The 71,362-nt window shown below is 37.7% G+C and overlaps 5 protein-coding genes across 8 annotated transcripts; 2 read left to right on the forward strand and 3 right to left on the reverse strand.

Moving 5' to 3' along the window:
• Positions 1-538: 538 nt before the first annotated feature.
• Positions 539-4,199, reverse strand: LOC122045127 (protein SPIRAL1-like 3). Its single transcript, XM_042605202.1, has 3 exons — positions 4,054-4,199; positions 3,270-3,580; positions 539-757 (listed from the first exon to the last, which is right to left on the reverse strand). Exons 2-3 carry the CDS (start codon positions 3,564-3,566, stop codon positions 674-676), a joined length of 381 nt encoding a protein of 126 aa, XP_042461136.1. The 5' UTR covers positions 3,567-3,580; positions 4,054-4,199; the 3' UTR covers positions 539-673.
• Positions 4,200-21,692: 17,493 nt separating this feature from the next.
• Positions 21,693-26,179, reverse strand: LOC122045128 (pentatricopeptide repeat-containing protein At1g26460, mitochondrial-like). Its single transcript, XM_042605203.1, has 6 exons — positions 25,497-26,179; positions 23,894-24,110; positions 23,228-23,707; positions 22,563-22,769; positions 22,321-22,458; positions 21,693-22,246 (listed from the first exon to the last, which is right to left on the reverse strand). Exons 1-6 carry the CDS (start codon positions 26,108-26,110, stop codon positions 22,061-22,063), a joined length of 1,842 nt encoding a protein of 613 aa, XP_042461137.1. The 5' UTR covers positions 26,111-26,179; the 3' UTR covers positions 21,693-22,060.
• A 1,180-nt stretch (positions 26,180-27,359) lies between these two features.
• Positions 27,360-33,978, forward strand: LOC122045130 (tetratricopeptide repeat protein 38-like). 4 transcript variants are annotated; one of them, XM_042605206.1, is made up of 13 exons: positions 27,361-27,674; positions 27,751-27,849; positions 28,639-28,740; positions 28,887-29,030; positions 29,739-29,833; positions 29,918-30,047; positions 30,121-30,225; positions 30,898-31,004; positions 31,085-31,136; positions 32,554-32,643; positions 32,728-32,812; positions 32,876-32,940; positions 33,744-33,978. In XM_042605206.1, exons 1-13 carry the CDS (start codon positions 27,417-27,419, stop codon positions 33,828-33,830), a joined length of 1,419 nt encoding a protein of 472 aa, XP_042461140.1. In that variant the 5' UTR covers positions 27,361-27,416; the 3' UTR covers positions 33,831-33,978. The 4 variants fall into 4 exon arrangements, 3 of the variants coding, with proteins under 3 accessions (XP_042461139.1, XP_042461138.1, XP_042461140.1); XM_042605205.1 differs by having other exon boundaries at positions 27,360-27,674; positions 29,739-30,047; positions 33,412-33,978; XM_042605204.1 differs by having other exon boundaries at positions 27,360-27,674; positions 29,739-30,047.
• A 2,266-nt stretch (positions 33,979-36,244) lies between these two features.
• Positions 36,245-42,422, forward strand: LOC122045131 (phosphoribosylaminoimidazole carboxylase, chloroplastic-like). Its single transcript, XM_042605208.1, has 17 exons — positions 36,245-36,339; positions 36,569-36,837; positions 36,979-37,194; positions 37,299-37,410; positions 38,372-38,434; positions 38,510-38,648; positions 38,742-38,797; positions 39,658-39,731; positions 39,834-39,981; positions 40,161-40,334; positions 40,490-40,577; positions 40,650-40,766; positions 41,347-41,444; positions 41,524-41,641; positions 41,735-41,829; positions 41,935-42,041; positions 42,147-42,422. Exons 2-17 carry the CDS (start codon positions 36,656-36,658, stop codon positions 42,238-42,240), a joined length of 1,881 nt encoding a protein of 626 aa, XP_042461142.1. The 5' UTR covers positions 36,245-36,339; positions 36,569-36,655; the 3' UTR covers positions 42,241-42,422.
• Positions 42,423-43,439: 1,017 nt separating this feature from the next.
• On the reverse strand, positions 43,440-46,727 carry LOC122045132 (probable 1-deoxy-D-xylulose-5-phosphate synthase 2, chloroplastic). Its single transcript, XM_042605209.1, has 10 exons — positions 46,569-46,727; positions 46,350-46,496; positions 46,091-46,255; positions 45,874-46,024; positions 45,516-45,787; positions 44,993-45,266; positions 44,599-44,906; positions 44,227-44,508; positions 43,865-44,149; positions 43,440-43,782 (listed from the first exon to the last, which is right to left on the reverse strand). Exons 1-10 carry the CDS (start codon positions 46,656-46,658, stop codon positions 43,636-43,638), a joined length of 2,121 nt encoding a protein of 706 aa, XP_042461143.1. The 5' UTR covers positions 46,659-46,727; the 3' UTR covers positions 43,440-43,635.
• Positions 46,728-71,362: the final 24,635 nt, after the last annotated feature.

Raw genomic sequence — 71,362 nt, forward strand, 5'->3', positions numbered from 1 at the left:
TATAGTTCTCTTTATAATGATGACACTCGAAAATCCAAACAATTTAAATTTTTAAAGATCCAAATAATTCAAATTTTTAAAAGTAGGTACTTTACCCTAATGACTCTATTTTAATATTTTAATATTAAAATATTTTAATTAATATAATTTTATTATAAAAGATCAATGTGATTGTAATTTCAATATATTATATTACACACGCTTCTATATATTTAGAGGTTTTTTTTTTTTTTTTAGTAAATCAGCTTATATTAAATATTTATATACAACAATTTTTCCTCCTCTCCATATTTTTTATCCAATTATACTTTCACTTTGCTGAAAAATATTTTATCAAAATAAGAAAAGACTAATAAAATTACACATAAAATTCTATAATTAATATATAATTTTCATTATAAAAATAATTTCCCACTCAATTCCATAACCACATCATGGCTTCTTTTCTTCACTATTGTTTAATAACTATATTTAAGCTTAAATGAAATATAAAACCACAATCCATCCCATAGGAATAGATTTCTCGTTAGTCAAAGGGTAGAAAACAGCAGAGTGACCATTAAACTTCAACAGGAGCATTGTCAACATGAAACTATATAATAATACACGACCAAGTCTTTTACCAATAACGCAGAATGTAAGCAGAGAAGACAAATTGCTATTCCACTTTTCCTCACTTGCTGCCGCCATCGCCAAAGAGGAAGCCCAGGGAAGAGCCTCCGCCCGGAGCAGCTTGCACCTTCGTCGATGGGCGATCCTGGATGGTGAAGAATTCAGAATCAGCTCCAGAATGTCAATATCGAGTAGAATATGTACATGGTCCAGTGCATTACCACCACCAAGAAACTGAATACTATTAAGCATAAACTGAATACTAAACCATGAATATTAGATGATGAAATTGCCCATTAAAAAAGTAAATTGAAGTTGCATCGCCAAGAAATTGCTGGCGTGGCTTCTGTCCCCTATTGGAAACCAAAGGTTTACAAAGCATATGTAGGAAAACATATGAAGAGCTATGTTGACTATATATATAACGATCAACAAAATGCAAACTATAATTTAAGTATTTCGGAACAGAACATATAACAATGAAAATATATTTATTTTCAGATTATAGAATAATTATCCCTTTTTCATTAGGTGGCTTCTACTTATTTGAAACAAACTGATATTAACTGGAATGGCTATGTCATCTGATAAAAGTAAAACATTCTTATTTCAGCAAGTAAAAAGCAAACTAAAAACCATATGCAACCCTGCATATGTATTTGCACCCAAGGCATATGGCATACTCTGAAATGATATGCATATATCTAGAGACACACACGAAATCATTGTTTAAACAATGCATGAAGCATAAGGGGTATCCCTCAAAATTAATCCTCAATATTAGTGTTGTAGTGTAATATGCTACAATTTGTCCTGCTTAATCTGTAATCTATGATCCTAGGTTTGGACAGACCGCAATCAAATAAAGTTTAGAGCTTTAAATTTTAACAATAATCTAAGGTTTTGCAACAAGTGCAACCATCGAGTCTTGCACATTTTCTACCAGAAGGAAATTGAGGGAGGTGGAGGGGAGATTGGAAAGGGAAGGGGGAGGTAAAGGAAAAAGTTAGAATTGTTTACATGAGGCTGAAAAGGATCTCGAGTTCATGCAGGGGCATATCCACAAGTAATCTCAAAAATTTAAAGTCAAACTCATTTGTTGGGATTCAGACTTCCATAGTGTGTTCATTTGAATGTATACAGTAGAAAGGGCCCTCTGTACCTTGAATTACTTCCCACTCTCTAGTAACATCGTTATGTAGCACCAAAGTAACCATAGCCTAAGTTCATGAAGTCTGTGCTTATTTTATTGTTCATTAATTTAATATGCACTTAAGTTCATCTCACACTTGTACTATGTGCATCAACTAGCTAATTAATATTGACCACAATAAGGCTACCTGCATCTCTACTATGTGCATCAACTAGCTAATTAATATTGACCACAATAAGGCTACCTGCATCTCATTGATATGAACCGCAAAATTAACAACCTTCTCCAAGTACCTTCTTGCATTGGCTAGCCAGCAATCTTTAAGGATTCCCCACAACCAATGCTAATCTCATGGTGACCTTAGCTCCATACCATACCATCTTCAACCACATTAATTTTTCCATCCTCGAGGCCAACCTTAAAGCTGTTACTCATTTAGCAAGGTTTTAAAAGATGTTTCCAAGTGGAAGTTAGGCAATCCATTCCACAATTTACTTATAAGTAATGTGCTCCCAAGTTAGAGACTTGATTTAGTATTTCACAATAAAAGAATTAGTCTTATTTAGTGGATAAAAAACAACTCAAAGGTCCTCATCAAGTTATAGATCATAAAAAAAATACCAATATTTTTTACTTTTCACTGTATATAAGGTAGCCTGGCCAGCATATGCACTTGCCTAGCCCCCTATGCGCTTGAACTGCCATAAAGGACATGATATCACGCATGCAATGTGATCCCTTGTCTAAAACGCCAAACCAGACACATCTTCTGCGCATGTGACAAACTTGGCACGTGCTGTTAGAATGATACTATTCATGATTTGAGTGTGTGATCTAAAAATAAATCAGGCCATTAAAATTAAACTCAGCATGTCAAATAAACAGAAACCCTCAGGTTAAACCCAATCTATCCAAAAATAAACACAACCCACTATCAAAAGTAATATGAATTTTGTGTTATACAATAGAAATGAAGAGGCCGGAAAGAATGAAAGATGTGTACAAAAAAATATCATAATATATTAGACTTATGTAATATTAAAGCCAAGATATCACTGCATGGAAGTCAAGGTATGCTTGTAGTGAATAGATTATTTAGTGTAATCTCAAAAGAGAACAAAGTTTACTCAGATTGAATTACACATGTTCAGTTGTGGATAATCACAGTCACAGAAGAACTTGTTTCAGATAACTCTATTTTCCAGTTTCATCAAATGAAACAATATAAATCAAGAGAAAGTTTTTCTATAAAAATGATAGAAAAAGAGACAACAAGTAACAACTAGAATATGTTCTAGGAATACAGTAAAATCAACAAGGTAGATATAAACCAAAAAATCTCATAAATCACAAGATGAGCAAATCACATAGAAGTACCTGCGGCCAGTTATACAGTTAATCATCAATAAGAAATTCACTGTTTAAGTTCTTCAAATTTATATTCCGTGCAAAAATGTAAGCTTCTTCTGAAAACTACAGGGTGCAAAGCCAAGGAATGCTTTACCGTTATAAAGTTTCCACAGTTCTGCCCATCAGATCGCTGGTAGTTGTTTGCTAGATTCCCTTGGATACCAGCAGGAATTTGCTTGTTATCAACTTGTGTTGCAGGAGTTGATTGCTGAACAGGTTCGGCAGATTTAGGAGCTGGTTTCTCAACAGATTCAGCAGGCTCTCCAGCAGATTTAGGAGCTGGTTTCTCAACAGATTCAGCAGGCTCTCCAGCAGATTTAGGAGCGTCACCATTCCCAAATAGGTAACCCAGAGAACTTTGCCCCCCTCCACAGCTAACTCCACGACCCATTTTTATTTATCGATCTGCAGATTAATATTTTGCCGTAAAAGCTAGATTCACTGATTTTAATATAACTCTCAGAAGTGCACAAACGGAATAACCACACAAGAAACACAATATGGAACCTACTTTATTTAAGAAAATGACCAAAAAATAAAAACAAACGTATATTAAGTATACATTTTCTTTCTAAATGCCCAAATACTGCCGTTAAGGTCGATCTAGGAATTTAAACAATGTGGACCAAAAAAGACACGGAAATGACAAAGAAAAATCAAAATGCATCGTCTCCGACGGAGTCGAAGGGAAATCAAAACCAACATCAAACAAAAAATCAGCGAGTAGAGAGAGATCTGAACGGCGGGACGACAGATCTAGACTTAGGGTTCCACTCCTCCGTCTTGCCTGATCCGATAAGCGATCATACGATTTAAAAAAATGATAATACAAATAAAAGAAAGAATACAAGCACGAAAATGCAATTAGGGCTCGCTACCTCCCCTCTTTTTCTCCGATCAGCGAGGCGCTTGGACGCTCGACGGATGATGGTGGAAAGAGAAGGAGGATTCAAAATGGAGAAGGGCTTTCGAATTGCTTTCTTCTCCTAAATTTATACAGAAAAGTAATTTACGTCGTTAGTGGTATTCCTACAAACCCGGCTAAGTTACCCGCATAAACCGCGGCCCCTCCGATGGGTCCCACCTCTGCCTTGCTAAACCTATATTCCACGCAGCACGTCCCCACGGGCAGCGGTGGTGGTCAGTTGAGGGGTGGGATGGAAATTCATGATTAGCGGGACGTTAATTTGTGTACCTTAGAAAAAGATACATTCGTTAAAGACACTAGACCCGACCCCGGATCCGATCCGGTCCAGATTCGTAACCGGATCAACGAATCGATTACCCGTTGACGTGATTTACTGAGTTGAACCTGAATTGATCCGACAAGTTCTTTGGTGAAAATCCGGCGGACTATCGATTAATAGCCGGTTCATCTTGCCGGTTCAACCAATTTTTTTTTTTTTTTTATAGTTTGAACCATCGGTTAACCGACGGTTCCTAGCCGATGGAATCAGCGGTTCCAAGCCATTAGGGAGGGTGGGGGTATTTGGGTATTTTTTTTAACGGTTAAGATCATTTGATCATTTTTTATTAATGACTATAATTTAGTGTTCGTTACTATCCAAATTTTATAAATAGAGAGCTCATTTCATTATTTTCACACACATCTTCTCTACTCTTAATTTCAATTTCATATTCTTTATACGCTTTCGTTTCTAATTTTTAAGTACAATGGAAGGAGGTCGTGGAGGTGCATCATCTCGAGCTAAGAATGGAAGAGAAAGAATAAATCTGTGAGAGAAGGATCCTAACATTCAATCCACCGATAATAAGATCGAGCGCCTTCTGAATTCGGCACCCGAAATACAAGGAAGTACTGATGCAATTACTTCTAAGGTTCAGGAACTTCCTCATCTAAAGTCTTCTATTTTTACTAAACATTTTGAGAAGGTCATTCTTCCGTCGGGAGAAATACATGTAAAATGTAAGCACTGCAATACTTCCTACAAATTCTAAGCCGACGACGACTATGGGTCATTGAAACGACATGTAGAAATGAAGCACCCGACGGAATATAGATTTGACCGTTCTCAAACACAGTTATCAAGATTTTCTTCAACTATCAGTAGTACTGATTCCGGTTTATTTTTATATTCGGATGATAAATTAAGAGAATCATTAGCTAAATTTGTTTCCGTAGAACATTTTTTTTTTTTTTTTGATCTAAAAGCACATTTGAATATTTTCGTAAAGAATCTCTTAATCTATGTGTTAAACGTGTTCCTAGGAGTATATTTACTCGTACAATTAAAAAAAAAGTAAAATAAGGGAAAAAGAATTTAATTGATGAATTTAGTAAATGAGATAATATAGTTTCTTTATGTTCTGATATTTGGAGTGATTATTAGAAATACATTCATATATAGGTGTGACTTGTCATTGGATTGATAACTCTTGGAATCTTCAAAAAATATTGACTTGAGAATTATTTTACTTCTTTTGATTTTAATGAAGCAAATAGCGAAAATTTTGATACCTTAAAGAGGTAGTCACAGAAATCTCAAAGTTTTCTTGTGCTCTCCGTGATCGCCAAAGAAATTTTAGCTTGTCTAGTGTCAACTGTTGTTGTGGAGCATACGTTCAGTGTCGGCGGTAACATATTAGATGAACGATGATCAATTTTGTCTGTCTCCCAACTCATTGGAAGCCCAAGCATTACTGGACGATTGGACCAGAGCGGAGAAAAGAATCCAAGGAATGCAACTTTCAGATGGCGAAGTTAAAGATTTTGATACTGAAGGAACGAATACGACAGAAACGGGAAATGGAAGTAAGTGATAATGTAAAGGATAAAAATATAAAAGAACTACGTGGACTTTGATTCCCCTATACCCTAAGGGGATATGTAGACAACTTAAATAAGTGCAACCCCTTTTTTTACAATAAATTTTAATTTGTAATTTTTAAATTTTAATTTTTTTTAACATAATAATCTTAAAATGTGGCGAACCGTGTGTTGGAGCAATCTAGTGACCCTAGGTTTTGATGTTTGGACAAAGGTTTAAGTTAGGTTTATTATTGTATTTGATATGCATTGTGAATGTGCAGAATACAAGTACAACAAGGAAAGTCCAAGTGTGATCTTAGCAAAGAAGGGAAGTTCAAGGATGAGTCTTGGCGGTGTAAGACCAAGCACGTAGTCTTGACTGTTGGAGCAATCTATGTGTCCTAAGTTTTGATGTTTGGGCAAAGGTTTAAGTTAGGTTTATTGTTGTATTTGATATGCATTGTGAGTGTGCAGGATACAGGTACAACAAGGAAAGTCCAAGTGTGATCTTGGCAAAGGAGGAAAGTCCAAGAATGAGTCTTGGCGGCGTAAGTCCAAGCATGTAGTCTTGGCAACGTAAGTCCAAGTGTGGCTTGACAATGGATGAAGCCCGGAGGTGAGGAGCCTCTTGGCAAAGGAAGACCCGACAATATGGACAAGGCCGAAGGAAGCTCCAGAAGGCAAGACGTGAAGGATGGGGAGACATCCGAGGGACGCGAGGCTGATGGAGGAGGCTAGAAGGCTAGGTCTAGGTTGGTCGGGCGAGAACGAGTGCTAAGTGAATGTACTCGAGGCAAAATCCTAAAACTAGGGTTACTGCAGCAGTACTGTAGCGTTACTGTAGCAGTACTGTAGCAGTCGACTGATGATTGTATCAGTCGACTGGTGCACTGTAGAGAGCCGTTGAGAGAGCCGTTGGGTTGGCACCAGTCGACTGGTGCAAGGACCAGTCAACTGGTAACGGGCAAATCAACTTACTGATTTGCTCCAAACTCTATAAGAAGGAGCTTGGGATGGCCGGCCAAGGTGACGAAATTAGACTTGGTTAAAGCCTAATTAGTAGTCACCAAACGTGCTCAAGGTTCTCTTGTGTCCAAGTGTTCTTGGTTGGTGTTGTGGTGAGGTTTCTCCACCCACAAGGAGTTGCTTGAGTAGCCGGAGTTTACCGGGGGCTAATCCACCGAAGGATCGGGATCGTCCACCTTACGGACAGCCGTGGAGTAGGAGCAAGTTATCTCCGAACCACGTTACATTGACGTGCATTGGTTTGCATTTTCTTTCTTTGTCTTTAGCTTTCATATTCGTATTTAGTTTCGTATTATTCCGCTGTGCAACTAACGAATACGTAGAAAGCCATCGATTTGGGTGAGACGCTATTCACCCCCCCTCTAGCGGGCACATCGGTCCCAACAATTGGTATCAGAGCGAGGTCACTCTTCTACGGACTAACCGCCAAGAGAGCAAGAAGCTAGAGGAAGAAGAAGATGGAGTCCGAAGGACCACTCGGATGGGATATCTGAATTCCACCTCTATACGACAAAGAAGACTTCAATTATTGGAGGAAGCGGTTGGAGACATGGTTCCAAATGGATTGGAACCAATGGGTTGTCTTGAGTGACCCATTTGAAGCTCCTACGGACAAGAAGGGTAAACACCTCTGACCTCGGCATTGGACCGAAGAGCAACGAGAGCAATCGGAGGCGGACAAGGAGGTAACGAGAATTTTGCATAATTTACTACCTTCTAATATTTTGTTGAGTGTAGGTGAAATCACAAATGCAAGTGATCTTTGGAAAAAGATCATTGCCTATCATGAAGACCCTATAAAAATTCAAAGAGTGGAAGAGCCCAAGGAGAATGGCTCATTGGTCCAAGAAGAGAAGGACCAATCCGATGTTGACAAGAGGTCAACATTCGAGGAGGAAAAGGAAGAGAAGGAAGAGAAAGAGAAGGAAGAGGTGGAAGAGGAGAGATCTTCCACATCCTCAAGAGATGAAGAAGTGGAAGAGTCCACATCTTCAAGTGAAGAGGAAGAAGAGAAATCCGAGGAAGAGGAGATCTTGGAAGCTCAACCCTCTACCTCAACTACCAAGAAGAGCACAAAGGACCACATCAAATGTTTTGAGTGTGGTAAGATGGGGCACTACAAGAGTAGGTGTCCTTCGCTCAAGAAGGTAAAGGAGATAAATTCTAAACTCACTAAAGTTAATTTAGAAACTAATGTGAGTTGTAGGAAGAAGAAGAAGAAGAAGAAGAAGGAGAAGAAACACATTAGGTGCTTTACATATAGTGAGTGGGGTCACTACCATACAAAGTGCCCAAGGAGAGGAGAGCTCAAGAAATTGGCGCACTTTAAGAAGTGGGAGAAGAAGAGAGCTTCAAGGGTAAGGGAGGTAAACCCTAATTTGAATGTTAGTTCAAATTTAAATCGTTATAATGCTATTTATCATGAAAATAGAATGCATGATAAACCTAAGGACAAATATATACCTCCTCATGCTAGATCTACCATACCTAAGGTTAGGAAGGTAGATAACTACTTAGGCAACAATTCTAAGGACTTTAGATATAAGCCTAAGGCTAGCAATACTCATAAGAATAAACAAAAATCTAAATCTATGGATTTGGTAAGGGAAAACCAAGTCTTAAGGTCAAGACTTGATAACTTAGAGAGAACCTTAGCAAGAATGGAAAACTTGCTTAAGGGGCAAAGTGAGCACAACCTTGGAAAAGCTAGACAAGAGTCATTCAATGGCTATAGAGGTTTGGGATGCAAACCCAAAGCCAAGAAAGATGTGACTTCCTTTCATAGGGTTCCATATAGCTATGGAACCAAACCTAGGACTAGTGGTCAAGCTAAAAGTACAAGGGAAGTTGTCCCTAAGAGTACTTTTGCAAAGACCAATGTGACTAAGACTTCTAAGAAGTCCAATAAAGTCACAAATAAGGTTACAAGGGGAGTTAGTCCTAGAAGTGACCTAGTGGAAGTGACCAAGGCTTCTAAAAAGCCTAGAAAGGTCCTTAGGAAGATATCTAGGGAAGTCATCCCTAGTGAGTACCTAGAGCATCCAATGAGCACCAATAGGTTTTGGGTTCCTAGGAGCATAGTCTCTACACCCTAGATGGGTTTAGAGAGTGTCAACTCCAATTGGAAGGGTAGTTAACCCAACTTTGATAAAAGTTGACACTTGAAAGCATTTTCAAGGTTATTGTTAACCTTTGAAAATGAAAAGGATTACTAAGTGTACTCTTTAAGAAGAGTAAATTGTGTCAAAATTTGAGGATTTGAGTTTAACTTAAATTGACACAAATATGAAAATACAAGGAATACAAGTTGGGATCTTGGTCTCCTTTTGATGGGTTAAGGGAGACTTTAAACCTTAATCCAAAGTAATCACTATTTGGAAGAACAAAGTATGTCAAATCATAAGGGATTGAAATACATGTAAATTGGCACACTTGAAAAGGATTAGAAATGGCTAGTTGAGATCTTAGCATGTTCTTAAAGGATTAAGAGCAAAATTAAGTCTCAATCTAAATGTTTGATCCTTAAAGAGAGTAATATGTGCCAAACAAATATTTGAGGATTGAATTCTTAATTTCAATTGGCACAAATAGAAAATGGATAAAAGAAATTCCAAGTTGGTTTTTGGCATTCTTTCAAGAGATAAACAATCTAGGCTTAATTTTAAGGTTTTAGCTAAGGTTTAAGGATACTTAGATAGATGATCTAGGTATATTTTATTTATGCTAAAATACCATGATTGATTGCATATTATATGTCATGACATCATGTGTTGCATTCATTTTATTATGAAAAATACAAAAATATCATGTCATGTCATACATACATCATGTAGCTATAGCATGCTTCGCTTTTGAAAATTATTTATTTTGATGTATGCCATTAATCATCATGCAGTATGTCAATTTCCTTATAATTAAGGACAAAAGGCATTTATTATGTATGGAAGTGTCCCAACAAGAGGGATCATATCAAGTTGCAGTCTAGATGGATGATCATGATTTTTACAATGCCTAGATAGAGATGCATGATCCTTTAGTTTAGGGCAAGACCAAATATACATCTCACAAAGAACTATAAGGTGACTTGTATGTGTTTTAATACACGTTGGATACAAGTAGATGTTAAGATGGTGAACTAAACTCAAGATGTTGATCTAGTGCATCTTGTTGAGTTTTAGGTTCATCAAAACACATAGTTATGTGTCTTCCAATCATTGGAAAAGCTAATGTACAAGTCATGTGCATTGAGCCCAAAGAACGTGGTTGGATATTGGTTTTGAAAAAGATTTCAAAATACTTTTGAAAAACCTTGGTGAAGACTATCTTTTGATAGTAATCATCATTGGAAAGCTAGACACAAACTAGGAGAAAACATTGAAGTTGTCAAGAGTTTTCAAATTTGTGTCAATCTTTGACAATAGGAACTATTTTCATAGAAAACTATTTTTCCTTGATAAAGTATACCCTAAATAATGTCTACATGAATTTTCATGATGAAAACAAGTATGGATTGGTTAAGAAAAACCAAAGTGAAGTTTCGGTTGAGGTTTAGTTTCATTATTGAATTTTGAACCTCAAAACTTTGAGTTTTAGTTTTCCTAATTATTTAGGAACCCCAAGTCATTGTTGGTTCAATGATAGAAGTTTGACCATGTTTTTAGGGGGAGTTACTCTTTCAAAACATAAAAATCTTTTCCAAGACCAAAAGGAGGTCAAGTGTTAAGGTAGCACATGACATTGGTATAAGAGGTGTTACCAAGGACAAGGGAGAGTCATCCAAGGCCAATAAGAAGGAATATGCTAGGGTAGCATATAATTATAGCAAGGATGAGGTGTCCAAGATTAAGGACAAGAAGAAATTAATCAAAGACAAGGTGTCTAAGGTTAAGAAGGTGAGTTTAGTAGGCCAAGTGTCACCCGAGGTGCATCGAAGTGACCTAGCCATAATGGATGAGTCACCAAGGGAGGTGACTAAGGTTAAGATTCCTAAGGATAGGAAGAGCTTTTGGGACTCATGATAGATGGGTTATCAAATGTGCCAAGTGGTTAGGAGACAGACTTAAGTCTCTAACCTAGTGGGTTGGCACAATTGGGATGTGTTTCATGCATGAAAATATGACATTGGAGGTCATATTGCATAAAAATTAGTTTTTGATGTATAAATGTCATATAAACCCATGCTAGGGAAGTATTGTGATTTAGTATGGGCAGATACATCAAGAGGAAGCCAAAACTAGGACTTTAGGTCAATGTTCAATAGAACTATTTAGCTAGTTTTGAATTTTGTATCAATCTTGGGATCTGTGATAAATATATTTTTATATATATTTTTCTCAAGTAGACAAGGGTACAATAGACCTCTTTACAAAATTTGGGGATTTTTGGAGGTCTAGGGAATTTCTGGTGCATTTCTGAAGTTGGCCTGAAAAGGCTGATTTTTGCAGAAATAGAGTGCCAGTCGACTGGTGCAGATACCATTCGACTGGTAACAGTGTTTTTGAGCACAGAATGTTTCTGTAAGCTCTTTTTGATGAGGTCAGTCGACTGGTAACAGTAGATTTCGACCACAGAATGCTTCTGTAAGGTTCTGTCGAAGGGGGCAGTCGACTGGTACCTAGTTCAGTCGACTGATACCAACCTAAAAGTTTTTTTCAATGTTGTTCTTGACCGTGTCAACTCGTTTAAATGTATGAGATCCATGGGGGATAACTACATGAGTTTAGGGTTAATTTGGATGACATGTTTTTAACAATTGGGATATTGTTGGAGCTCTTTTTGATGTATGGCAAAGGGGGAGAAGTCTTGGTTTAAGTGGGAAACCTATACACCTTTACAAGAAATACTAACTCGAGGGGAGCTTAGGTGAAGGGAGAGTGATTGTTTAGGCAAAGGGGGAGAAGTTTACCTTTGCGGGAAATCCTAGCTCAAGGGAGAGCTTAGGTGAAGGGGGAGCCTAGGGATTTAGGTTCCATTATTTATGCATGAGTTGATTTGCATATTTATTTGCATATGTATTGCATTTATGTTTCCCTAACTTAAACAGGTTGTCAAACATCAAAAGGGGGAGATTGTTGGAGCAATCTAGGTGTCCTAAGTTTTGATGTTTGGGCAAAAGTTTAAGTTAGGTTTATTGTTGTATTTGATATGCATTGTGAGTGTGCAGGATACAGGTACAACAAGGAAAGTCCAAGTGTGATCTTGGCAAAGGAGGAAAGTCCAAGAATGAGTCTTGGCGGCGTAAGTCCAAGCATGTAGTCTTGGCAACGTAAGTCCAAGTGTGACTTGGCAATGGATGAAACCCCGGAGGTGAGGAGCCTCTTAGCAAAGGAAGACCCGACAATATGGACAAGGTCGAAGGAAGCTCCAGAAGGCAAGACGTGAAGGATGGGGAGACATCCGAGGGACGCGAGGCTGATGGAGGAGGCTAGAAGGCTAGGTCTAGGTTGGTCGGGCGAGAACGAGTGCTAAGTGAATGTACTCGAGGCAAAATCCTAAAACTAGGGTTTACTGTAGCAGTACTGTAGCGTTATTGTAGCATCACTGTAGCAGTCGACTGATGTTTATATCAGTCGACTGGTGCACTGTAGAGAGTCGTTGGGTTGGCACCAGTTGACTGGTGCAAGGACCAGTCGACTGGTAATGGGAAAATCAGCTTACTGATTTACTTCAAGCTTTATTAGAAGGAGCTTGGGATGGTCGGCCAAGGTGACGAAATTAGACTTGGTTAAAGCCTAATTAGTAGTCACCAAACGTGCTCAAGGTTCTCTTGTGTCCAAGTGTTCTTGGTTGGTGTTGTGGTGAGGTTTCTCCACCCACAAGGAGTTGCTTGAGTAGCCGGAGTTTGCCGGGGGCTAATCCACCGAAGGATCGGGATCATCCACCTTACGGACAGCCGTGGAGTAGGAGCAAGTTATCTCCGAACCACGTTACATTGACGTGCATTGGTTTGCATTTTCTTTCTTTGTCTTTAGCTTTCATATTCGTATTTAGTTTCGTATTATTCCGCTGTGCAACTAACGAATACGTAGAAAGCCATCGATTTGGGTGAGACGCTATTCACCCCTCCTCTAGCGGGCACATCGGTCCCAACATTGACAGCGTAAGTCCAAGTGTGACTTAGCAATGAATGAAGTCCCAGAGGCGCAACCTCTTGGAAAAGGAAGATCCAACAACAATGATAAGATCGATGGAAGCTCCAGAAGGCAAGACGTGAAGGATAGGGAGACATCCGAAGGACGCAAGGCTGATGGAGGAGGTTAGAAAGCTAGGTCTAAGTTGGTCGAGCGAGGATGAGTCCTGACTGAATGTATTTGGGGGTTAAATCTTAGGATTAAGGGGTATCGTAGCGTTACTATAGCAGTACTGTAGCATTATTGTAGTGTTACTGTAGTAGTCGACTGGTGTTTTCATTAGTTGACTGGTGCGATTGACCGGGTAGTTGAGTGGGAGCGAATATAATGCTTCTGTTCGTTCGAATAGTGTAGAGCAGTTGACTTATAGAAGCATCAATCGATTGGTATCGAGTCGTTGGGTTGTAACGGTCGAATTTCCACAGAGGGCAGTCGACTGGTAGGCGGGATTTTTCAACTCGTAGCCTATATAACCAAACATTTGAAGCTTGGTTAAGGTTGATAAAATAGACTTGGTTAAAGCCTATTAGAGCCTCCCAAGCCCTCGTGTGATCGGTATGCTTGTATTCAAGTGTTTGTGGCGAAGTTTTTCCACCGATAAGGAGCTTGAGCTAGCCGGAGATTTTCCGGAAAGTCATTCACCGACGGATCAGGATCGTCCACCTTACAGACAGCAGTGAAGTAGGAGTAAATAATCTCCGAACGACGTTACATAAACGTGTTAGAGGTTTGATTGTCTTGGTTATTACTGTTGGAGCAGCGGGGCCGGCAAGAGGGGAGAGGTGAATTGCCTAAAAAATAAAGAATACTCTCCTCAAACTTTCAACTCTAAAATAAAACAGAAATAAAAGTAAAAAAGCAGAAAGGAAGACTTAGCAGTTGACTTGGTTACAACCAAGAGAGTTGTTAATTCAAGGCGCTGGAATATCGCACTATCAATCTGTTAGCTAGAGTCCTAGAGCCAATCGTTTGATGATTGTATTTTGGACTTGTTGTATCATATTCTATATAAATAAAGGCATTTGGTTTTTGGTTATTATACTTAATTACTTGTATTGGTGCCAAATAAACTAAGTATAATAACGTCCTTGAGTAGAAGTTTCTTACCTATATCAATCGATTGGTTGAATCGATAGTGAGATGATATAGGGAACACTACTCTTAATCATTCCTAGTCGAGTATTAACATTCAGGGACAATGTTAATGCAATAAGACTAGCATGTAGGTCAACTCGATGACTTGATCTCACAAGTCATGGATATAGAAATATCAAGTTGACACATGGGTATACATTACAGAATGTATACTGAATGACCCGCCATGAGAAAGTATCATGGATCGTTATATGAGTGTCATATACTTTCTCATGTGGCTATTAGTATGACTACTAGTCCTTAGACCTGAAGTCACCATGGATCCCTACATAAGGAGTTATGTACTTTGGTTTCGTCAAACGTCACCCGTAACTGGGTGGACTATAAAGGCGATTACTGGGTATGTAATGAATTATGCAGAGGGATGTGAGTGATGTAGATGAGATCTATCCCTCCTATATGACGAGAGTGACATCGATATTCTTGATAGAGTGAGACCACGAAGTGCATGACCATGCCCAAATGAGTCAATATAAGATATTGAGCTCATTTAATTTAGTGAGTCTACTTGGAGTTCAAGATTTAGATTGATCAGAGAATGACACGGTCTATGCCTCACATTGATCAATCTAGATGTCTAGGATAGAAGGACACTTGTCATATATTGTGAGGAGTCACAATTAGTAGTCACAAGGTGATGTTGGATCTCAACATTTCTTGTAACTTGGGTAGCAATGATGTATTGCTAGATGCCGCTCATTGCTTATGTTTCTAAAGGAGTTTAGAAACATTGTCAACATTACAAGAACCTATTGGGTCACACACAAAGAACAAGTGGATGGAGATTGGGTTCATATGATGAACCAAGAGGATTAGATTCATTTGATGAATCAAATTGGATTAAGAGTAATCCTAATTGGGCTAATTGAGTTGGACTCAAGTTGATTCATGTGTTCAATGAGTCTAATTTAGATTATGACTCATTGAATCAATTTAATTAAATGAATTAGATTCATTATATTAAATTGGCTTGAATTAAATGGTTGGATTAGATCAACCATGAGAGAGATTAAGTCAAGTTTGACTTGACTTGAGAGGAAGATGAAGAGTCAAGTTTGACTTGACTTTATGCCACCTCATTGGTGAGTTGGCATTAAGTGGACCAATGATGATGCTCCACATCATCATGGTTACTTAAGTGAAGTGCCACCTCATGGGAGTTACCAAGAGTTGTGACTCTTGGTATCCCATGGAGGTTACAAACCACTTAATTAGATGAAAAGAGTTTCATTTTGCAAAGGTAACTCTCATTCAAGTGATCTTCCTCCTCCTAAGCTCTTTGCTTGCTCCTTCTCTTCTCTTGGTCGTGGGTTTCATGCAAGGGAGAAGAAAGGAGAGTGAATCTAATCCAAGAAGAAAGGTTAGTGAAAGTCACATAGAGATTTTAGAGGAGTGTGTTCTTTTCTTTTCCTTTCTTCTTCTTCCAATCCTACCCGAGAGCCCTAGAGAGTGCTAGCACACTTGTGGTGCTCTCTTCTCCATCCTTGAGTGTTAGAGAACACATCTTGTTCGTGTGGATATCACTAGAGAGTTGTCTACATTGACAACTTCGAGATCCGGCGTACCTTGGACGAGCGGGATACGCGAAGGGCACGCATCGAAGGTATAAAATGTTTTTCCTTTGTAGATCTACTGTAGATCGTCGTTTGAAACTCATAATCGTAATTTCAAAATTTTTCTTCGCACGGACCCGTTGGCTTTGGGGCTTTCGGGGTTTCCGCGACGCGAAAACACGATTTTCGTGGCCCGAAAAACCCAACACAATCTCCTTCTCTGAAGGCGGAGAAGTCTTTTACACACTGAAAGCTCTTACAAGTTGCTAGGAATTGAATACTTAGTTTAATGAATAATTCTTAGGTCCAGGGATCTTTTTATAGCCCCTGGAAACTCTATCTCTAAGGTTGAGGGTGCCTCCGAAGACCATCCGAGGCGCCTCCAATGTGAAGATCGGATAGAGTTCTATCTGATTCCAAACGGCCAGTTTGGCCAGGTCCAAGGCACCTCCAATCGAGGTTGAGGGGGCCTTGGAAAAGTTGCGGGCGCCTCGGACGAGTTTGAAGGCGCCTTCAACCATCGTTGAAGGCGCCTTCAGCTCCTTCCAGCTTGTCTTTGTCTTCATTTTGGCTTTCGAAGTTCCGATCGCTTGGGTGATTCCGGCCAATCGAAATAGGGCTCATCCGAACCTAATTTCCGACTTTCTCCTCGAGCATGCTTTCAACTCGGCTTCTCGTCTCTCGAACGCCGAGCACGTTCTTTTCGTCCACCGGTGTACTCTTTCGCAACTCTCTCGTCCTTCGAATGCACCGAACCCATCGGCTCCCTTCCCGTGTCGTCCTTCTCGCTAGCTACGTCTTCCGCTCGACTTCCTGCAATCCTAAGCTCCTGCACACTTAGACACAGGGATCAGATAACAAACAGAACTTAACCTAACTTGGTTGATCACATCAAAACAACCATAGGATCCAACAATCTCCCCCTTTTTGATGTGCATAAACCTAAGTTCAAGTTAGGGAAAAAAAATAGACAAACAGTAATTTATAGAAATTACTAAACTAACAGTTTAAGCATAAAGATTGTAATTATAGAATTTGCAACACTAAGAATTTTTTTTATTTTTTTTAAACTTTCCCTAAACTTTCCTATCTCTCCTCCTTTGACCACAGCAAAAATTGGGGTCATAATTTTCAAGTAGAAGTTTTCTAAGGAAAAGTTCAAGTTTTAAAAGAAATATTATTGGAGAATTTTTTTAAGTAAAAAAATTTATGCATGAAACATTTTTCTAAGTATAAAAGTATTTTAGAAGAAAAAATGTTTGAAAAAAACTTTTTAAAGCATTATTTAATTTTAATACTTTACCAGAAAGTTAATTAAACATTTTATTTTAACATTTTGGCTTCCAGGTCGTGGCGAGGTACTAGGCCTTCTTGATTATTGGAGCAACAACCACTTCCTTAGACAAAATCTCATAAAAAAATTTTAATGTTTAATTTTCTCGCTGAAAACTTTAACAAAAAAAATTTAGTCTAGACAGGATTTTGGAACCCAGTAAAGGATCCTTCCTACTAGATTATTCAAGAAGTTAGGGGGTATATAACTTTTGGAATTTTTTCTAAGTCATCCCTGATGTTTTCTAATATACCAATTTAATTTTCTATATATTATAAGTTTTGATTTTGGAAATTTATTTAAGCATGCATAATTATTTTTCAATTTCTCATTTGCTAATTTTAAATTATCATACATGTCTAGTGGGCATGCTTTTGCTAAATTCAATTTCAATTCAGCACTTTCTTTTTCTAATTTTGCTAGATCTTACGTAAACACTTTGATAAATTGAAAAGACTGAGTAGGGGTTAGAGCACGTACCTTACTTACCTTACTTGGTGATGCTCCCCCTTCATCGTAGCTTTCTTCTTCTGATGATCCCCCCTTCATCTATGCTCATCTCCGAGCTGGTTTCTTTGAAAAGATGGTTGGCCATCAGTGCTAATCCCGAGAAATCTTCGACATCTGATTCCGAGGATGACGATTCATCCCATGTAGCCTTCAGACTCTTGCGCTTCGAGGACGTCGGTCTTTGAGACTTCTCCTTGCCCCTTTTCTTTAGTTTTGGGCAATCATCCTTGATGTGCTCTTTCTCGTTGCAGTTATAGCATCGGACTATCCTTCTATTGCGTTGATGTCTTTTTAACTGCGATATAAATTTATTAGTTTTAATAAATTTATTCAATTTTCTTACCAATAGAGTTGCTTCAGACTCATCGATCGACGCTTCAGATTCGGGATCGTCCTTTTCGATTTATAGGGCAATGTTGAGATTTGACTTCTCTACTTGTTTAGGCTATGCAATGCAAGATTCGTGAAGTTCAAATGTAGAAAATAAACTTTTTAAAGTACTTACCTCAAGGTCCTTAGAGATGTAGTATGCATCTACTAAGGACGCTCATTCTGGAGACCTTCGGAAGACGTTGAGCGCGTACCGGATTGAGTCTCGGTTTCTTACCATTTCTCCAAGGTTGTTTAGCTGAGTTATCAGCTCTTTGATTCTCGCATGGAGTTGCACTACCTTCTCGTCGTTGTTCATCCGGAGATTCGTCAGCTGAGTCCGGAGGATGTCCCGCTTTGTTAACTTTGCTTCTGAGGTGCCTTCGTGGAGCTCCAGGAATTTTTCCCAGAGGTCTTTGGCGGAGTCGTAGCTTCCGATCCGACTTACCTCTTGGGGTGGCAAAACGTTGAGCAGGTGGAATTCAGCCTTTCCGTTAGCCACGAAGTCGGCTTGCTCCTTCTTCGTCCACTGATACTCTTCTTTCTCTTTTGGAGCTGCAAAACCAAATTTCATAGTTAGAAGAATGTCAAAATCTGTTTTAAAAAATACCTCCATTCTTATTCTCCATGTAGCGAAGTCTCCGTCGAATTTCGGGGGTTGAATGCTTGTTTCGGCCATCCTCTTGATCTTTGTGCTTCAGTCGCCGGTTAGTCCTTCTGAGGCTGTTTGGCTCTGATACCACTTGTTGGAGCAGAGGGGCTGGCAAGAGGGGAGAGGTGAATTACCTGAAAAATAAAGAATATCCTCCTCTAACTTTCAACTCTAAAATAAAAGCAACTATTAAATAAAACAGAAATAAAAGTAAAAAAGTAGGAAGGAAGACTCAACAGTTGACTTGGTTACAACCAAGAGGTTTGTTAATCCAAGGGGATGGAATAACGCACTATCAATCTCCTTCTCTGAAGGTGGAGAAGTCTTTTACACACTGAAAGCTCTTACAAGTTGCTAGGAATTGAATACTTAGTTCGATGAATAATTCCTAGGTCTAGTGATCTTTTTATAGCCCCTGGAAACTCTATCTCTAAGGTTGAGGGCGCCTCCGAAGACCATCCGAGGCGCCTCTAATGTGAAGATCGGATAGAGTTCTATCTGATTCCAAACGACCAGTTTGGCCAAGTCCAAGGCGCCTCCAATCGAGGTTGAGGGCGCCTTGGACAAGTTGCGGGCGCCTCGAACGAGTTTGAAGGCGCCTTCAGGGCGCCTTCAACTCCTTCCAGCTTGTCTTTGTCTTCATTTTGGCTTCGGAAGTTCCGATTGCTTGGGTGATTCCAACTAATCAAAATAAGGCTCACCCGAACCCAATTTCTGGCCTTCTCCTCGAGCAGACTTCCAACTCGGCTTCTCATCCCTCGAACGCCGTGCACGTTCTTTTCGTCCAACAGTGTACTCTTCCGCAGCTCTCTCGTCCTTCGGACGCACTGAGCCCGTCGGCTCCCTTCCTGTGCCGTCCTTCTCGCTAGCTGCGTCTTTCGCTCGACTTCCTGCGCTCCTAAGCTCCTGCATACTTAGACACAGTGATCAAATAACAAACAGGACCTAACCTAACTTGGTTGATCACATCAAAATAACCTTGGGGTCCAACAATTACCTCTAGGTTTAGCATTCTATTTGTTAGATTTGTTTTTGTATTTCCCTGCGCACTAACTTTATAGGAAGCGATCGATTTGGGTGAGACGCTATTCACCCCTCCTCTAGCGGAGGTCAAGATCCCAACACTGTGAACCAGCGGTTCCGAATCATAAATCGTAACCGTCTTGGGCGGTTAAGGTTAAGGGTCGACCTATCTAGAATCGTCGAACCGACGGTTCCGAATCGTGGTCAAGTCTAAAAAATAACCCTCATAATACCAGCCTTATGAATATAGAGGGAGATAAATATAAGTACATAAGTCGTAGACATATGGTAAGATATGTTTAGTGCAGGTTAGCACTGACGGTCTAACTCAGGTTTTGATTAATGACAAAATAAGGTTAAGTTAGTTTCATAGTGATCTAACACTTTGACGAAATGTACAGGAGAAGCCCAGCTAGGTCGATGGGTCGACCGGATAACTGGCACAAAGCCCAGCTAGGTTGACGAGCCGACCAGATAGCTGGCACGAAGCCCAGCTAGGTCGACGGACTGATCAGATAGTTGGCACGAAGTCCAGACGGATCGATGGGCTGACCGGACTTCTGGCAGGTAAGTCAAGGTAAGTCACTAGAGGGGAGTGACTTGGTGAGGACGCATTCCCCGTTCGAGGGAATATTAGACGTCGATCTAACTTAGAATCATTTCGGGAATCTAAGTTGAGATCGTGACTAGATTCCGGTCTCGATGAGATGGAATCTAATTACTACTCTTTTACTATAATTGTGCTAACTTCTATTTTACAAGGTAGTTTACCTTTTATTTTGTTTCGGACTAACACTTTCTTGCAGGAAAAGGACTTTCTGAAGAAAGGTTGTCCGGGCGCCTGGAAAGGATTCGAGCGCACGGAAGGCAAAAGTTATTCTGACAGCTAGGCGAGCGCTAATTGGACGACCGACGTCATGGTCCAAGCGCCCAGAAGGGATCCGTGCGCACGGAGCATGCCTATAAAAGAAGACCTCCACGGAACATCAACAATAAGAACGCCTTCTAACAACTGCTCTACTGCGCTGTGCTCCTGCGACGCTGTGAAGCCTCTCCGACAACTTGCGGCTCAAGTCTTCTCTTTCAATTGTTGTCGGTATTTCGTTTTAAACATTCTTGTACTTACATCTGTAATCACTTTTTCGATTTACTAGTGAATTGTCAAACGAAAGTACTCGACGAATGTGGGCCTTGGAATAGGAGTCGACGAACGCTCCGAATCAAGTAAAAATAATCTGTATTAACGTTGTGTTTTGCTTTTATTTTTCTGTTGCTTACTCTAACTCGATAACAAATTTTAAATCACTATTCACCCCCCTCTAGCGAGCTCTACGATTTAACAAGATAAACCTTAAGTCATCAATTTCTGAGAATCAACCTTTGACTATTATGCCAGAGATATTATGCATCCACCGTCTACCCTACACCCCAGGACAATTTCTATAACTTAGAAAATTCACCTCTATTGGCTTCCTCACAACTGTTTAAAATTTTCTTCCCATTCTTTTATTTTTATTTTTATTATATATATATATATATATATATATATATATATATATATATATAAATTTTTATTATATATATATATATATATATATATATATATCCAGATGAACTAAATTGAATTCAAGTACCCTGGATTCAATCAAAACATTTTTTTTTTATTTTTTGTTTATTTAAGATTCAAGATTTTAAAATTTAGGAATTGAATCATAATAAATTTGAGCCAATAAAATTTTCCCTCTAAAATTCAGACTTACCTCTTGAATTATAGTACCCAAGATTAAAAATTTTAAATACTCACAAGGTATATTATATATATATCTAATGTTTAAAATTTTATGATTTAAAAATTAAGTTATAATGAGTTTAATCCAATAAAATTTTTCTATATGATTCATGCATTTTCTCTCCTAAATTATAGTATTCAAGAATATATATACTAAATTATAGTATTCAAGAATATATATATATATATAATGAAAAGCAACATGGTGAGAGTTAATAAATTAATCGACAATTTGGATCTTCTCCGAACCAAAATTTTATTTGCAAATCACATACGCTTGCAAAAGGAAGACCTAGAAATGGCTAAGGTTGCAACACAAACAAATCAAGAGAAACAATGGACCTGGTGATCCGTGATTACAAGTAAGAAAAGTACATGCTGCTGCAATTGAATTCTTCTTGCACGGAAGCAGACCCAGCAGCCTGATGTATCCAACCACAATTTAGATGTGCATGCTGCAGTTGCAATCGTCAGGCGGAGTAAAGGATGGAAAATACATTAAACTAATTATTTTCCTTGACAACTCCGGGTAACAAATATCCTGAGTGGAGATTTGGAAGAGTAGAGATGCCTCCTACAGATAGTCAGTGCTGTATTTAATATTATAGAGAATCTCTCTGCGTGTCTCCGGTCCCAGCCTATAGTTGAACATTTGGGCAAGGGATTGCACCTTTTCATCACTATCAAAATCTATTTCGCGGGAACAGCGTCTTCGGAGCTTCTTTAGCGATTCCTTTGAAGGAGTAAAACCAGCCTTGATCTGAAAGTACAGCATTCCAAAACCTTAAAGAGGATGAAAAAAAAAGCGGAACATTTATCACTAGGCAATCATACCATCTCATCGATGACTGAGAGAGCAGCTTTTGGATCCCGATTGACAAGGTGAGCGTCGACAAGTAATGAGTACGTCATTGCATTTGGTATCACATCCAAGCTCACCAAGTGCTTAAAGATTTTGCAAGCTTCATCAGTCTGCCAAACAATTATACTTCAATTTATCACAATGTAACATGATAATGATAGTGCTATAAAACATAGTACTGATATTTGAGACCCAGCTTCTATGCCCGTGAAACCTTTTTGAGCTTTCCAAAAGCAGACATTAAAGCATTATAAGAATGAATATTAGGTGTCAATCCCATCTTGTTGCTGATGGCTTCAAATGTCTCATATGCTCGATCAAGGTCCCATATGTTTGCACAACCCAAGATCACACAGTTCAGAGCCGCAACAGACTTGAAAGGGGGATCTGCTTCACTCAAATTCTCCAGCTGAACATACACCTGTAATAATAATTCATAGGAATAATAATATCGAAAATTCACAACAGAGAATTGCATCCTAGAAGTCACAGATAAGCCATGGATATACATAAACAATTTTGTAAGAGGTTAAGGATTGAATATCCAAAATAATCTACAACATTAATGACCTAAATCAATCCCCTTGACTCGTTAGAAAAGAAATTTATTTATAGGATAGAAGGCACACGGTAATGCATTATTGGTTATGTTAATACTCCTTAAAAGATAACAATACCACTGATGTGTAACTAGTCTACAGCCAAGATCATCATAAAACTTGAGATATTAGCCAATAGTGAAACTTTTATACCATGCTTCAATTGCCTAAATTCCCAAATTTATATTTGACACTCAGAAAAAAAAAACAGACATACCACCAAATGTAGTAGATTTAATTAAGTAATAAATGTCACTATTAAGCATTTCTGATGCCATACCGAATCCAAAGTTGAGAAGCCATTCTTGCAGCAAGCAACAACCAAAGGATACAAAGATGCAAAAGGAGAAAAAAGCTCCTGATCAATGTCTTCAGATTTTCCATGCGCAGATTCAAATTCATTGAGGGTGGCAAAGGCACGTTGTAGCTGCTCCAATGATGCATGTGCATATATCTTTGCAATGTATGCCTCAGGACTTGGGGCTCTCTTTTGACGCAATGAACGTCGCAGAATTGACCAGGCAGCATCTAAAAGTGTAGAGTTGAATGTTCTTCCAGCAGTGGCAAATGCTGAGATGGCTAAACCTTCCTCAGCAGAAAGAAGAACTGGTGGTCTAGCAATCTCACCACGAGCAATCCATCGAGCCAGAAACTCCAAGGAGAAATATGCCAATTTGCTATGATCTGCTTGCAAAGCTACATCTGCAATATAGTTACACAAGTACCAGCTTGGACATAAGGCTTTGTTTTGGTCTGTTGTCTGGAAGAACACCAATCAGAAAAACCAAATCAAACAAACATAAAACTAAAGATTAAAAGATGACAAATTTAATATAACAAGAGTCTCCAAATTGCAATAAAAAAGAAATCCATTGCAGTTACATATGCATGGAGTATTACGTATTATAAATATGAAATTTTCACTGAGCAAAGATTGGTCAGATACCTTGCATCTCTCGATAATGGATGCTAGGGTGTCTAGCTTCCCAGAATTAACACAACTCCGAACACAATCCATAAAGACACTTGGTGATATCATGTAACCAGACTTTATATTTAAATCCATATACTTCATGGCAGAATCTATCTGATTTGTTAAAATCAAAAGGCCAATGACTAAATTGTATGATTCATCATCTGGCATAGTGCCTGTATGCAACATCCTGAAATCAATAAACAAACCATATTAAAAGGCACAATCATGTCAAACAAATAACAAAACTCAATTAACTTAATAGAAACTAGCATCCATGTCTCCTGAACTGCAAAGAAAGCTTCATAGAGAAGCTTGGTGATGTATAATTATTTGCTAGACTGAAAATAGAAACATCCTGTACAACCTTATTGGCCACACCACTACTGATTTTAAAAATCCAGTTTGGAATTCACATCATGCTTAGCAGCTTGTAATTGTAAACTTCAACTGGTATCTGTAATTTTAAATGTGTATTCTATAAATGCATATGAGCAAGTGACCCAAGATATGAAATGTCATAAAATATAGAAGTGTGCATGCTTATGTTCATGCCACCCAGATATAAAAATGTCATGATATAGAAATAGGAAAAAAAAACTAATAGAGCAGAAGAGCAGAACTTCAGAACTGCCCCAAAGGATGAACAGTTGAATGAACAAAAGAAATAAAACCAAAGAGTATTCTTATTATAATTGCAGCTATCTAGTTTTTCGACCAAAGACTGCTGCAGATCAACATTGGTACATGGAAAGAACTGGTGTGACGAAAGAAGTGTTTGCTTTGGGCATGAATGTTCCACCCAACCCATTATGTGGCATTGAGAATCAAAGAGTTTGATAGTCTTCAGGAAGGAAGATTAGAAAGGAGATAATGCAATCTGTAGGCTATACAGATCTAGGAATTAGACCAAGATTATAGGCTATACTTACGTAATATTCACACCAATCATTGGATCAAGGAAGTTAATCCTTACTACTCTTGATCCTATATGAAGGCATTGATTCTCTTCTCTTACATAATGCAAAGTGACTTGGTTTCCTCTCCTCGATCAAAATGGCCATTACTTACCTCCACACATAGTACAAGATCATGGTGTTCATAACATGGCAATAGAGCCAACCATGGGCTAAGCCTTGCTCTGGATATTTACTTGTCAAATTCATCTACACCTAGAAATGGTGACTCAGTGATTGAAGATGTCTTGATTCTCAATCAAGTGATCAGAATAAGGCAAACACACCCTTGGAGTTTCCCCTTGTTATACGTGTTCTATATGTACATGGTTAATTAAAACTAGTCTTGTCTCCTTCGTCCTCTACGAAGATATTGATTCTCTTCTATAATAAATCCAAGGAAATTTAGCCTTTTCTCCTAGACCCCAATGAGACTGGGTACTCAGACCCTAGGTGTTCATAACAACGTGCCTCTTCAATGGAGTCAGTGACGATGTCAAAATTTCTTTAATTACATATTTACAATAAGTGCAACGAGTGACAAAGTATTCAACCGCAAAAAGTGAACTTCTAAATAAAATGATCGATGAAGCAAATACGAAAGATTGTCATCTCCTTACCGGTCGATCAACTTCTCTGAGGCCTCATTCTCCCGCGCTTGAAACATAGCTTTGAGGACCAGGTTATACGATGCCGTGTTGGGCGCAATTTGGTAATCCTGCATTTGGGCGACCAAATCCAACAGCTCACCTGCTGACGCTCCCATCATCAGATTAGCCCTGAGATAGTGATTGAACAGATGGACGTCGGGCTTATTGGGCTTCCCACTGGCATCCAGCGAACGGATCCAGAACTCGAAAAGCTGCTTGATATCGGACCAGCTTTGCGACGTCATCCATTCGGCGAACATGTCCATCAGGCCGGAGAGATCGAGAGTCTGGGAGTAAACCATTATCCGGGAGGAGGACCCCACTGGTACGAGCGCCTGACCACCGAGGAGGAAACCACCCCCGGCGCTGCTGTTTTGGATGCGCCAGTTCTCCTGGTAGAGCGGGCTCCCCGTGGAGGGGTTGGGGGGCATGGGTGCGGCGTCGGGGGGAGCCGGCGCCTCCTGCGGCTTGGGCACCTGGAAGAGGAAGGGGAAGGTGGAGATGGCGCGGAGGACGGGGGCGGCGGCCTGCGAGAGCGACTTGGGGAGGAGGCCGCGGGAGCGGCGGAGGACGGTAGCCGTCATAGGGTAGTGGAGCAAAGAGCTCGGTGAGGGTTAGGGTTTTTGTTTTTTACCTTTTCTTTTTTTTGAGCGGAATGGCGCTGTCAAATTTTAGCATTTCGGATCGACCAACGACGGGGGCAGCCTAGTAATTTCAGCAACTTTCATCAAGACGTTGACTCGGTTTAGTTGTCAAGATGGTGTTGGTTCGGACCGGACCATGAATAAAGCTGAAACTAGTCCCTTCCGGACGGTGCGATTATGAAGGCATTGTCATATGAGATCTTGGGTTGAAATTTGGAGTTATCGAGTATAACCTCTTTTATATCTTGGTCATTTATACTAATGACTAGTAGCCACTTATGATTTACCTTTTCTGTGTTAGCCTAGGGACGAATTGACGGGAGAGGCGTTGAGGACGAATGAATCACCTTTTGTCCAATGAATAAAGCTGAAACGGTTTGAATTAACATTAAAGTAATTTTAATTAAATTCAGAGAAATTTTAATCAAATGATTCATGATAATTAATGCTTTGAGAGTGCTCTTTTGGCAATATCAATCGGATTAACTCTAGTATTGAGTTTAATTTGATTATTTATGTGCTTTTAAACATCAACTACGACTTCAACTTTTATCTAACTAAACATGCCTTTTCCTTTTCATCAATTCAAATTATTTCCCATTATTTTCTCCTTTTATTATTTTTCTCATATGATTAACTTTTTTTATTTCCCTCCAATAATTCATCTAAATGTAATTTCCAACCACCACTGTGCAAGCCACTCACGTGCCGACACATCCATCTCGTCGATGCTTTATCCACGTAGACGCCGCGTGTCTTTTTCCTCGTGCTCGGCAAGGAAAATGACGCCCTTTTTGTCGTCTACCCTGGCCCAACCACCGCATCTCCCACTGGCTCTGATCCCTTTAGTCTTTTCCAGCCACAAACCAGGTAGCGCAGTGGGTATAGTAATCAAGCATCAAAATTATATCACAGAAGATAACTTGCTGTCCCTACTTTTTAACCTTACTCGACTTCATTGCCTGCGAGGAAATCCATGGGTCCCGCACTGCCCGCCTCTTACGCGTCAAGCAGGTACAAAAGATGAGCGAGCAAATCGGGCGCCGTTTGGAAGGCTTATCTCGACGTCTGCATACGTGGCGTCCAAGGCTAAGTACCCGCATCTTTTGACCAATAAAAGAAGTCCACGTTGCTCAGTAACACGGAGGTCGCGTCGGTCATAGAGGCCCCACTCCGCCGCACTCAAAACTCAAAACAAAGGGAAGCAGCTCGAGATCGAGTCAGAGAGAGAGAGAGGGAGAGGGAGATGGGCGGTAGTGAGGAGGCGGCGACGCGAAGGGACCGATGGGGGTACCCAGTGAGGACGGCCTCCGGCGCCTGCATCGACGCGATCGACGCCTACTACGTGCAGGTCCTCGCCTACGGCCGCGACCGGGCTGTCATCCTCCGCGCGGTCACCCACGATCGCTCGTGCACCCTAGCTAACGCCCTCGCGGCACACTTCGTGGCGACCAAGAAGCCCCAGGAGGCCTCCCGTCTACTGCATGCCGCCAACGCTTCTTTGGTTCGATCGAATTATTGGAATTTTCTTACTGGATTTATTCGCCTGCTTTTGTCAAAAGAGAAATGTTCGGTTTTAGGGCAATGCTACACCGTACGAGAGAGCAGTGGTCGCAGCGATCTCATGTTTGGTGGGCGATAAAAAAGACGAGGACTTGGCGCTTAATCGGCACATCGAGGTTCGTGGTATAGAGTCCTTCTGTCTGTGTCGATTTCTCACTGTTGTGGTTTTTCATTGTTTTTTATCGTGGGGAATTTTCTTGCTTTTCGACGACGATGGGAAAATGGTGTTTTGTTTTTCTGGTACCTCCTCATTTTTTGTTTGGTGGCAATCGCTTTATATATTGGAGATGCTACCCTGTAGGGTTTTTGAGACTTTGGATTTGTGGGATAAAACAATCATCTCCATTATAAAAAAAAAGTTCTTTGTAGTAACTGCATAGAATTGTTTTCTATTTGCAATTTGTTTAGACAGTTTAATAGAGGTATGGTTTGATGAAATATGGCCCAAAGCTGAATTTTGACTACCATGATATTCTCCAATTAAATTTTATCTACTTGATACTTTCAATGGTGGTCTATTCATATGTGGAATCAATTTGCAAAATTGACTGGGAGTACTTCTATCAAAAGAATGCTCAAACAAATTTCAATGAGTACCACTTAGAGACTGACATAGAATCTCTGCTTTTTCCCCCTATGGGTTGTTATGATTTTCGTGTTTGGTCTTCCTTTCATTTACTTGTGGTCTTTCTTATTACCGAAGAATGAAATGAGTGCATAGCTATTTTTGTCTGAATCACTAGATTTTTTATTTGCTATACTGGCTTCTTATGCTTTTTGCTTTAGCTTACCTTATGAGTGCCATTTATCTATTAATGGATATGTTATGGACACAAATTTTAGAATGGTAATTATTTGATAATAAATCCACTTATTAATGTTTTTGTTGTTATTTTATTTTTCAGCTATTGAAGGAGTTTCCTAAGGATATGTTATCACTCAAGAGAGCACAGATCTTATGTTTCTACTTGGGTCGGCCTGTTGTGTCTCTTAACATAGTTCAACAGGTTATTTTCTTGTATGATGAATTTAGAATTTGTATTATTAGTCGGCAATTCTGCTTGTCAACTAGTGTTTGCTTTTTGATATACTTTGGTTTATTGTGGTGGAAGTTCTCCATGCTTAGTAATGAACAGATAGTTATATATAGCAGGTGCTTGTACACAATGAAGGCCTTAGCTATATCTACGGTATGCTTTCTTTTCCATTGTTGGAGCTTGGGAGAATGACTGAAGCTGAGGAAGCTGCAAGAAAAGGATTGAGTATCAACAGTTGTGATTTCTGGTCACAACATAATGTAAGATAATGCCACTCATCAGTTAGCTGTTTTATTTCTTTGGTTTCCTGAATAAGTAGCTTTTTTTGTTTTTTTAGTGGTTTGGTCCTGACATGGGTTGTTGCCATGGCACAACGGTAAAATTGTTATCATGTGACCAAAAGGTCACGGGTTCGAATCCTGAAACAACCTCTTGCAAAAAGCAGGGTAAGGCTGCGTACAATGGATCATTCCCCGGGACACCGCATGGCGGGAGCTTCGTGCATTGGGCTGTCCTTTTTTTTTTGGTCCTCACATGAACTGGAGTCTAAAATGTTTGCAGTTGTATGAATCTAAAGAATAGAAAATACAAATCTGTATTTTTAATTATAGAGAATATACATTGTGTGACTACTAAAAAATTGCGACTTCTATGTTAGTGGAACTCTAATGAAGTAATAACTTGGAATACTGAATCTCTCTCTCTCTCTCTCTCTCTCTCTCTCACACACACACACACACACACACACAATCAGCATAATGGTTGTGAGGATGAATCAATTGAGTATAATACCTAAATAACTTGTAGGTAAACCTTCCAGTCTCAATATCTTTTTCTTAATTTGTTTTGCATAAAGTTTTCATTTACCTTTATTGTTTTCATCAAAGTGATGGGGATAAAATTTTGCATTTTATATTACACGTTCTTGATGCAAGTCTTCATCTAATGTATTTTTTATCCCCTCAAAGTTGTGCCATGTTCTTCAAAATGACTGTCGTTTCAAAGAAGCCACAAGTTTCATGGAAGCTTGTTCTTCCTCATGGGATTCCTGTTCATCTTTCATGTATGTAATTCTTGATTTTAATTCTATAGTTGTACATGCCTTTCTTGTACTGCTTGTGATTTTCTTGATTAAAATATGCCTTAGGTATACACACAACTGGTGGCATGTTGCTGTTTGTTATTTGGAAGGTGATTCTCCTTTAAATAGGGTTCTTGAAGTTTATGATGAAAATATTTGGAAGGGATTACTGAGAATTGATGCTGAGCCAGTAGAAGTATGCCCAATTGCCAATTGATATATTTCAGTCTTGCATATTTACAATACTGAATATTCTCGTTTGCATTCAGGTGTATATCAATGCTTTAGGGTTGCTGCTTAGAATCTACCTGCGCGGCCATACCCATGATATTGTTGATAGGCTGAAGTTGCTGACATCTGCTTTAAAGGATCAGGTCTGCCTTTTGTTCAAGAATATTAAATTTTGAAGGGAAAAGAGTATGCCTTTAATTTGTTATGTCCTAAAGATGGCTTGGAGTGCATTTAATTTTGTTAATGACAAAGTATATGCTGTTGCACTAGGAACGATCTAATATAGAGATGCAAAATTTTACTAAATCAAAGAATGGATAGATAAGAAATGCGAACATTAGAGAGAAAGTCAAAGTTGCATTTATTGAGGGAAAATTTTGAGAAACACATTTAAAATGATATGGATGTGTATTTATGCAACTAATAAATGCCCCAGTTAAGTAATGTGAGATCATGATAAATATGCACATTAATCGTGGAAAAAGGTGATCAAAGAAGTTTGGTTAACAACGATAAAACAAGTTAAAATTCATTTAAATATAGATCAGGATATAATAGGGAATTGAGCCCAATGACATAGGAAAATCCATATAGCTAACCTCACTTAATAAGATAAATGTTTGTTTGTTGTTGTTGTTGTTGTATGCTTCATCCACTAGATCAACCTTTTTGAAACATTCAATTCCCATTCTAGTGAATTCTTTCCCCTTTGTTTTTTATTTCACTAATCTAATTCTGTACTACTTTTGTAGTGTTTTTTGGCTGCAATATCACTTGGATAATCAGCAGATTTTTCATGCATTTATTTCTTGCAGTCCATATGGCATGTTGAATGGTTGCTAGATATACTGGCATTGTGGGCATTGGCTTGCACAAAAGAGACAAATAGAGCAGAGGATTTACTTCACTCAATTAAATCGAGGTGTGAACTAGTCATTTTATATCATAGAGGAAGAAATGATAATATTTGTTGTTACTTTGACAATGGCCTACTTTCCTTAGATTTTCTACATGGAGCAGTCAGAAGCAAAAGTCAATGCAAGCTGCAGTACAGGTTTGCAATGTTTATTTGATTTCCATCATGTTGGTATCTATTTGTCAAATCTCTAGGCATTTCCTAGATGCTAGAGGAAAACTATGGCCTCTACTTGATGGATTATATTAAGACAAAATTCTCAAATCGCGCATTAGGTGCATCTAGTTTTGTTATCACCCAATGCGTGCGCCTCCCAAAAGTAAACAACCTAAAATAATCTCTCTCATTTCATTGGTTATCTCAACATATGTTAAGTAGAGTCTAGTCAATTAATGAATTATTCAGTGACTACTAGATTGACACTAGTTTTTATAAGCTAAAATAATGATTTTCACCTACATGGACCTACACATATTCACATTAAAAAATGGTGACATGAATGTCTTTGTGGGAGTCCGAGAAGTGCACTGGGGTCTTAGATTTACATTTCTACATGTGGAGGTTTATCAAAGTGAATCTCAATGGATCCACATTGCTCAAAATGAAAGTTTGAGGGCATGTATGTGTTCATGGGACCTCAAAGAGCACATTGATGATTGCACATTTGCATTTTGACACCTAAATATCTATTTAGGTGAAATGGTTATTTTACTTTGGATCTTCAATTCTCAAAATGCAAATATGAAAGCGTGAATGGTTTCCTGAGACCTCCAGAAGCACATCAACATGTAGATGTTTATTAAGGTAATATGTTCATTTCACCTTAATAGACCTACATTGTTCAAAATATAAGTGTGATGGCATGTTTAAGTTCCTGGATCTCTAGGATCACATTGGTAGCCTCATATTTGCATTTTTTACTTACGGAGGTCTATCAAGGTGAAACAATAATTTTAACTCGAAACATTTCTCTTATATAAACTTACATCTGGAAGCTAGTGTGAGGAAATGTATGAATTTCTAGGATAGAGAAAGAGAAGATGAGAGCCGGAGGCACTGACTTTGAGACTTCATGTGTCATGATGAGAAGGATGGCGCGGCGGTGGGTGCATGAGGCATGATTGGGCTATACAGATGGTCAAATCATGATATTGATGTGTGGAGCCAGTGGGAGAGTTGCCGCATGGGGTGTTGTGAGGAAGAAAGTTGATAGAGGAAGAAAAAGAAAAACGAGAGGTGACAAGCTTGCATGGAAGGAGATATTGCAAGGATGATTGGCATGGAGAAAAAACTGTGGGAAAACGGTGGCTTAGGGATGTGGTATTATTAACACACAACACAGATACCCCTATAGCATACAAAATTACATCATTTCCATGACAATCAGTATAGTCCAATTCTATCACAGATTTCTTGTTCAAAATACTAAAACTGCTAGGTGTAAATCACCTTGGATTCATACTGAGTGCTTCCTTTGAGTACACTATGTTTCTACATGTGACGATAGTTTGCACTTTCATTTGAATACGACCATCTAACTGCAAGGTTGATTCAGCTTGCAGAAGCTATTTATGAATATGGAAGGAGTAACTTCTTTAAAGTCTTTGATTTGCTTGGTCCAAATTTTGATGCCATTAACTTCAAAGTAAGGCGCTCTTGACGACATAGCTTCTTTTGTCATCTTCCTTTATGATTGTTAAACCAATTTTTTATTTAAATTATTTCATAGATGATCGGAGCATCTGATGAACAGCTTGATGTCTTCAATGAAGTTTGGTACATAGTCTTGCTGAATAGCGGACAAGTTCCCAAAGGTATCAAGTCATTTCGAATTCTTTTATATTGTGTATAAGTTCTAAAGCTTGCACTGTTTACAGCTATTGAAGCCCTGAAAAAGCAAGTTAGCAAAAGGCCAGGAGCACCTTTTCTTTGGCGGTTGCTGGTATGTTCTATTAATGAAGGTGTCTTTCCTTTTTCAGAAATATGCAGTCTTCAATCATACAACTGTTGAAAATTTTGGTTGCCAGTGGATCAGAATTATGGTTTATTGACTCCACTAAATGTGTGCAAGGAGGCCCCATGAATTTCCCCTAGGATAATATGAGATCATTTGTTTCTTTTACCACTTTGCATTGCTGAGGAAGATATCCCAGTCCACCTGACTTGGAAATAAGATTGTCTCAATCTTATTAGCAGCATGTGAACGAACGATACATGAAGTGCATCAACATAGCAGTATGTGCACCACATAAGCTTCGTTTACTTGTGCATTTGCACAGTGTGCAATGCATCGCACTGCCTCATGTGCTTTGCATACGATATCGAATCGTCATCCTCTTTGCACATGACTAGAGCAAGGTTTTCATATTTGATGTCTCTACTAACTTCAAATTTTCCACTTTTATATATGTAGGAACATCTGAATGTCATATGTCTCTCCAAATTTGAAGACCTCCATGCTCTTCTAGAGCTCTCTTGTTCTCCCTTTTTCATATTTTGAAAACACTTCCAACGAACTTGCTCAAAATGTATATGATAGAGACTCATTTCTCGTGTTCTTCTTTTTCCTGCCTTGCGCCCGATAAAAAACAACACTGGTTACTGCGACCGCTACTTATTCGATGAAATGCAAATAGAGCATCAGTGTGTGTATTATCTTTCAGATGAATGAATGCTACATGTTCCTAAGTTAGCTTTGCCCTTCATAGAGCACCTTAATATGCACTTCATGTGTGTTTTATCCAGGAGAAGGCATATTCTATCGAAGGAATGCCCGATCAGTTTCTCGCGGCCGAAAAGGCCAAGACTTTGGGAGCTGCCTATTTCAGGTAAGTCGCGAATTGTAAGACTATGACAATAATGATGCCTCAGAGAAGGGCAAAATGTAACTGTTATTCCTTCACACAAATACAAAGACTTCTACTACTTTGTTCTTGCTAAAAGATATCGAGTGAGAAGATTGGTGATGTTCATGTGGATAGCCACTTTCCTGTGATAATATCAAGCAGGAATCAAAGAAGCCAAAGAAAAAATTTCCATGAAAAAAATAAATCAAAATCTTTTTGTTATTGATTTAGAGGGTGTTTGGCTAAGCTTATAAGCTCTCTAAAACAGTTTATAAGTTGTTTTGGAGTTTATAAGCTCTTCAAATTTATTTGGTAAAATTTTTTTCGAATATTTTATAAGCTGTCAAAATAAGTTGTTTTGGAGTTTATAAGTTGTTTTTAAAAAAAATATGGAAGACTCTATTTTTTAAAAAAAAAATCTTATTTTAATAATTTTTTTCTCTAAAATATCTTTATATAATTTCATAAATCCTCATCTTATCCTCCATAAATTTTTATAAGCCTAATATCTTTTTATCTCCGTCGATTTTTTTTCCAACATTGAGTTATCTTCTCGGCCAATGTCTCTTTCCAATTTTTTCTCCCCCGGTGTAAAAATTCGTCCAAAATCCTCTATTAATAAAAATCTCAAAATCCTCTATTAATAGTATTATACCCTTTTTGATAATTTTATTAATAAAAAGATTTTATAATACCAAATACATCAATACCTTTAAGTTGATTGTGATAAGTTCACCCAAACACTTTAACAACTTATTTTTAAAATAAGATTTAACAACTTATAAACTCCTAAAACAACTTATAAGTTGTATGAGCTTATAAGTTATTTTTAATAAGTTTAACTAAACACCCTCTTAATAAATAAGAGATACGTTGCACTTCATGCATTTAGATAGAAGAGCATGGCGTGCAATTAGTAAAATGCATGCCATTAATTAGTATTTACTTTTTTTTAAAAAAAATAATTATTTTATAAATTTGTTTTTTTTTTATGAAAACAACTTTTATCAATCCCCTTACTATTAATTCTTTTAGTAAATACGAGATTAGTCTCCAGGGCGTAGCACAGTTAGGGGTGCACGGTTTTATGGCCGAGAGCAAAGTCGTACCTATGTTCGACGGGGCCTGAAGCGCATACTAAAAAGTGATTCTTTTGCTACGATAAATAATAATAAAGTTCAATTTACAAATAACATATATACTAAATATATAAATAAAATAAAAATAAATATATTACATCAATAAAAAATTAATAAATATTTAAAATAATTATATAAACACTACTCGTCTAGTTATTTTAGAGATAAAAATATTTATCAAATCTACATAATTCAATTATCGAACTCTTTCTTTCTTAATCGATAACATTGATAACTCATTTAGTGTATCCTATAACACTGAGACCAATACGGTGGTCGTAGGCAGTAGCAAGGCGACAAGTAGTAACTACCATGCAATTAGGTCGTAGTTCGCACAAGCGACTAAGGTATAGCGTGTGATAGCCTCATGCTACGCAATTAAGTCACGCGAGAAAATACCAACCACCAGCTTACGTCGAGTGAGATGGCCACTGCGAGAATCGACGCGATTAGGTCACACAAACTATTCTTGTTGCATGATTAAGTTACAATTAGTGTCATGTGTTGTAAGACGAAAAAGATGGTCGAAGAAGAAGATTATGATTACCTCTTATTCTGTGGATTCGTGCCTTGGTAGAAAGAACGCCGAAGAAGAAATCGCGTACAAAAAAGAGCAACGCCGGAGAAGCAATTGTGTGCACAGAAGAGTCATGCATCGGTGTATGCCTCGGAGCCGTGAGAATAAGTTTAACGACCATTTAGGGTCCATGTCTCTCATTTTTTAAAATATAATTAAAAAAAATGGACCCTTCATTGGGCTGGGCCCTGAGGCGGTTGCCTCTCTGGCCTCATGGAAGTTACAGCTCTGGCCGAGAGGTCCGTCTTTGTCATGTACTTTCAACTATGTACTCATATTTATCTCTTTTTATATTCATAGACCGATTCTAAGAGGGTCGTTGATGTTATGATTTCATATTTTATTAGATTTATTATTGTAATAGACAAAGTTGCCAATTTAGAAGGAATTACGAGGAGAAATGGAGATAATAATATTTAATAATTACTTTTTTATTTATATTTATTGATTACTTTAATCATGTTTGCAATTGATTAGCTTTTAATTTTTAATTTTAACTATTTATACATTATTAAATTCATTTGCAATTAATATATTCGAATAAGCGACTGAAAAATGAATAAAACCTTCCCTTTTACGATCTGAAATAATTTTGAATTTAAAAAATAGTTTAAAAAAAAGATAGTAATTAGTTTTTGTTTATATTGAAAGGTTAGTAGTAATTCGTTGCTGCTCCCGCACGCCCGCCCGCCCGCCCGCCCGCCCGCCCGCCGACGATTGCCGCCGCCCATATCGCCGCCGATTGAAAGCGTCCTCCAGCAGCCCACATCCCATCTCCGGTACTCCTCCTCCTTTATCCTTCTTTCCTTGCCGCTGTGACTCCGTGCCCTTGTGCCGCCGTGTCTCGCGTGCCGGTCGGCGAGCGGGCAAGGCTCGGTACTAGAAACCGTGCTTGAAACATTCATGATCAGAAACCTTTTCTACTTCGCCCTTTAAAATATGTCTTTGCTTAGGTATTGTTATATATGAGCACGATGGTGACATTCGCTATGTTTTTTGCTTCCTTAGGGTTTTTGGACGAAACAAGCAGGCTTAGCTCCTCTATCCGAATCATTGGTTGAGTGGTGGATTTGATTCTGTGTTCTTTGCTGCATTATGATTCTTCATCTTGTGCCTACAGTCGCCCGTCCATTCTGCAACACATACCCCTTTCCTTCCAGTGCTGGGAGGAAAACAACCTTACACTTCTCTTTCCAATCCGGATTGAAGGAATCTTCTTCACGGTATCCATCGATTCAATCGACTCCTGATCACATATGTGAGTCTTCTTTGGATAAGTAAGTACAAAATTTCTATTCTTTAGTTTATTTCAATTAATTAGTAAACGTAGATAAATTATCTTGCTTGCTAATGTTCTCCCTGTTTCATTAACTCTGATTTAGTGTTTGATAAAACATTGCTCTTTTTGGTTTTTGCAGGCATGATGAGATCACTGTCCGTGGGGTATCAGATACAATTGTTGGTGTATTGGGTGGTGGCCAACTAGGTAGAATGCTATGCCAAGCAGCAAGCCAAATGGCTGTTAAAGTAGTGACTTTGGATCCCCTTGAATCCTGTCCTGCGAGTAGCATAGCTTATGAACATGTAGTGGGGAAATTTGATGATGGTGAGACTGTTTGTGAATTTGCAAAAAGGTTGGTTGGTATTATTTTTCATATCTGAGTCTTTGTGTCTAATAAAATATTTCTTTCTTAATTTAATGATCAACATTTTAAAATTGTTTTTGGTTGGAAATTAGGTGTGGGGTGTTGACAGTTGAGATTGAACATGTTGATGCTGTTACTCTTGAGAAACTTGAATTGCAAGGAGTAGACTGCCAGCCTAAAGCCTCTACAATAAGGATTATACAAGTAAGTCCTAAAAAATTCTTTGTTGCCGTATTTTCAATGGTCTTACAATTTTCATAAAATGAAAAAATTGAGGTTCAGGTAAATGCTTTTGCTGGATGTTGGTCTTCTTTCCTGAAAGTACTTTAAGCATATGTTTGAACATCCTACCCATCTAATTACATCTGGTGTTTACGAAAACATTAGAGTAGTTTTTCTTTGGTCAGGCTTCATATATATTATCCAAGTAAGAGGGACAGAGAAATACTGTGTCTGAACAACACATTGATCATGTTTTATCATGGTATCTTATTCAAATGATTCTTTTACCTCAAGAAGTATCAAAACCCAAGTCAGTATAAGTCTTGTTTAAATCAGATTTAAGACATGATGTTTTCATTTACCACAATGGTTAATGGATAAAGTTTTTGAGACTTTATAATTACTGAATTGTTCATAGTATTGATCTTAATTAACTAGTATAATTTTCCAAAAGTGGGTTTTGAGATTTTCATATACTAAACCCAAATATTGTGGTTTTATGTAGTTTAGTAGTTTGTGATTCTGTAGAGTACATTTTTCTAGTAGGTGAAATTATAGAATGAAAGTACTGAGACTGTTAACATCTGGAAGTACCATGGATTTTGGGGATATCATGCCTTTTAGGAGTCGTCGTTCCAAGATGTGTAATTTATTTTTATCTTGGTGAGAGGATATATTTTCAAGTTCTTCTATTGTTGTTTAATTTGATATTTTGGTTTATTTTATCTGGTTAGTTTCCCATATCATCTCAATTAATTTGGTCAATCTTCCATGTGTTAAACTTCCAATCTGTTGAAAATCTACTCTTTTCAGTCTAAGTCTTTACTAGAATCTAAATGCAACTGTTGAAAATTTTGCCGCTTTATGGTTGTTCAGCATTCTCAACAACATTGATTGCTATCAAAACATTTCATCTGTTAACTTCTTTGTTACATTATCTCAGGACAAATATCTTCAGAAGGTTCATTTTTCTCAGTATGGGATCCCACTTCCTGATTTTTTGGAGGTTGGCTTACTCTTCTGTTGATTTTATGGATACTTTTGAGGCTGAATTTTTAATCAATAAAATTATTCTATGCAGATACATAACCTTGCTGATGTTGAGAAAGCTGGAGAGTTATTTGGTTATCCTTTAATGATTAAGAGCAAGAGGTTGGCCTATGATGGGCGTGGAAATGCTGTTGCTTACAGCAAAGAGGAAGTTCCTTCCCTTGTGACTGGCAAGATGGATTTCTGAATTCTATGCAACTATTTGATGGATTGGATTATTCTTAAATCTTAATGCCGAACAATTAATTCATGCTTTCTCACAGCATTGGGAGGATTTGAGCATGGCTTATATGTTGAAAGATGGACCCCATTTGTGAAGGTTAAACTTTACCATTTTGGAGTTATTAATCATTATTTAATTAAACGTATCTTCTGTATTTATATTGAATTGCTTTACTTTGTATATTTCTATTCTCTTCTTTTGTTAAAGATTTATTAGGAAACTACGGACTGCTTCTCTATAATCTTAAGCTGGTAGGAAAGAATCTTTTTTATACTTATATTTTAGCTAAAAGATTTAATTGAGTAACTACCAACCATTTTTCCATAATCTTAAGCTGTTTGCTCTTTTGTTTGGTTAAATATTTGATTGGATAACTAGGAACCACTTATACATAAGCTTAGGCTGGTTGGAAAGACTGAACTTGTGGATTTAGAGCTAATATGCTGTCTTAATTAAGTTGGACCAATTTCGAACTGATTGACCAATAGCACAAAGTGCAAGACAGACACATGAGTTTGCACAAACTTGTGCAAGATGGATGATGAGAAAACATAATAAAGAAAAATGATAGCAGGGGGAGCTATGATTTGGACTTATGACTATACTTTGATTACGCATCACAATTTGATTGCAACTACTTATCCAAATGCTTAAGACAGTAGGCACTTAGGACCCAGCTTTCCGACTTATATTTAGCACTTTTGGATTTGCTTCTAATATCATTTGTTTCTAAAGAAAATCATCATATTTTGATGTCTCTTGTGGTTGTTCATGCCTTTGTAGGCGTTTGCCTGACATTTGTGATCTTATCTTATTTTGTAACCTATTTTCCTTTTAAAATTTTGCCTGTATTTCTTTATTCAGGAGTTTTGAGTTTCTAAATTTCTGTTAGATTAAAATTAGTTGTTGTTATTAGCTTCATTTGTAACTATGTCTGAATACTTTATTTGATCCAGGAACTTTCTGTCATTGTAGCCCGGGCTAGAGACCACTCAATCCGATGTTTTCCTGTGGTTGAGACTATTCACAGGTAAGAATAACAAGTTACAATTATCGTTTACTTTAGTTGCATGGAGATTAAGGCTTGAACTTTCTTCTGCTCTAAGATCTACTCTATCTTTTCTATTTGAAGGGACAACATCTGTCACATTGTTGAATCTCCTGCTGATGTGCCCGACAAGATAAAGAAACTTGCAGTTGAAATTGCTCAAAAAGCTATCGGATCGCTAGAAGGGGCAGGTGTATTTGCGGTAGAACTATTTTTGACAAAGGACAAACAGGTTAAGTTTGCCAATAGCTTTTTTGCGTAGACAACAGTTTGGATGCTTTTACATCATGATCTAGTGTTAAATAAAATTTGTCCATTTGAATATTGGATTATAATTCTAGTTAACTAGTCTGTTATTCATCATTTGGTTAATTTCTGGTCATGTTATTCAAGCCTTTTTCCTTTGAATAGGTGTTACTGAATGAAGTAGCTCCTAGACCCCATAATAGTGGGCATCACACAATTGAGTCATGCTATACTTCACAATATGAACAGCATCTGCGGGCTATTCTTGGTCTTCCTCTAGGTGATCCATCAATGAAAACCCCAGCGGCAATAATGTACAACATTCTAGGTGAAGATGAGGTAATTATCTTGCAGAAATGTTTGTTTGTGGTTGTGTTACTCTTTCTGACCAATTTATTATTTGCATGAATTAATTCCTTCCTCACACTTGTTTCAATTCCTTTTAGCTAGTTTTTTTTTTAAAATAAAAATTGATGGAAACTACATATTGCTAGGGAAATTCAGGATTTTACTTAGCTCACCAGCTGATTGCAAAGGCACTAAACTTACCTGGCGTTAGTGTCCACTGGTATGACAAACCAGGTATGTTTGTCTTGTGTTGAGTGCAACCTTCTATTTCTAGTCACTTGTTTCATGTATAAATTCTACTGTCAGAAATCCGAAAGCAACGAAAGATGGGTCATATCACAATCGTAGGCCCTTCCAAGAGCAGTGTCAAAGCACGACTTGATTCCCTTCTTGAAAGAGAGACATCAGGAAGTCATGATTTTGGTCAGTAGGTCTCTTTCGTTTAATTTGATGAGAGGTTTCTTCTCTTGATAATGTTTCTAGTTCCTTTGCATTTTTTATTCTAAATTTTTAAATGTTGTTTGATGGTTAACTAACAAAACATACATAAATTTTCACATCTTTCTCTTCAACTAATTTTTTTTTGTAATTCTGCTCTTGTTTTGATCATTTACACATGCAATTTTCATTTTTTTTATCTGTTTTTTCCCTCTGTTTTGCTTACTAATACCTCGGGTAGCATCCATAAATAATAAACTTGTTCTATATCCATCTTCACGTTTTCAAATCTTGATACAATAGTAGTTTTTATAAATTTAGATCATTTTGCAGAAATTATGTCTACTTTTATTCTATGCTGAGGAACTACTTATCAAAAGCACAAATTTGTTGTTGGTGCAAGATTGCTCAATTCTTAGAATAAATAACTTGAATTTGCATATGTCAATTACTATTGATGGAGATAAGAAATAAAACACCAGATATTATTTTTCTGTTCCAAATTTGTTAATCATCAAAATTGTCAGCGACTTCTGATATTATTAGATATGTTTGTTGGGTACAGTTACTCCACGTGTCGGGATAATCATGGGTTCCAATTCTGATCTTCCTACGATGAAGGATGCTGCTGTGGTGTTGAAAAGTTTTGGAGTGCCATACGAGGTAAGTTCTAATGCAATTATATAGTTTTCATGGAAAGATTGCATTTCAAATGATTTTCAATATAACAATTTTACTTCAGGTAACAATTGTTTCCGCTCATCGCACGCCGGATAGGATGTTTACTTATGCATCATCTGCCAAAGAAAGAGGAATCCAGATCATAATAGCCGGCGCTGGTGGTGCAGCACATCTACCAGGTTGGTTGTGAATTTATTAGAAATTAAGTAACTTGATTCTATTTATTTTGAGATGATAGTGAAATTAATTCAGACATCAAATGTGTGCCGCAGGGATGGTTGCTTCGCTGACCTCGTTACCGGTCATTGGAGTCCCAATAAAAGCATCATCACTGGATGGAATTGATTCCTTATTATCCATTGTCCAAGTATATTCCCTGTAGTTTGAACTTTTTTCTTGGAATTTATTTCCTGTTTAATTATCATGTGCTTAAAATTAGATTACTGATTTCATTTTTACAATTGTTGTCAAGATGCCGAAGGGAATTCCAGTTGCAACTGTTGCTATTGGAAATGCAGCAAATGCAGCATTACTAGCAGTCAGGATTCTTGCTGCCAGTGATTCCAATTTGTCAGACAGGTTTGTTATTTTGATTTCGATCGGATTGGTATATTTGTGATTTTTTTTTTCTTTCTTTTGCCTCTGTTCTCAATTCTCATTCCATGAATTTCATGAGTTCTTTAGGGTCATCAAATATCAAAATGAGTTGAGGGACACTGTTTTAGCAAAAGCAACAAAACTTGAAGCAGAAGGTTGGGAGAGATACCTAAATGAATGATCCTCGTCCTTCTGAATGGTTAGTTCGGCTAATCATTTATTTTCTGCTTAATGTTATGAGCTTATTGAGGATTTTGAGTTAAAAGAGATTGTGTTAGAATAATTATCATTAAGCATCCATTAAAATTGTCCCTCTGCCACAATCATTCAATATATATTTGGGATTTTCATTAGGGTTGTAAACTGAGTCAAGTTGAGCCAAATTTTATATGGTTCAAGTTTGATAAATTAACTGAGTCTAAGCCCGGCCAAATTTAAAATTAATCAAGCTATTCAAACAGTCATTTAAGCACGACTTAGTTTCTTTTTTTATAATTTCTATTTTATGAGTTTGGTTCAAAATTCAATTCATTTTAATTCGAGTTTATTTGATTTTTTATATTTTTAAATTTATTTTATTAGTTATTGAATTTGATATTATAAGTTTGTATATTCGTATTGAGAAATTTTTGTTTTAATCTATTTACAAGTTTTATTATTATTTGTGAACTTTGTTACCATTTTTATTTATGAATATTAATAAGTTGTATATATATTTAAAATTATCAATTTTATTTAATGAGTTATTTAAACTTATTTAATTGTCCTATATATATAATTAATAAATATAAATAAATTTTTATCCCATCTTTTTGGTTTAACTGAATAAGTAATTTTAAAATTGAAACTAAACTAAATTAATTATTTTAATAAAAAAATAAATTCATGAATAAATCAAACTGAATTTTAAAATTAAGTTTATTTAATTTAACTAAATTTTTAATCCCTAATTAATTCATGATGCATGAGAAGTAGAGAACGCGAGATAAAAGATTTTCTAACCTCAGTCCTTTTCTACATTAATCAATGATTTGAAAAAATCTAAGAGATCTAACAAAGCGAAATCAAAGGCACAATGCCGGTCCATTTAAGCTACTCCACCAAGAAGGAACCAAGAAGCCATCCCAAGTTCAAACAGAGGGATATTACCACGGTATTTGGCCATTTAGCTTTTAACTAGTAGCTAATGCGCCACGATTGACTTGTTCTTCTCTTCCAAGCAAAAGTGGAACAGTCAACTCAACCATGAAGGCTTCCAGAAAGGTGGGCTCATTCTGACTTTGACAACTCAAAGCAGCAGCAGCAGATGACCGCAATGGATTCGCATCTCTTTCAGTCTGGCGGGGATTGATTCATTGCATTAGGAGAGAATAAAGCCTCTCATATGAAAGAAATTTCAGATTCCGACTTTGAATTGTGTGTATATATACACGAATTGCAATTTTTTACAACATTTGAAAAAATGGTTTCAAATTTTGTGGCATCTCCAATTACTTACAATTATCCCTTTCTCCTAAGCAGACACAGATAAGCTGCTTAACTCTGTTAGGCTGAGTGTTTTTTTCCTTTCTCCAGTTCAGTGCAGTTGAAACGCCTCCTTAGGTCTGCCCAGAAGATTGAGCACAGTCCCTGCTATGTGCTTGGAAGTAAGACCGGCCGATTCGAATTGGTCCTGAGGTGATCCATGGTTGATGTAGCGGTCGGGCAGAACCATCGACCTCAGCTGCATACAGAACAACCCGAAATGAGATCGACTGTTTGAATGGTGTTTTACATCATTGTCGAATTTGTCGAAAGGAATGTACCTTGACGCGCCCGTCCAGGAATCCCTTCCGGCTCAAGAATTGCATGACATGTGATCCGAAACCTCCAATCGAGCCCTCCTCGACAGTGATCAGGATCTCGTGCTCGTTTGCTAGCCGTCTGACTAGATCCACGTCCAGAGGTTTACAGAACCGGGCATCAGCCACTGTGGCAGCGACTCCGTAAGCCCGGAGTGAGTCGGCAGCCTTTAAGCATGTCTGTACTATGGAACCATATCCAAGGATGGCGACTCCATTTCCTTCCATCAGAATCCTACCCTTCCCGATCTGTTGAAACAAACCGAAATGTATTAGCTTTACTCACAAACATCATAACACATTTTTTTTCAGACATGAAAGCACACCTCTAGTGGGGTTCCTTTGTAGCCCTGCGGCAGGGGCACACCAACTCCGGCGCCCCTAGGGAACCTGAAGCAGCTCGGTCGATCGTCAATTGCCACTGCTGTGGCTACCATATGCATTAGCTCAGCTTCATCGGACGGGGCCATCACGACCATGTTGGGTAAGCACGCCATGTAAGTAATGTCGAAAGCTCCACAATGAGTAGGTCCGTCGCCTCCGACTAGGCCAGCCCGATCCAGTGCGAACCGGACAGGAAGCTTCTGCAAGTCCACATCATGAACCACCTGAACAGATCATAGTTAACATATCCATCAGAATTTGATAGCAATTGTTCATGGTATGAACTGAAAAGTACTTTTCCACTGTGCCATTACCTGATCATATCCCCGTTGCAGAAACGATGAATATATGGCGCAGAAAGGCTTCAGGCCTTCGGCGGCCAAACCAGCTGCGAAGGTGACCGCATGCTGCTCAGCGATTCCCACATCGAAGCATTTGTCTGGGAACTTATCTTCGAAATAATTAAGCCCGGTGCCAGTTACCATGGCTGCGTGCACAGCCACAATCTTGTCATCAGCCTCAGCCTCTTTGATGAGTGACTGTGCAAAGCAGTCTGTGTATGAAAGGGTGGGGGATTTTGTCTTGAATTGCTTCCTAGTTTTTGGGTCGGATTTCACAACACCTACAGCATGGAATACATGTATCAGACCACCACATATAACGATCTGCGATGATCAGGTCTACGAGGAATCAGTGAATAATGCTAACCGTGGTTCTTATTGGCAACAGCCTGAGCAGGGGGATACCCCTTTCCTTTCTCTGTCACAATATGGATGAGAACAGGACCAGGAGCTGGCACTGACTTCACCTTCTCAAAGATTGTGATCAAATCTTCGACATTGTGACCGTCAACTGGTCCTATATAATATAGACCAATCTCCTCAAACAATGTAGAGCCAGAGGCACTGATCAATCCCCGGGCATATTCATCCACCTTTGCAGCAATCTCATGTGTTTGTCCACCAATTTGCTCTGTGAGACACTAAACAAACAAGTGTTTGAGAAAATCTTATACAAACATCTTTGATAAACAACCAGCAAATTATCACTGACAGCTCTAATTTACACATATGTAATCATGATATCAATTGAGAAAGTGAAAAATACAAGAAGAGTAGTTGCAAAAGGTTGACATTAAAAATTTGGATAAAAAAGAAAGGTAGATCAAACAATTGCATGTTTAAGAAGTAGATCAAGAATAGGATATATTTGCCAAGGATAGACACACTACCTTAGCAGCTTCGCGGAGCATCCGCAACTTAGGGCTGGATTGAAGTGTGGTAAGGGCTTTACTGAGTGTTCCAACAGGAGCTTCAGGTGCATCAAGGGTTGCAACTGGAAGTGAAACTTTCCTATTATCATTCAACACAACAATAAGGTTGGAATCCAAGTAGCCAGCATTGTTCATGGCCTCAAAGGCCTGGCCAGCAGTCACAGCACCATCCCCAATTACCGAAATAACATGATTCTTCTTCCCTAGCAAATCTCTTGCAACAGCCATTCCTGAAATAGAACAACAACAACAACAAAAAAGCTCAGAAACAAAGAACAGTTTCAATTTGAAAATCAGATGAATAAGTTAGGTTTACCAAGGCCTGCTGAGATGCTTGTGGAGCAGTGGCCAGCGCCAAAGGCGTCGTAAACGCTCTCATCCCTCTTTGGGAATCCAGAAAGCCCCGAGGTCTGCCTGATGGTATGCATCCTCGACCTTCTTCCGGTCAATATCTTGTGAGGGAAGGCCTGGAATCATTCAATTTCGTTTCAGTGTCCAATTTCCCAACCTCGAAAAGACTATGAATCACTGACCTGATGGCCGACATCCCAAATGATCTTGTCTTCAGGAGCATCAAACACATGGTGAAGAGCCACAGCCAGCTCCACCGACCCCAAGCCGCCGCTCAACTGCTCTCCAGTTTTCGACATAGTGTACACGATTTCTGCTCTGAGCTCAGCCGACAACTGCCCCAAATCCTGCATTGAACACACCGCATCAGTCCCGATCTGCAGTTTCCTTGGACCTATTTCAGCGATGAACAGAGAGAAGGGAACAAAAAAAAAAAATCACCTTTGGGGAGAGGTTCTTCATGTGAATAGGATAGTTGACGGTATCGAGAAGAGGGGTCGCCGGCTTCTCCCCCGAACAATTAATCCTCCACCCGCCCATTTCCTTACTGATCACCGTCTTCCCGTCGCCGCTCGCTCTCACAGAAAACTAAAAAAAAAAAAATCAACACATCGGAATCCCTAGAAACAACGTCAAATCTCCGACTTCCTCCAGCCGTACCTGTCTCTTCCCGCACTGGTTCGCAGCTGAGCTCCAAGACTTGAGGAATGGAGCTTGGCAGGCCGCCATGGGAGAACTGGAAGCCTCCATCGATCGAGATCGAGAGAGGGAGGAGGAGCCGAGGAGGAGGGAGAGGAAGGTACGGGATTGGAGCAAGCAAGGCGACGCTGGGTTTAAATAGGCGTCGACGACGAAGAAATTGTTGACCTCGCTTCGCCCTGGCGAATTCCGCGTCTCTTCTATTATTTATTATTATTTAAATAATCGTGGTCAAATAATTCCATTTGCATCATTATTATTACTATTATTATTCAAAGGTGGGAACTGGGAAGAAATGCTGATGACATGGACAATTACGCGCCGGTCCATTTCATCTGCTCGGCCGATTAATTATTATTATTAATTGTATGTATTGGTATTATTAATTTGTGCATCCTGATTAATTAGAATTAATGTGACCTTCATGTGAATTATTATAATTTAATTTGTTTAGTCATGATAATTTTTTTTTTAAAAAAATACATCTTTCATCGTAAAAAAAAGCATATCGTATTAAAATAAATAAATACACATCCTTTTACCACCGTCAATCGACCCGTGTGGGTCGGTCCGTGATAAGTTTGGATTGACTCACGGATTGAAGAAATACTGAAACAGTAAATCATGAACTTTGAATATTCGTTGAGGTCTCTTGGTGTTTCTCTCATGTTCATCATAGCTAAGAGCGGGGGCGGATTCAGCGGGGAGCGGCATCGACAGTCGCCCCCTTTATCGACGGTGAAATCCCTAGTATTATGAGATTTCACTGATGAAATAGAGGATATCACCTCTTATCCCGTGTAAAAATCATCTTTTTATACTTGAATTTTTTTGAATCCGCCACTAACTAAGAGTAGAATTACTACTTATTTACAGTGTATTAATGTAATTAGGATTACTAAATTGATTTATAATTATCTTTATGATAAATTATTTTTAACTTACTTTGATATATTTTACTGGATAATTGGGGTTAAATTCATTTTACTTGATGAACATTTTCTCTTCGTTCAACGAGAAAATCGTAAATCAATCCAAACTTGTCATGGTCTTTTTTTTTTTTTTTTTTTTTTTTATTAGGCTTATGGATTGACTCATCTAATCTATAATTCATTTTGAATTAAGTTGAATTGAATATTTTCTAATCGATTAAAATGACGAGTCGATCCGTTTCACATCATCGAATGATCGCCCCATCATGGATCAGCTCACCACACCATGGATCTATCCGTCCCTCTACTATTGACTCCACGGGTCATCCGAGATTATAAGTGGTGACATGCTTATCACATGAAGTCGTGGGGTCGAACCACAGGACTGTCGGAGTGTAAATCCTCGACTCCTGTGTAACTCATCTCATCACCACTTATCCTCTCGACTACCATTATTTACCTCCCTCATGATCACCTGAGGTCGAGTACGATGAAAACACTGAAAACAAACGATTTCACCTTTTACCACATCCGTCCCTCAACTAATTGAACCGACATCTCTGTATCCCTCCCTATTCGATTAATATTAATCAAAACTATTTCAGTATTGTCTAAAATTATATTAATTTAATCAAAATTACTCAAACTTATTCCAACTATTCCAATACTTTTACAATAAAAAAACCATTGCATGAAAAAATAAGTAAAGACGCTCTTTTGATGTTTTTTAAATATAAAACGAATACAAGGTGGTCGTTTTTAAAATTTTTTGCATAATTTCAAACATTAATATTATTAAAAAAATGAAATGTATACCTGAAACTAATTAACTAGTTGTCCAATTTATCAACGCCTTGTTTTGTGTTCCATCTGGTGACAACATCTGGTGGGGATTATTTCTATAGATTTTCTAAGCTTAAATTATTACAAACATCTAGATGGACTTTAGCTTTAAGCAATAATTAAAATAAATAATCATGCAATGGCTTGCTTAAAAAGAAATCTTGAATCAATTTTCAATGGTATAAACTACCTCGTTAGAATATTCATATCAGATATTATATTTTAAAAAATTATCATAAATTTTAAATAAGATAACTAAAATTTTTTTATATCTCATATCTTCTCTAAATTATATATTTATGAATCGTACTTCTTTAAATTTAAAAAATAAATTCTATTCTCTATAAATTTTAGAGGAGAGAGAATAAATAAAAAATATATGAGTATTAAAAAATAAATATCTAATTTAATATAATAAATTTTTTTCTTAAATTATGTATTTTAAATAGAAAAAAAATGGTATGAATACTCTAGTATCTAATCTCCTGCATCACTCCTTTTGGATAAATATATTCCATGATTTTTCTTTTTCCAGAACGTGTGACATCGCCTGGAAAGATAAAACTTACCTTTTATTTTAATAATAATAAAAACAAAAAAAAAAAACATGTGTCATATGAAATAGATACGATTTTATTATTTTTTTATTATTATTTATTATTATTATTATTATTATTTAATTAATACGGAGTATCGAGTTGGTGCGATTAATCCTGATATTACTAATCTAATTTCACACAAATTTCCTAATAGTAGACATCAAAATAAATCAAAAAGTGTTTAAATAGATGATCCATCGATCCAATGTTCTTAAATTAATCATCTATTAGCTACGATATATTTGTAAAAAAAAAATCTCCAAATGAAAGGACATAATCAAAAGAATATTGAACTTCTGGACTGAGCACCATGTGCGCTTCCCGATTTATCCTGATGGTCGTTGAAAAATTTCTATGGAGTCGAACCGGTCAGTGGCGGATCCAGAAATTCAAACATGGAGGGGTGATATTTACGTGGAACAAGGGGCAGTATCTTCTATCTCCACCGGTGGAACCCTATACTACTAGGAGTTCCATTACCGACAAGGGGGGTGACCGTCGATGTCGTCCTCCCTCTGGATCTGCCTCTGGAATCGGTCATCCCAGAGATAATCAATAAGGTTAACTGAGATTATTATTTTTTAATTAATCATCTATTAAAAATATATATATTTATTAATTTATTAAAACTAAGATTGAATTCTCAAATGCCTTGAAACTAAAACTACCTGGTTACGGAGAAATAAGTATATTATTGCTCCCTGGCCTGGGATGTAAGTTGAGAATCACGTGGTGCTTTCGCAATTGCAATTTGCACGTGTTTTTAAGGGACTTTGATTAACTCGTTCTTGAACTTTCCACAGCTAATTGATGATTTAATCAAATAAATAAATCTTTATAAACAAATAATTCCATCAATATTCATCTTAATAATCCACATTGTGTATCGTATTCCAATTATATAATTTAGTCCCCTTGAGTTGAATGAGCCAAAAAAGAGGACTTACAAGCGTTTAAAGTCGTATAATAACGTTATTAATTAATAGAGGTTTAACCTTATTACTTCTTCTCTAAACCTTCTCCATATATGATACGATTCATCAATATCTCATTGTCAAGGTCAAAAAAAGGAAAAATGTTTTTCTAATTTATTTATATTTGTCCACAACAAATGTGAAAACTGAAAATTAAAGGAGTATGCGTATACTCGCCATTAATGAATATAGGGAACGACCACTTACCTAACCGATTCGATTCATGCATAATTGTTTAATCAATTATTTTGAAAATAATATATCAACTGGCGTATTACAACAATAAGTTTTTAAAATATTTGAACCACATGTTATATTTTTTAAACTTATTAAATTATGTATCTATTTTTTATTTTACCTTCGTCCTTAAATTAATTTGACTAAAAAAAAAATCAATCAATTGATTCTTTTTCAGTCGAATCGATTTCATACTGTTTGATTTCGACCTAAATCGATTAATAAACTTAGAGTTCTCAAAATTATATGAAATTGGTTTATATATATTCGTCTAATTCTCTTTATTATAAAAATACTATTAAATATCAATTTGATCCAAAATAATGAGAGTATTGATTTTTTTAATAATCATGAGAACTAGATGAACATATAGGAACTAGTTTTGGCTGAAACTAGGATGGCCTAGAAATATTGAAATGACATGAAACCAGTTCCCATGTGTTCGTCTAATTCTTCTGATTGTAAAAATACTATCAAATATCAATTTGACGTAATATATTAAGAGCGGTGATTTTTTTGAACTATGGTCAAATGAATCTAAATAAAATCAATGTAGGTTCATTCGACCAAAATCGATTGATGAACCTAGAGAGCTCGGAATAAAGCTAAGTGAAACTAGATATTATGAGTTTTTCTAATTCCTATGATTGTATCTATACCCTTAAATATCAATTTGGCCGGATATATTAATAGCAGTGATGTTTTTAATATGAATTAATTTTCTGAATATATTTACATTTAAAAAATTACTGTTCTAAATATATTCGGTCAAATTGATTTTGATAGTATTTTTACCATCAAGAGAATTAGAAGAACACATATATTCTATGTTATTTCGAGGTCTCTAGGTCCATCATTCGATTTTGACTGAAATCGTCACATGAATTTTTTTCAAAAACATAGAAAGAAATCGGACCAGGGTAAAATAGGAAGTAGATATATGATTTAGTAATTTTAAAATTATGATACATGATTTAGACATTTTTAAAACTTATCTACTAGGTTGGATAAAAAACTATTACAACAAAGCTAAATGATCTAATATTATTTATCCTATCATGAGATACAAACATACACATAACTTATGAGAATATTTTATCCTACCATAATAATTCTTTACATGGGATGGGATAGATAAGACACTCAATTAAAAAATAATCTCAAAATCTATTAAAATAAATACTATGCATATATTTATAGCAATGATGTTTTTAATATGAATTAATTTTTTAAATATATTTATATTTAAAAAAATATTATTCTCAATATATTTAGTCAAATTAATTTTGATAGTATTTTTATAATCAAAAGAATTAGACGAACACATAGATTTCATATTATTTCAATATCTCTAGGTCCATCAGTCGATTTTGACTAAAATAGACTTATGAATTTTTTTAAACACATAGAAAGATATCGGACAAGGGTAAAATGAAGAGTAGATATATATTTAATAATTTTAAAAATATGATATATGATTTAGACATTTTCAAAGTTTATCTACTGGATTCGGTAAAAAATTGTTACAACAAAGCTAAACGGTCCAATATTATTTATCTTACCATGAGATACAAACAGATTGCATAAATTATGAGAATATTTTATCTTATCGTAACAATTCTTTACGCGGGATGGGATAGCTAATACACTTAATGATATATTTTATATCAGTTAAAAAATAATCTCAAAATCTATTAAAGTAAATACCATGCATATATTTATTATACTCACTAAAGTTGATTTGAAAATTTCATCATTCAAGTTGATGCTAAATTTATTGCAATCATAAATCTTCATAAACAAACATAGTTATTGACATCTTTGAGTAGAATAATAACTATCCCACAAGTGCAATGAACAAGCATAAAATTGATTTAAAAAAAAAACAGAATTTTCAAATATTATTTTATTTATTATTTATTATTTATTATCATTGATAATATTTATTTATTTGTATTGCCTTAATTACTACGGTTCAAAGCACCGGACGATGCCGGTCCATCTCAGTTGCTGCGCATGAAGCGGCGAGGAAGCCACTACCGTACCGGTTCAACACCTGCAGAATTAGTTGACTAATTTGGTCAAAGGCTAGGTCAATGTTTACAAGGTCAAATCAAATATAAGTTTGATAATTATATTGACTTTCTATGCAGTGAATGTGAGATTTATAGTTAATGGAAGGTTCATTGGGCTTGGTCGAGTTAGAGGTGGTTCGGTTTGAAGTAGTCTAGGGTTGGAATTAATGAATTGGTTTGGGTCTAGTTGAACTCACTCGAGTTGGGATGATTTGAAATGATTCGAGTATTGACTAGATTGATAACGACTTTGTCTAAAAGTTGAGATGAGGAGCCTTCGGATTCAATGTGACCTTCCATTTTAGATACTTAAAAGTCATTTGTAAAGTTTTCGGGAATATAATTAAAGTCGTCAATTTGGATTAGACATGTCGGATTAGTCCATCCTATCAAATAAGTTAAGCGAGTTAGGTTAGAATTTTATCAACCCAAGTCCGCGACAGGCCGACCCGCCTAGGCCCGCGACCCGTGCGGTTCAGCCCGCGATGGGCTTGGGTTGGCCCGCGGGTTGAGAAACACATGTAAGTGAGGTTTTATGTCAATTTATTATCTTTCTTTGTTATAATTTTGAAATAAAAATAGTAGTTTTCATCCAACAAAAGTACTCATTTATGTCAATTTATATTTAAAATACAGGTTTATGGATACATTTGATTGATGAAACTTTTTCAAAATAAAATTTTGAAGATATGAAATATTTTTTTAATTTTCTAAAAAATTTTAATGGGCCCGCGGATTGACCAGCTAAATCCGCAACTCACTTTGGATTGGGTTGGGTTGGAAATTTCCTAACCCACCAAGTTGACGGGTTGGCCTGCCCTGCCCCACCAAATGGTTGACCCGCCACGGGTCGACCCGCCCCGTTACGGGTTGGCCCGCCTGACAGCTCTAACTATAGTGCAGCAGTAGGACATTTAAATTATCATATAGATATTTAGATTTGATCCCCAGTTATGACGAATTTATAAAATTTTTCCCTCTAAATGAGGCGCACCAACAAAAGGATACTGGTGGAAAATTTTCATAGAGTCGGGCTAGTCACCCCAGGACTAGTCAATGAGGCTAACTAGGATTATCATTTTTTTTAAAAAGTCATTTGCAACGTCTTCAATTAATTAGAGGGTGATAGACTTACTACAATGCAGTAAAGGATCAATTCTCGATGGGTACATACTCTTAGGGAAAAAATCCCTCTCACTCCTTAGCCAACTTAGCAGTCAGCTATAAGTTGACCCCATGATTAACCTCCCTTTACATAATCTCAGAACGGAGTGTGAGGGGCGCTTGGGTGAGCGTAATTACCTTTTGCTACAATTAAAAGTCATATGCAAGGGATTAATTCCCAACAGGTGCATGCATACTCTCAAGGAAAAATTTTTTCCCACCCCTAACTACTTGGTGGTCAGTTATAAGTTGACCTTGTGATTTATCTCTCTTCATATAACTTGGAGACGAGCTGTGAGGGTGCCTAAGATGAGTGTACTACAATTAAAAGCCATTTGCAATTTCCCCCAGACGCAATGAGTTGGCAAGAGGCACGATGGATCATTCAACATCGAGGGTTTGATTCTCCGACAGCATAATTTTGAACGCCTACGATGCTGGAAAACCTGGTGTGTTGAGCTGCTGGACTATGGGTTGATTTGTTTTTAGGATTTACTTGGTGGGTTAAATATGATATCATTCCCTAGAGGTATACTTGTCTGATAAATCGGGTAGTATCCCCTTGTTAAAATAATAAATATAACATGATACATGGTCACATAATTGTACAGACACAACTAAACAAGATAATAATATCCAACTAACAAATGTAAAAATATACAAAACAACTTAAACATAAATTGAATAGACTGCATGTTGGGTCTGCTTAAACATAACAAGTACCATAACCAAAATAAAAATATCCAACAAGATCAAAATCTACACACAAGTCAATTATTATATAAAATGAGTCAGGAACCCAAAGTGCAAGCAAATGTAAAATGAAACAATATGAAAAACTCTCTATATGACATGAGAGTAGTGGACAAGATCTCCAAACAACTCCATATGTCCTCTATCTACTACTTGGAGAAGAAAGAACACAGATGGGATAGTCAGTCCACATGACTCAATGGATAATGAGAGATAGATAGTGCATGAACTAAGTATAAGGAAATCAAAAGTATATAGTCTCACAGTATATCAGTAAAATATCAGTAAAACATAATAAATGCATATACAAGAATTAATCTACCAAGTATAGTATAATGAACAATAATAAATGTGGATATGCAATGAAGCTACTCATAACCACATAAGCAACATATAATGGTTTGTAATGCGTATGACAATGTCAAGCATATTCAACATCAATGTTATCAAACTCACGAGTTGACTCGAAAACTCGTACAACATCGTGAGTTTACCTATGAAAACCGAGTGAAATTGTGATAAAATCGTGTATTAAAGTAAAATCGGATCAAAATCGTAAAATTGCATTTAAACTCGTAAAAACATGATTTTTGGGATAATTTTACGATTTTGTGTCGTTAATAAAATAGGACTATTTTGGACAAAAACGATGTCATTTTGGGACAATTTTAGATTTGCACTTTCCTATGAATGATTTATATTAATTTGTTATCTTGTGTTTTATTTATCTTTAGACTTAAGCTTTAGACTTGAATTTATGTTTATGTTGTATTTTCATGGCAAATATTTGGTTGTTTAAAAGTTTAAAATTATTAGTAGTTTTTTATTATATGAATTAAAATGTTCTATATGTAGATTTGTGCGATTGAAATATTCAATGATCAATTAAAAAGAATATATCATGTTTCTTTTGAAACTAATTTAAAGTATGATGTAAAATCTTACGATTTTACGATCCGATTTTATGACTGTTCCAACGATTTTACCTAAACTCTCAATTTTGATAACACTGTGCAACATCCATATTTCAAAGATATGCAATATATCGCAGGCATATGCAATAAGTATCTCCATCATATGCAACTCACATCACATGCATATGCATAGTTACTTTTACACATCACTCCAGCTACTACAATATTTGTGTAGTTGAGTGGGCATGACTATGATAACTGTATCAACTCTAGCTACTACTACATTTGAGTGACTAGTTGGATAGGATGCAAAATTAGTCATCTAGCTACATAATAAGCATTATCTGCATACAACTCCGCTACCATTACCCCGAGTGGTCATGACATGGCAAACTGCATGCATCTGATCTAGCTACCACTATCTCGACTGCTCGAGTGGACAAATAATATGACTAACGACTCTCTCAACTACAAGGAAGACTTAGTTGACAGCATGCATAATGTAATGACAAGTAAGATGTAAATAATTATAAACTTAGATATAGTCATCACTATGCAATAATATCCCAAGTATATCTAGAAGTATAACTGAAAATAATGTACATATAGAAACTAACAGGTGTACTAAACAACATGAATAGTCAAAGATAAAATACCTATAGTACACATCAAACACATGTGTACAACTATGAAATATAAATAGTTAAAGATAAAATACCTATAGCACATATTATACATATGTGTGCAACTACGAAATAGGAATAGCCAAATATGAGACTGCATGAATATCAAGTAGATTATCTCTAAGGTCAAATATATAAGTATAAAACTTAAGTTAAATAAGAATAGAGTCAAGGTAATATCATTGTTTTGATGTGTGTGTCAAAGAGTTTAAGTTAGGTTTCATATTGGGTTGATACATGCAGGACTTGGTGAAACACACATGAGGAGCTTGGTGCGTCTAAGCTTGGGAAGCTCATCCTATGACTTGGGTCCATGAGATTGGTGAAGGATGGTGCATCCGAGGGACCGCGAATGAGGAGCAATGGAGTGAAGTCGAAGGAAGCGGACTTCAAGGCAATGTGAAGGATGACACGGAGATGAGCCACATACTCGAGTGCATCTGAGGGACGAAGGTCGAGGAAGAGGGCTTCAAGGGCAACTCCAAAGAGGATGAATGTGAATGTGTAACCAGGATCAGTCGACTGATGAAAGTTGCAGTCGACTGGTCCAGTCGACTACTCAGTCGACTGGGAGCGAATAGAAGCATTCTGTTCGTTCATCCAACAGCAACCAGTCGACTGGTACTTTTACCAGTCGACTGGTAAGTAGCCGTTGGCACTGTGAAGTAGCTGTTGGCTACCTCCAACGGTAGCACCAGTTGACTGATAGAAGTGACAATCGACTAGTACTGAGATGAGTTGATATGATGATCAACTCTCTTCTCTTATTTATACGAAGCTTTGGTGCATGAAGGAGGTTACTAATAATTGTTGAATCACTCCTTTGTCATTGTCCAAAGCTTCCAAGTCATACTCTTCTTCTTACTCTTAATCTCCATCTTGTAAAAGAAGAAGAATGCTTTGTGAGAGGTTGTACTCCACTAAGAAGGAGTAAGCTCTAGCCGAAGATTGTCGGGGATTGATCCACTGAAGGATCAAGGGTTCGTCCACCTCAAGGATACGCCATGGAGTAAGAGCAAGCAATCTCCGAACCACATAAAGGAATTGTGTTAGCGTTTGTCTTCTTACTTATTGCTTTCATTATTTTAGTTTCATTTCCGCTTGTGTAAACTAACCATGTAGTGAAGAAAGGGAATGGGGGTGACCTAGCTATCCAACTTCCCTTCTAGCCGGCCACCGATCACCTACAATAACAAGAGAAGTTATATCTGAAAGGACCTGTGAATGGGTGTAAGTTAGGCTTTCATTACCTAGAGGGAGTGTGCCCTCTTAGGAGGAGAATGAAGAGCTTAATTTATGTGTTCATTACCTAGTGGCATGAAGATTGAGGCTATAGGATTAGCCTAACTTACATGTGGTATTGTAAGTGTTATTGTGGTATTGTCAAACATCAAAAAGGGGGAGATTGTTGGTGCAACATCCCTCAGGTCAAGGTTGACCTGGTTGACCAAGCTGAGTCTTGGTTTGAGTTTAGATGTTTGACAATAAGAAATTGATTGAAGCAGAGTCAAGTAGGTCAAGGTTGACCGAATACTTGACTGGGAAGTCCTAACTGGGAGTTTAGGCAGAAGGAAAATCCTGGTGAGTGAAGCCAGGTGAAAGACCTAGTGAGTGAAGCTAGGCAGATGGAAAACCCTAGTGAGTGAAGCTAGGTGAAAGTCCTGGTAAGTGAAGCCAGATGAAAGACCTAGTGAGTGAAGCTAGGCAGTTGGAAAACCCTAGTGAGTGAAGCTAGGTGAAAGTCCTGGTGAGTGAAGCCAGGCAAGGGAAAATCCAGATGGATCAAGGATGATCGGACATCTGGTGTTGGGAAGTCCAAGTAGGTCAAAGGATTGACTGGATACTTGGCATGAGGAAATACAGATGGGTCAAAGGGATTGACCAGACATCTGAATAGGAAAGTCCAAGTAGGTCAAGGGAGTGACCAGATACTTGGCATGACGAGAAAAGTCCAAGTGGGTCAAAGGAATTGACCGGACACTTGGTGGGAAGTCCTGGCAGGTCAAGGGAGTGACCAGATGCTAGGCATGATGTACCAACAGGTCAAGGATGACCGGATGTTGGTTTGGGAGTCTTAGAACTTGGTTTTGGGCAAAAACCAAGTGCTGGATCGATCAGAGGATCGATCCAGGAGATGGATCGATCAGTGGATCGATCCAGGAGATGGATCGATCAGTGGATCGATCCAGGCTTTTCCCAGCGAACAGAAAGCCTCTGGATCGATCCGTGGATCAATCCAGATGTCCCAATCGATCAGTGGATCGATTGGGACGCGGCTGCTTCGCGCGATAAGCACTGGATCGATCCGTGGATCGATCCAGGCGTTTTTCCTAGAGCACAGAGGCGCTCTGGATCGATCCGTGGATCGATCCAAAGCCTCCCCGATCGATTGGGAACATGTGAATCGATCGGGTTCCGACCGTTGGCGTGCGATTTCTTCAGCAGAACTTCACCGATTCACTCCAGATCTCTCGCCAACTTCTCCACAGCGCTCTCAAAGATCAGATCGCCAGTTCTTGAAGGATCTTGGAAGCTTTCCAAGTCAAGAGGCGGATCAAAGGCAAGAAGAGAAGCTAGGGTTAGGGTTTTCTGTACTCATTGTAAGCTTTGCGCTTGTGTTTTGTTTCCCTTTCCTTTCTTCTTGTACTGAGAGTCTTGTAGGGCTTCTCCGCCCTCGGTAGTTACCGAAAAGGAGTGTTTTCATAGTGGAGGGTGCGTGCGTGGTGTGGATCCTTGGATTAGTCATCTCCGTTGGAGGTGGATACCAAGTAAACTCCTAGTGTTAGCGTGTTTGTGTTTGTTTATGTATTTTCCGCTGCGCATTCTTGAAGAAACAAGCAACACCGAGCAACGAGCACGCGACGAGCTATTCACCCCCCCTCTAGCTACTTTTGGTCCTAACAAGTGGTATCAGAGCAAGGCAGCTCTTCACCGGAATCATCGCCGGAAGGGTCAAGCATATCAAGAAAAGCTAGAGGGTGAAGAAGTTGGAGCAAATTCTTCAAGTTCAAGACTTTATCAAGCTCAACTTCAAGATGCAATTCCAAGATGGGCTTGGATTTGACACAAGGGTGGCTCCACCATACACTTCTACGAGTTTCGATTCTTGGAAATCAAGAATCGAAAATTTTCTTATGATGGAGATAGAGCAATGGTTTGCTCTAATGGAAGGCTTCAAGGCTCCAAGAAATTCAAAGGGCAAAGTTCTAAAGAAAAGCAAATGGAGCCCGGAGCAAGTCCAAAGGTGCGAGGCAAATGACAAAGTGACCAAGCTTTTGGTCAATTTATTGCCAAGCACCATCCTTTGCAAAATTGGAGAGTTTGAAGATGCAAAGGAGCTATGGAGCAAATTGGCCAAGCTTCATGAAGAGATCCCCTCCACTGTACAAGATCATGAAGAATCCAGAGAGGGTGACTCTTTGGAGCAAGACCAAGAGGAGGACTTCGAGGTTGAGAGATGCTCAACCTCCGAAGAAGAGGAAATCCAAGAAGCTTCATCCTCAAGGGAATGCAACGAAGGGAACAAGGAGGGAGCATACTCCTTGTTTCATGTTCAAGATGATGAAGCCTCCACCTCTAGGATTGAGGGGGAGCAATCCTTGGTGACGCCGGATCAAGAAGAAGGAGAAGCTTCTACATCCGGGTCAAGTGAAGAAGAAGAAGATGGTGCCACCTCCGAAATTCAAGAAATAGCAAATGGAGGAGCAAGTGCCATCCCTACACAAGAAGGTATAAATGTTTCAATTAAAATAAAAATCATATAATATGTTTTGAGTGTAGGGAAAGTGGGCACTACAAGAGCAAGTGTCCCAACTTGGCCAAGAAGAAGGGTCAAGTGGCACAAAAGGGCAAGGAGAAGCCCGAGGAGACCATTCCCGGAACAAAGAAGAGCAAGGAGCATATCATACGCTTCCCTTGCAATCAAAAGGGGCATCACCGGAGGCAATGCCTCAAGGGGAAGAAAGTGGCCAAGGCCCAAGGCGGCATCAGTCAAGGGGAGCCTCCAAGGTAAAGAAGAAGGTAACATTTATTGAGCCTACTCCTTTACATTATGGTAAAAAGCATGATAGTTCTAATTTTTATCATTTTAATGCGATTTACCATAAGAATAGGAAGCATGAGGGCTTTAAGGAAAAGCATGTGGCCCTACATGCCAAAACTACTACACCTAAGGCTAGGAATGTAGGTAAAAGTCTAGGCAAGAACTCTAAGGATTGTAGCTACAAGCCTAGAAACAAAAATGCTCATGGACTTAATGGAAAACCAAAAACTAAGGACTTAGTGATGGAAAATCAAGTCTTGAGGTCAAGACTTGATAAAATGGAAAAGACCCTAAGAAGGATGGAAAATATCTTATTAGGCCAAAATGAGCATAGCCTAGGTCTAGGAGCACAAAGGTCATCCAATGGTCATAGAGGTTTGGGATACAAACCCAAAGCTAAAAAGGATGTGCCTAGTTATCATAGGGTTCCATATAGCTATGGAACAAACCCTAAGTCTAGAGGTCAAGTCCAAGATACAAGGGAAGATATCCCTAGAAGTATCTTTGCAACCAAAGTGACTAAGATTTCTAAGAAGTCTAAGAAAATCACTAACAAGGTCACAAGAGAGGCTATCCCTAGAGTTGACCTAGAAAATGTGACCAAGGCTTCTAAGAAGCTCAACAAGGTTACTAGGAAGGTATCTAGGGAAGTTATCCCTAGTGAGTACCTAGAGCATCCAAGGAGCACCAATAGGTGTTGGGTTCCTAGGAGCATCTTCTCTACCCCATAGATGGGTTAGAGAGTGTCAACTCCGATTAGAAGGGTAGTTAACCCAACTTTGAGGAAATTGACACTCAAGGAGCATTTTCAAGATTTTTGTTAACCTTTGAAAATGAAATGGAATTATTATTTACTCCTTGAAAGAGTAAAATGTGCCTAATGGTGAAAAATTGATTTTATCTTAAAAAGGCATAAATTGGGAAAACCTAGAGAAATACCAAGTTGGGATTTTGGTATTCTCTTATAAATTTTAAGGCACTCCGGGCCTTGATTTATGTGATTACTCTTGAGGAAAAATGGAATATGCCAACATTTGAGGATAAGCTTAATTTCAATTGGCATAAATTAATCAAGAGAATTAGAAATGCCCATTTAGGTTTTGGCACTCTCTTGAAGCACTTTGGGCAATTTAGGGTTTAAGTTTTAGGATTAGCTAAGATTAACGATACTTAGATAGGTAATCTAGGTATATTTTATTTATGCTAAACCTTGCCATGATTGTTTGCTCATAATATGCCATGACATTATATTTTATCTTATTTGTATTTTGCATTCATGACTTATCATGAAAAATACAAAAATACCATGTCATGCCATACATACATCATGTAGTTATAGAAATCTTTCTTTTGAAAGCTATTTTATTTTGATGTATGCCATAACATTATCATGCATTATGTTTATTTCCTTAAAAATTAAGGACATATGACATTAGTTAAACAAGTGGCATTTGTTTACAACAAGTGGAATAAACAAGTGATATTTGTTTAACAAGTAAATCAACAAGTAACATCCTTTGTGGATGTCTACCTCTCAAAATGCCTAGATAGATATGCATGATCCCTAGAATAGGGCAAAACCAAAATCTTACATCTCACAAAGACCTATAAGATGACTTGTATGTGTTTCAGTGCACATTAGAAACAAGTGAGATGTTAGGATGATGAACAAAACTCAAGATGTTGATTTAGTGCATTCTTTTGAGTTTTAAGTTCATCAAAACACATAGTTATGTGTTTTCCCATCATTGGGAAAGCTAATGTACAAGTCATGTGCATTATGCCCAAGGAACATGATGGGATATTGGTTTTGAAAATATTTTTAAATGTTTTTGGAAAACCTTGGTGAAGGCTGTCTTTTGATAGTAATCACCATTGAATAGTTAGACACAAACTTGAAGAAAACATTAAAGTTTTTGCAAGTTTTCAAGTTTGTGTCAATCTTTGAAAATATGATGTATTTTCATAGAAAACTATTTTTCCATGATTAAGTATGCCCTAAATAATGTCTACACGAAATTTCATGATTTTTGGATTTTTGTAGAATTTTCTAGGGGTTTCTGAAGTTAACTGAAATGGAATTTCAGCAACTATCAGAACTCCGATCGATCCATGGATCGATTGGAGTTCCTGAATCGATCCGTGGATCGATTCAGAAGGTAAATCTCGCGAGCAGAAGCTCGCTGGATCGATCAGTGGATCGATCCACACATACTGAATCGATCAGTGGATCGATTCGGTTGGTTCAATCGATTGGATCCCAACTCCAATCGATCCAAGTTGCTGATTTTGGCTGGGAAGACCTGACTTCAGCATCTTTGAACCATGGTTAGTCTATGTAACCATTCCAAACCCTTAAAATACATTTGTATACATAAAAAGGGTGTTTTCGTGTTGAAAACAAGGATGGAATGATTAAGGAAGACTTCATTGAAGTTTAGGTTGAGGTTTGTTTCAAATTTTGAACATTTGAACCTCAAAACTTCTAAATCTGAGTTTCCTAAAGGTTTAGGGATTCCAAGTCATTGTTGGTGCAATGACAGAAGTTACCACCATGTCTTTAGGGGGAGGGACTCTTTAAAGGCATGAAAATTATTTTTCATAAACCTTGGAAGGTGGTTAACCTTCTTTAAAGAAAATGCTCATGTATGAGCTTTTGAACTTGAAATGGGGAGTGGATATCCTCATTATTTCAAGTGGGAACTCAAGTGGTTAGAAAATGCTCAAGGTTGGGTATTTGTCTACATTGAGGGAGAAGTTAAGGATAAATGAAGGGTATGGGACCTTCATTATCGTGTTGATCACAACAAGTGATGTTGTGAACAACGAGAAGCAACTTTTCAGGGAGAGAGTCGTCAACAAATGGATGTTGATGTGTGCCCAAAGATGGGTTGATGTGTGCCAATAGGGGGAGAATGAAAGGACCTGTGAATGGGTGTAAGTTAGGCTTTCATTACCTAGAGGGAGTGTGCCCTCTTAGGAGGAGAATGAAGAGCTTAATTTATGTGTTCATTACCTAGTGGCATGAAGATTGAGGCTATAGGATTAGCCTAACTTACATGTGGTATTGTAAGTGTTATTGTGGTATTGTCAAACATCAAAAAGGGGGAGATTGTTGGTGCAACATCCCTCAGGTCAAGGTTGACCTGGTTGACCAAGCTGAGTCTTGGTTTGAGTTTAGATGTTTGACAATAAGAAATTGATTGAAGCAGAGTCAAGTAGGTCAAGGTTGACCGAATACTTGACTGGGAAGTCCTAACTGGGAGTTTAGGCAGAAGGAAAATCCTGGTGAGTGAAGTCAGGTGAAAGACCTAGTGAGTGAAGCTAGGCAGATGGAAAACCCTAGTGAGTGAAGCTAGGTGAAAGTCCTGGTAAGTGAAGCCAGGTGAAAGACCTAGTGAGTGAAGTTAGGCAGATGGAAAACCCTAGTGAGTGAAGCTAGGTGAAAGTCCTGGTGAGTGAAGCCAGGCAAGGAAAAATCCAGATGGATCAAGGATGATCGGACATCTGGTGTTGGGAAGTCCAAGTAGGTCAAAGGATTGACTGGATACTTGGCACGAGGAAATACAGATGGGTCAAAGGGATTGACCAGACATCTGAATAGGAAAGTCCAAGTAGGTCAAGGGAGTGACCAGATACTTGGCATGACGAGAAAAGTCCAAGTGGGTCAGAGGAATTGACCGGACACTTGGTGGGAAGTCCTGGCAGGTCAAGGGAGTGACCAGATGCTAGGCATGATGTACCAACAGGTCAAGGATGACCGGATGTTGGTTTGGGAGTCTTGGAACTTGGTTTTGGGCAAAAACCAAGTGCTGGATCGATCAGAGGATCGATCCAGGAGATGGATCGATCAGTGGATCGATCCAGGCTTTTCCCAGCGAACAGAAAGCCTCTGGATCGATCCGTGGATCGATCCAGATGTCCCAATCGATCAGTGGATCGATTGGGACGCGGCTGCTTCGCGCGATAAGCACTGGATCGATCCGTGGATCGATCCAGGCGTTTTTCCTAGAGCACAGAGGCGCTTTGGATCGATCCGTGGATCGATCCAAAGCCTCCCCGATCGATTGGGAACATGTGAATCGATCGGGTTCCGACCGTTGGCGTGCGATTTCTTCAGCAGAACTTCACCGATTCACTCCAGATCTCTCGCCAACTTCTCCACAGCGCTCTCAAAGATCAGATCGCCAGTTCTTGAAGGATCTTGGAAGCTTTCCAAGTCAAGAGGCGGATCAAAGGCAAGAAGAGAAGCTAGGGTTAGGGTTTTCTGTACTCATTGTAAGCTTTGCGCTTGTGTTTTGTTTCCCTTTCCTTTCTTCTTGTACTGAGAGTTTTGTAGGGCTTCTCCGCCCTTGGTAGTTACCGAAAAGGAGTGTTTTCATAGTGGAGGGTGCGTGCGTGGTGTGGATCCTTGGATTAGTCATCTCCGTTGGAGGTGGATACCAAGTAAACTCCTAGTGTTAGCGTGTTTGTGTTTGTTTATGTATTTTCCGCTGCGCATTCTTGAAGAAACAAGCAACACCGAGCACCGAGCACGCGACGAGCTATTCACCCCCCCTCTAGCTACTTTTGGTCCTAACAATATCTAGAAGTAATATTGAAACGATAAATATGACTAAGGCCTTTGAGAAGCTTAAGAATGTCACGAGGGAAGTTATTCCTAGAGTTGACCGTGAGGAGACTAGTGAGACCAATGCTTCTAAAAAAGGGAAATTATCCCTAATGAATACCTAGAACATCCAAGGAACACCAATATATTTTAGGTTCCTAAGAGTGTGTTCTCTATACTCTAGATGAGTTTAGAGAGTGTCAACTTTAATTGGAATGACAATTAACCCAACCTTATTGAAGTTGTCACTTTGGGCCATTTTCAAGATATTGTCACACCTTAAAAATGAAGGTTTAAGGCTTACTCTTTGGAAGAGTAAGATGTGCTAAAATTTGACTATTTAGACTTAATTAAATTGACACAATTATGATATAAGTAAAAGAAATATCAAATTGAGATTTTGACCATTTATTAAGCGGATAAGAGGAACTTAGGATTATATTTAAATTTAGCGATTAGTTAGTGATACTTAGATAGGAAATCTAGGTATTTTCTTCATGCTAAAATTGCCATGATGAATGCCCTATCATATTCCATGACATTATTACTCTTGCTTTCATATTTTTTAAAATATATCACATATCATGTCGTACATGCATCATTTAGCTATGATAGTTTTTCTTTTAAAAAATACTTATGTGATGTATGTCATAATCATTCTTATGCATTATTTTAAATTCCTTGTAATTAAGGATAATGACATAAATTGACATCCTAGGTTAGATGAGCAAAGTTTTAAATACCTAGTTAGATATGTATGATCCCTTAGTTTGAGAGAAAATCTATTTTATATCTCATAAGACTATAGGTATGACTTGTATGTGCTTTTGAGACACATTAAATACAAGTGAGATGTTAGGAGGATGAACAAAACTCACGATGTTGATTTAGTGCATCTTTTTGGAGTTTTAGTATCATCAAAATAAATGAGTATGTAAAGTTCAATCATAGGAAAAGAAAGTGTATAAGTCATGTACATTTATCCCAAAGATCATGATTGAAAATTTATTTTAAAAATCATTTCAAAATTATTTTGAAAAATCTTGATGAAGTCTATCTTTTGATAGAGATCACCATTAATTAGATACAAAGTAGAGTAAAATATTGAAGTTTTCAATAGTTTCTAAGTTTATATCAATCTTTGAAAGTAAAATTTATTTTCATAGGATGAAGAAGAGAGTTGGGTTAATATGGGGTGACCTAACTTAAACATATTGTCAAACATTAAAAAGGAAAAAAATGTTGGGAAATTATTGGTGTAATCATTCTCGGGGTTAAGGATGACCGATTTGACTAAGGTCGAGTGAATTCGGTCTTAAGTTTCGATGTTTTGACAATATATGAGAAGAGGTCAAGTATATTAAGGTTGACTGGATACTTGACAATATGTGAGAGAGAAGTCAAGTAAGTCATGAAGGACCGGATACTTGACTGGGAAGTCCTAATGGAAAGTTAGGCAAAGGAGAGTTCTAACTGCGGTTAGGCAAGAGAAAGTCCTAATGTTAGGCAGAGTGGAAGTCCACTGAGTGACTAGCTCTAATTGCGGTTAGGCAAAGAGAAATTCAGGTGGATCAAGGAGGATCGTACATTAACAAAGGAAAACCTTAACTGAGGTTATGCAAGAGGAAAATTCAAGCGGATCAAAGATGACCACACTTGGTAATCAGGAGTCCAACGGGAGGTTAGCAAAGAGAAAGTCCAAGTGGACACTTGGTTGGGAAGACCCAATAGGTCACAATTCATTGTATGTTGGGCAAGGAGAACCCTAGACTTAGATCAAGTAGGTTAGGATTGAACAATCAATTAGGGTAATTGATTAGGAGCTTTGCGAGCTAAAATCGCGAGAGCATAGAAATGTGTTGAATTGATTGGGCCTAATCGATTGGGTCAATCAATTGGACCAATTGATTGGATAGACAATTCTAATCTATTGAAGCAATTAATTAAGAGATATTTTTTTATCGCGAGAGAGGGAATCAATGGAAACATTCGATTAATACTTCTTATCTCGATTGGGCTAATCGATTAAGACCTTTCGCAAGAGAGCAGAGAGTTTGGGAATTGATTATGTAATGGATTAAGGTTTTCAGAATCGATTGGGATGACTCACCAATCGATTAGAGTTTCGAAAAAGAGCCGTTCTACAGGTCAAATGAGCAAATATTACATGACAATCGATTAGGAGTGGGCCTAATTGATTGGGAGACGTCGAAGAATCCTAGAAAAAGTTTTCGTGGACTTTTTTGAAGCCATCTATTTCGCACACTCGCTATTTCTTTAGCTCTTGGAAGACAAGTGTTGTTGCACTTTCCAATGATCAAGAGACATCTACATGCTACAAGAGATCAAGTAAAGTGTTATTATATTATGTATTCATTTCCTTATTGTATTTTTTTATTGTGAGCTTGTACGAGATTTCTCCACTTTCGAATTATTTCTAAGAAAGAGTGTTTTATATAGTGGAGTGTTAGTACTGTGTCGATCTTTTGATTAGTCATCTCAAACAGATAGATACCAAATAAATTATAGTATTATCGATTACTTCGAGTTTTCCACTGCAACAATTCAACAAGACGAAGCGATTGGAGCTAATCACCCACCTCTAGCTCCTAAAGTGTCCTAATAAATATTTTTATATTATTCGGTTCGATTCGATTCGTTTACACCCCTAAGTGGGACGAACTCCCTAGGCAACGACAGTTCAAATCTTATTTAAGGCAAATAGGGATGACAACGGGGCCGGGCGAGGATGAGTTTACCATCCCTCTCCCCATCTCCGAATTCCACCCCGCCCCCATCCTCGCTTTTTCGGGTTCGGGAAACCCCCGAACCAGAACAAACGAGATCTAATCCCCATGCTCGCCCCCATCCTTCCATCCCCAAAATTAATTATATACTATTATTATTTTACTATTAGTATTAATGCTAATATTAATATTAATATCCATATTATTAATAATTTTATTATTAGTATTTTATTTTTTTTAATATTAATATTATTATCAATATTCAACACTATTATTAATATTTTTTTAAAATAATGTTATTAATATTAATAATAATAATAATAATATTTTTTTTTGGGTGAGTTTGAGGATAGGGATAGTATCCTTATACTCATCCCGAATCCACCTCATCTCTGAAAAAAATTCCTGAATCCGTCCTCATCCCTAAAGAAATCGAGAATTCCCGTCCCTATTTCGGATTTTCCCCACAGGGTCCTGAACCGGTGGGAAAAAGTATCATCCCTAAAGGCACATTATACTTGGAAGTTTAAAAAACTTATGACGCTGGGCCATTTGTCACCATTCATATGTGCTTTCTCATTTATTTTAGTGGTTGATAGAAAATTTATATGGGATATCTGGATTATTAAAATAATAATAATAAAAAAAGTAATTTACAATATATTTTCTTGGATTAATAAATAATTATAAATAATATTTAATAAAAAATAATTGCTAAAATCTATTTTAATTTTGAGTTTTAAAAGAAAAAAAAACCAACAATCTTCACTAAATTTAAAAATAAAAAGCAAGTTATTGCTCTACATTTGTAGCACACGGTAAGAATAAATATAAAAATAGAATTAATTGATAAAAAATATTTTTTTATGGTTCTAATAAAATATATATATATATATGTAGCACGCGGTAAGAATAAATATAAAAATAGAATTAATTGATAAAAAATATTTTTTTATGGTTCTAATAAAAGAAAGATATATATATATATATATATATATATATATATATATATATATATATATATATATATATATATATATATATATATATATATATATATATATATATATATATATATATACAGAGTTGTTCCCCTGCGGAACAACTCGTGCGGAATGGTGCGGACCTGCCCCCGTGGCAGGTCCGTGTCAACGTTAGTTTTTTCCGCGTCAGTTTTTATCCCTGCAGCCCTAATTTCTAGCCCACGCACCCGCCGACCCCTTCCTCCTTCCTCCTTCCCCCTCCTTCGTCGCGACGCAGCCGCCGACCCCTTCCTCCTTCCCCCTCCTTCGTCCTCCCCTTCCTCCTTCCCCCTCCTTCGTCGCGACGCAGCCGCCGACCCCTTCCTCCTTCCCCCTCCTTCGTCGCGACGCAGCCGCCGACCCCTTCCTCCTTCCCCCTTCTTCGTCCTCCCCTTCCTCCTTCCCCCTCCTTCGTCGCGACGCAGCCGCCGACCCCTTCCTCCTCCTACGTCGCGACAGCCGCCGACCCCTTCCTCCTTCATCGCGACAGCCGCCGATCCCTTCCTCCTTCCTCCTCCTTCGGAAACATACAGGCACCTTCCTCCTTCATCGTGCCAAAGCTAGGGTTTCCTATCTATTGTTACTTGATCGACAAGCTGAAGCTAGGGTTTTTCCGCACCACACCACACTTCCCTTCATTTGTTCTCCTCGACGGTACACTCTATTGCTTGGTTTTATTTTTGCTTTTCAAAAATAGCTTTGTGTGTATAATTGCTTTTTTACACAAAGCGTGCAATTCATTTCTTTGAAGTTGAACTATGCTATTGAGCAATGATAGTGGTGCTGCAAGATGCATCCAAGATTATCATAATCAAGATGACTTGTGAACCATTAATATTAGTAAGACATTTACAGTATTATGATAAGACACTTAATTGAAATTAGTTGTATCATATTAAACATTAAAATGATATATAATTATTGTGTTGTATTTTTGTGCTGTAAGGAGTGACTATAAATGACTATCACATGAACTAAAGATGATTATTTCATTTTCAAATAAGTCCTCTTTAACATTCGACAAAAAGTATGATGTCTTAAAAATGTTTCACTTTTTTGTGAATTGAAGGAAATTTTAGGCCAGATGTGATGTATGAATTGCTTACTTCAATCATGGTGATTTTGTTGGGAATTTATGGCTCATGAAAAACTACTTAATGATGCTATTGTTTAAAAGCTACCACACCTGCTACTTTTTTGATGACCGTAACATTTATTTTTTAGTTGGATAACATCCGTTGGATAACATCAGTTGTCTGATTATTATATAGCATCTATTCATTATCATTTCTTAATCTTCCTGATTGCATTCTTGAAAATGACACTGGTTCATTAATTTTGTCTCACTATAAACACTAATATTTACTTATTACAAAATATGATGTCATAAAATTTAGGTATTTTAATGTAAATTGTGGCTACTTTTAATGCAAATTGGTTGAATTTATCATAAAATTGTGTGATTTCCCATTACTTCAAATTGCTATTGTTTAGCTTAATTTGGTCAAATTTTACTTTTTAGGTTGTGCTTGAATGGCATCATCAAGTAATGGCATCATCAAGTAATAGCAGCATCAACCATACCAAATATGAAACTGTGCGATGCAGGGACTGTGGACAAAGAGCATTGGTGCTAGTCTCTAGATCGATCAAGAACCCAGGAAGACTATATTATGGATGTAAGCATCATGGATGGTTAAAGTGGGTGAGGTCTGATACTGGACTAAATGAAGACACTAATGATGTACATTTTAGGATGTTGTCAAGAGCGGAGTCAAAGGTGGGGAGTGAACACATTGCTTATCCTGGACATAATATGGGAAATTGGAATGTACCACTTATGGTCTGACTATTAGTGATAGTGAACTTAATTCTTTTGGCTATATACTTGTTTTGTTTGTTGGTTGGCCTAGTTAAGTAGTACTAGTATTGTAATGTGATAAAGAAATGTAATTATGGATGATGTTGACATTTGATTTTTTTTTTATTTATGGATGATGTTGACATTTATTTACTAAAATTTATGTTGTAAACATATCTCTTGAACTTTCATGATAAACTTGCATGATTAACAAAACTCGCTTCTGACTGGTGTACCCGCAAGCCGTCTTCCAATGGATGAAATTATCATGATTTAATGATAATGCCGATGATTGATACAGGGGAGGGCAAAAACGGCATCATCACCACATTCTGCATCTCTGCTCAACTATATCAGAAGTCCGTCAATGGCTTCTGTTACACCATTGGCTAGTGCATAAGCCTCATTGCCTCTTCCATCTTAGTTTTGGATTGTTTACTAGGCTAAATCTATTCTTTTCTCCTTGGTGAGAACTAGGTCATGTCTATTCTCTAATAACCAATATCTATTGATCATGTACCGTGTAAACTGAAATTAGGATTTTGGTTACTGCCAGCTTGGTGTGTGGATTTTCTTCAATGTTCGGAATTTTTTAGGTAAAAACTTCCTATTCCTTCTGTTCTTTTCTTTTTTTTCATAAGGATGTATATGTAACTTTGTGAGTGATCACACAGAAACTCTCTGTGAGTTATCTGATCGGTCTGGGGACCGATCAGTAACCACACAGAACATTCTGTGGGTTATCTGATCGGTCTACAGACCGATCAGAAAGAAGCGATCAGATCAGAAAGACGGGACTCAAAGGGGGATCGGTCTGTGGACCGATCCACCCATAGGCTGATCGGTCCACAGACCGATCAGACTCTTCCCAGACCGATCATCCTGATCGGTCCAGAGAGCTGTGGATCGGTCAACAGACCGATCCCCCTATCGCTTTGAGTCGCGTCTTTCTGATCGCTTCTTTTTGATTGGTCTGTAGACCGATCAGATAACCCCCGATCCACCCATAGGCTGATCGGTCCACAGACCGATCAGACTCTTCCCAGACCGATCATCCTGATCGGTCCAGATAGCTGTGGATCGGTCAACAGACCGATCCCCCTATCGCTTTGAGTCGCGTCTTTCTGATCGCTTCTTTTTGGTGGTTACTGATCGGTCCCCAGACCGATCAGATAACCCACAGCAGAAATATGTCGGTTGCTGCTTCTCTGATATCCGAAGTTCCTAACAGTGAGTACACATGAAGCATAATTATGCTTTTGAAGGGTCTAAGTAATTTGGAAAATAAGTAGACAAGTTG

The sequence above is a fragment of the Zingiber officinale genome, chromosome 2B, assembly GCF_018446385.1.
Source record: "Zingiber officinale cultivar Zhangliang chromosome 2B, Zo_v1.1, whole genome shotgun sequence".
NCBI lineage: Eukaryota > Viridiplantae > Streptophyta > Magnoliopsida > Zingiberales > Zingiberaceae > Zingiber > Zingiber officinale.

Bases quoted from the DNA above. Each gene is read 5' to 3' on its own strand.
- LOC122045127 (XM_042605202.1), bottom strand. From the start codon at position 3,566: ATGGGTCGTGGAGTTAGCTGTGGAGGGGGGCAAAGTTCTCTGGGTTAC. The intron at 758-3,269 runs GTAAAGCATTCC...TTCACCATCCAG, and splicing joins ACTGTGGAAACTTTATAACG to GATCGCCCATCGACGAAGGT.
- LOC122045132 (XM_042605209.1), bottom strand. From the start codon at position 46,658: ATGGAGGCTTCCAGTTCTCCCATGGCGGCCTGCCAAGCTCCATTCCTC. The intron at 45,267-45,515 runs GTAGTGTGTCTA...TTGTTTGTTTAG, and splicing joins TGCTCCGCGAAGCTGCTAAG to TGTCTCACAGAGCAAATTGG. The intron at 44,509-44,598 runs GTAATGGCACAG...TGATCTGTTCAG, and splicing joins TGCAACGGGGATATGATCAG to GTGGTTCATGATGTGGACTT.
- LOC122045130 (XM_042605205.1), top strand. From the start codon at position 27,417: ATGGGCGGTAGTGAGGAGGCGGCGACGCGAAGGGACCGATGGGGGTAC. The intron at 30,048-30,120 runs GTATGCCCAATT...GTTTGCATTCAG, and splicing joins TTGATGCTGAGCCAGTAGAA to GTGTATATCAATGCTTTAGG. The intron at 32,644-32,727 runs GTAAGGCGCTCT...ATTATTTCATAG, and splicing joins TTGATGCCATTAACTTCAAA to ATGATCGGAGCATCTGATGA.
- LOC122045128 (XM_042605203.1), bottom strand. From the start codon at position 26,110: ATGACGGCTACCGTCCTCCGCCGCTCCCGCGGCCTCCTCCCCAAGTCG. The intron at 22,770-23,227 runs GTATGGCATCAG...TTATTATTACAG, and splicing joins GCTTCTCAACTTTGGATTCG to GTGTATGTTCAGCTGGAGAA. The intron at 22,459-22,562 runs GTTTCACGGGCA...ATTGTTTGGCAG, and splicing joins CTTTTGGAAAGCTCAAAAAG to ACTGATGAAGCTTGCAAAAT.
- LOC122045131 (XM_042605208.1), top strand. From the start codon at position 36,656: ATGATTCTTCATCTTGTGCCTACAGTCGCCCGTCCATTCTGCAACACA. The intron at 38,649-38,741 runs GCAAGATGGATT...GCTTTCTCACAG, and splicing joins AGTTCCTTCCCTTGTGACTG to CATTGGGAGGATTTGAGCAT. The intron at 41,830-41,934 runs GTATATTCCCTG...ATTGTTGTCAAG, and splicing joins CCTTATTATCCATTGTCCAA to ATGCCGAAGGGAATTCCAGT.